The following is a 72089-nucleotide window of genomic DNA, read 5'->3' as shown; positions in this document are numbered from 1 at the left end:
ACTAGCCTAGCCCTCCATTGTCATTCCAGGTAGCTAGCCTTCAGCTAATTTCCCACCCTTAATCTCATTACTGGAGTCTGACTTCAGTTCCATCAAAGATACTCCTTAGACTCCTCCTCAAGACCCTCCCCAAACTCCTCCTCTAGATCACCCCTAAATCCTCCCACACTCTTTCTGTTCTGATCCATCTTGCCTCCTTGACAGGGCTGAGAATTATCTAGTGTAGACTCATTCTGTGTCAGATTATTCTTGCCTGCTTGTCAATACAAACTTCACATATACTTAGGCTCCTTAAGAGTCTACTCATTAAGTCAAATCTTTAATAAATTTTGCTTTACTTTGGTTGAGAGAAGACTTGAGTTGAATTCATACAGCAGGACCCAGTGTGTTGATATTTTGGGGTCTCAAGCACCCCTAAACCCTAAACCTTAACACTACTACATCTGGAATATTGTGTCACTTTTGAATGCCACACTTAAATGATTTTTTAAAAATGTACATGTTTATTTTTGTTTATATGTCTATTTGCACATATTTCCCCCACTAGAGTACAAGTTCCTTTAAGATGGGGACTACTTCTTTATATAGTAAGTTGAGTATAATGAGGAACTAATAAATTCCCAGTCCTTAGAACAAACTCATATTTCACCTTCTTGCTCAGTTTTACAGAACATGACAGATATTCTCTACTTCATTCTAATCCAATAGAACAACAAGTGAGCTACTATTGTAGGGCATAAAGGAGAGAGACAGAAGATCCCTGAGATTAAAATTGGAAGTGGATTTTATTACCAAGGGACTGCTGGGGTCACATACCCAAATCAGACAGTGAATCAGCATGATCAGTATGCCATTTTTAAAGAGATTACAATAGTCAGGTTACATAAACTGAAACTACAATCAGTGATTGGTCAGTGTATATTTGAATTTTCCCTCCCCTGCTAAATTTTTTCCTAGGCTGAGGTATAGGGAACCCAGAATGGGTGGAGATGGGGAATACCCAGTGGGGGGTAGGGGGGGGGAGGCAGGGCATGGGGAAGAATGGAGCAGGGATTTTACCCTACACTGAAACCCCCATCCTGGGAACAATTAGGAGAGGGAAGGATGGAGTTTGTGCTGAAATTCCTGTTTACAGATCAATTAGGGGAAGGGAAGGGTGAAGTTATGCTAAAATGCTTGCTTACAGATCAGTTAAGGGAATGGAAGGTGGAGTTGTGCTCAACACTATGAGCTTCAGTGCAGGGAAAAACACTGGCAATCTTATCTCCCATGTATCCATGAGCATCCTGAAAGGGTGAAGTTTTTAGTATTGTTGATGGGGTACAGGCTCTGGCAACCCCCTTGAACCCTGATTGAATCTTCCCATTTGATGAGGCATCTGCCTGAGGCCATAGGCCTTTCATTGTGGCTCTGCCCAAATCTTTAGCCCTTCTTTGTCCAGCAGCTAACTACCCACCCTTAATCACTCATTTACTATCTGAACTCATGGACTCCTCCTGAAGACCCTCCCCAAACTCATTACTGGAGTCTGACCTCATGGACTCCTCCTGAAGACCCTCCCCAAACTCCTCCTCTAGACCACCCCTAGATTCTGCCCACAAACTTTCTGTATATAAGACCCCATCTTGCCTCCATGTGGTGTGAGAGCACCTTAGAATGTTCCAATACAAACCTTACAGATACCGAGGCTGCTTAAGAGTCTACCCGTTGTGGCAAACTTTTAATAAACTTTGCTTTTCTTTGGCTGAGAGAAGACTTGTGTCGAATTCATTTGGCAGGACCTGGTGTGTTGGTATTTTGGGATCTTGAGCACCCCTAAACCCTATCCCTCTTCATTTTCACTCACAAGCCCCAATCTGGCATGCTCCCCATTATCAATCCAACTGTAGAACGCTACTGCTTTTAGAAAAGGAATTTGCTAAAAAGGCACAACAAAAACAGTAGTTCAAGCTGGCAGCATACTCTCCCCTTGCACATACAAGGGTCCTGAGTGCAGTGTACTCAAATTTAAAGTGCAACGATAATCAGGCATGTGAGGCATAATGAGAACACATAGGCAAGGAGTACTTCCTGATTCCTGGTGCCAGAAATTCTTTTCTTCCCTTCATTAAACTCCCATGAGGTTCCTCTTAGGTCCATCTCCCAGGTTCTAAGAATCTGCCTTTCTATAGTCCATAACCAGCACTTTTCTTGGTCCCAAAGGACTATAATCCTTGAAGCTGCAGTTATCCTTGGGGGGTCTTTTCCACCTTTATAGGTGTTTCCTCTGTCACTGGCCCCTACCATTAGTTTATACCCTACTATTGACTCTGATTGCCAGGTGGACCTTGGGTGGCTCTGATTTATATTGTGGTTGCTAGGATACTTCCCTACAAAAAGTTATTCACCTGGGATCAAAAAAGAATGAATAAACATAAAAGAAACAGAAGCAACATGTGTTTGTCAACACACGGTCACCAGATGTGAGAAAGATGGCTGCCTTGAGTCCTATCTGCCACATCATGGCAGTTTTGCTTTACTTGCCCTGGGAAGGAATGAAAACAAAAGGCTGACAGAAGATAAGATTACTCCTTTTGTTTACACTCAATTCTGTCTCAGCAACTCATGAGTCATCAACCCTTCCAGGTCTTCAGCCAATCAGAAGTCTCTTTGTCATCACATACTATCTGATTCTAAGAGTAGGTAACCAGGATTATCCCTGGAACTGGGAGAGAAGTAGTCAGTTGCCCTCTTGGGACCCTGCCCGCCCATACATATTAATGGAAGTTGGAGAATTAGCCCTTGAGGGGGTACTATGTAAGACTTGAAAAGCACTTTACACCCACTGTTTTGTTAGATCTTCACAATCCTGTTGTTGTTTGTGCTTCATCCACAAAGAGGACCATAATATCAGGGAAGTGATGCCAAGATATGCATGTGAATTGGATTTAATTGAGATAGGGCTGTGTACAGTCACCAGCCTCACTCCTCTGGGGCCATCTGGGGTCCAGGGGCAAGATATACATCTGGACCATAGACTTTAGTCTATAGGGTATAGACTATAGTCTATATAGACTGGAGATTGAAATGGACATGACAGCAAAGCCAATTATAATTTGATAGGAGTGTTTATTAACCGCAGAGACTGCCTCCCCCGTAGGGAAGACAGCCCCGAGCCTTCTGCAAGATGCATTTTTATAGAACTAGGTGTTACTAATCAACAAAATGTGGTTCCAAGGCGGTGTAAAGCCTTGATTACCTAGCAAAGCCCTGGACCTGAATCTGGGGCATGTGTCTAGCAACACAGGTGAAACTTTCCCTCACTATTATGGCCTATTAGGTGGTTTCCAGGGACCCTGGTAGGGGTCCCCTTCTAGCAGGTTGCAACTGGGAGGGGGCTTTGGTGTATAATTTCTGGTGGGCACTTCAGAGATGACCTTGGATGCTTTGGGAGACCTTGACCTTTTTAAGCCAAGATCCTTAACCAATCCCAGTTTCACTGAGGCAACTCCCATTTAGGTTAGGTAAGATTAAGGTTAGGTAAGAAAAGAAGCAGAGAACAGATTCTTTCATCTAGTCAAAAAAAAAATTATCTGGGATGGGATACCCTCAGGGTTTCTGACCAAAACAGAAATAATTGCTAATTATATTTACTCTGAGCCAATCAGGGCCCAAACAATGACCAAGTGGGTCTTGGTCTGAGACCTCTTGTTGGCCAATCAATGAGAAAGAGAGTGATTTGGGCTTAAGGCATAGTCCTTAAGAAAAATATCTAAGGGGCTGCTAGGTGGCGCAGTGAATAGAGCACCAGCCCTGGAGTCAGGAGGACCTGGGTTTGGATCCGGCCTCAGACACTTAACACAAAAAAAATAGCCATTTGACCTTGGGCAAGTCACTTAACCCCAATTGCCCTGCTCTCCCCCCTCCAAAAAGCAAAAAAAAAAAAAGACTTTGCAATGTCCACATTATTCTGGAAGGGGCAAAAACATTTGGCAAAACAGATCCTCAGTAATCATTTCTGTCTTTAGAACATATACATACATATACACATACATGACTGCTATCATATATACATATGTACACATATACATATGTTGCTAATGCCGCATATGCACATACATGCATGCATATACACATACGTGTGTGTATTTGGGGACAGTCTCTTGAGCTCATATACTCAATAAGCAAAGAAGCACATTCCCTTACACGTAATAGGCACTTATGTTTGCTGGATTTACTTCAACCCATTCCATGAGATGTAGAGGTTGGAATAAAATGACCTAGACTCACGTTAAAGTTAACATCCAACATTTGATCACAGAATGTTAGGAATGGAAAGGACCAGAGAGGTCATCTATCCCAACCTCAGCATTGTATAAATGATATTGTACATTGTACAAAACTGAGAACCAAGCAAGTCAAATGGCTTTTCAAGATTATATTCTGTAGTTATTGGACTAGAACCCATGTTTCCTAAATCTCAATCTTGTGAACTTTCAACTTTTAGATCCCCTTCAAGATTCTCAAATATTACATGAATGAGGTTGAAAAGAATAAACTTAAGGATTCATAAAATCCAATTTGAGTCTCTCTTCCTTATATACATTTGCCAGAATTATGCCATTATATTTGATCCAGCTAGATACTTTTCTACTTTATGCCTTTTTCTTTTTATTAACACATCATTTATGCATTAATATATTTTATATTAATTTCTATTTTATTAATACATTTTATTCATTGTTGTTTCTGTTCAGTCATGTCAGACTCTTTGTGACCCTATGGACCAACTGTCCTTGTGGTTTTCTTGGAAAACATAGTGGAGTGGTTTTCCATTGCTTTCTTCAGTTTTATGCAGGGAGGGGTTAAGCAACTTGCCCAGGGTCATACAACTAGTAAGTATTTGAGTTCACATTTAAACTCTGATCTTTCTGACTACAGACCCAGTTCTCTATCCACAGCACCACGTAGCTCCCCATATTTTACTAATGTATATTAATAACATTGCATCACCACCTAAAACTTCAGAAGCAAAAGTGAAAAGAGTTATGGATTCTGATTAGCACACTGGAGGTATTTTATGGGAGAAGTTAATTATTCCTTTGGAATGTGCAGAGGAATCTGGAACATTTTCCCTAATTGGTAGGAGATATCTGACAACTTTTACTGTTTAAATGGGAAGAGCAGGACCTCAGCTGAACTCTGTATCCAAAAGGCACTTTCTAGCTTCTATGGACTAACAGGAACATTGACCCAGGCATTTCCTTCCCTTAGCTCTTAGTCAAATCCAGTTTGATCTAAGTCTACTTATTATTATAGGAATGTATCAGAACACTGAGACCTGGCTGAAGACCAAAATAATTTCTCCCTCAGCTGTTCCTAAATACAACCTGCTTCAGCTAAGTCTGAAGACTGATTGTTTTGTTTTGTTTTTAGCCATTCTGTTACCAACACACAAAAAAATATTGGCTTTGAAAAGGGCCCTGACTCCATATAGTAAAAACCAAGTTGGTACCCAAAGTCAGAGGATGGAGATTATATAAAACGCGAAAGCGAGAACACTGCAGGAGCAATCCTACATCCATTCTAGTGCTGTAGACTTGTTGTAGTTGTTTTTATTTATAGAGATCTGTTAGGAGACCTGCTCAAAAATGAACTAAAGACATATAACAGGAAATAATTCCACTAAGGAGGAAAAACGAGATTTTTCTGGAAGCCAATGTGGATGCATAGAGGAGTCTCCAGGCAACTTAAAGAAATGTAAATTTCAATTGCTGAAACCTCTCAAGATGTCGGGGTTTATGGGCTAGATATTTTTCTTAAGGACTATGCCTTAAACCCAAACTCACTCTGGCTCTCCTCACATTGATTGACCAACAAGAGGTCTCAGGCCAAGTGCTACTTGGTCATTGTTTGGGCCCTGATTGACTCAAAGTGAATATAAATAGCAATTGTTTCTGTTTTGACCAGAAACCCTGAGGTTCTCCTCTCCCAGATAGTTATTTTTTTTATAGGTGAAAGAATTCATTCTCTGCTTCTTTTCTTACCTAGCCGAAATCACTGAATGGGTGTTATCTCAGTCAAAAGGAGAACTGTTAAAGATCTTAGCTTGAAAAGGTCAAGCTCTCCCACTTTATCCAAGGTTGTCTCCAGTCATCCTGATCTATATCTTGCCACTGGACCAAGATGGCTCCAGAAGAGTGAGGCTGGTGACTTTGCACAGCCCTACCTCACTGAAATCCAATTCATCTGCATGTTATGGCATCATTTCCCTGATATCATGGTCCTCATTGAGAATGAAGGACAAACAACATCTACACACACACACACACACACACACACACTCTCTCTCTCTCTCTCTCTGTCTCTCTCTGTCTCTGTCTCTCTGTCTCTGTGTGTCTCTCTGTCTTTCTCTCTCTCTCTCTCTCTCTCTGTCTGTCTCTGTCTCTGTCTCTCTCATATGTATTTTGTTGTTGCTGGTCCTTTGTTTTCAAAGAGGACCAATAACTTCAGGAAGGGGATGTCTTCACTTGCAAATGAATTGGATTTCGGTAAGGCAGAGCTATGCGAAGTCATTAGCCCCACTCTCTCCTCCAGAGTCTTTGAGAGTCCAATAGCAAGACATAAGTCAAGACAAATGGCCATGGCGATATTGGCCTTTTTAAGCTAAGGTCTTTCCCACATCTCAGTTTGTTTTAGGCAACACCCATTCCTAGTTTAGAGCTAATTGAGAATTGAGACAATAGATGGACACTTTGCCTTCCCAAAAAAATCAATCTGGGAGAGGAAGACCCTCAGAGTTTCATGCCAGAACAGAAAACAATTGTTATCTGCACTCACTTTGAGTCATCAAAATTCAAACAATGAACTTGTTTGGCTTGGGCTGGGATTTAGGATTAGACAATCAGTGAGAGTCAGAGTCATTTAGATTTAAAAGCATAAATCACAAAGGCTTTTTTCAAAGCCTGTTTTCAGAGCTATATTTTAAGAAACAGGTTTGGAAAAAAAGGGCTAGGTATATCCTATTCAAGAAGGCAAAGGAATTTGGATTACAACCAAGAATCAACTCCTCTGAAAAACAGCATAATCTTTCAAAGGAAAAAAATGGTTATTCAATGAAATAGGGGACTTTCAAACATTCTTGATGAAAAGACCAGAGCTGAATAGAAAATCAGATTTTCAAATATAAGACTCAAGAGAAGCATAAAAAAGGTAAACAGAAAATTAAAAAAGTATTCAATAAGGATAAACTATTTATGTGTCTCCATGAAAAGATGGTACTTATAACTCTTGTGATGTTTAAAAAGTTCAAGAGACGTAATTTTTGGGCAATTAATAATTTTGTGAATAATGCTAGCATAATATCAATAAAATAGGTCATTGACACCCTTGAATGCCAAAGACAAATAATGGCAGTGGGCTCACACTTTATATGCCCTTGGAAGAGTATATGTTCCTGAGGGTGACAATCAACTCTGACTGGTTAGCAAGTAATGAGAGAGAATGAATATTACAATGAGAGGTGGAAGTAACTTTGATTATGTCATTTATTTCTAAATTGTCCAACATTGGAAATTTCTAATAAAAAAAAATTTATCCTCACCCAAACTTGTGTAGAGCATAATGGGCTTACTCATGCACGTGTAAGTTTGGGTGGGGTCTGAATAACATTGGGAAGAAAGTTAATTCAACCTCCTTATCACCCATGTCCTTCAGAAACTGAAGAAAATTCTGGTCCTTGTTCAATAATTGATTATTAATATGGGAAATTGTAATGGGAATGTAAATTTAAAGATCTTCCCTGCCCCTACACTAAAGTGCACCTGGAGCCTGGGGTGGGAGGCTTGTTTTTCAGTAGATACTTTTTGATTGGCTGTGGGTCCAGAAGGTTGTTACATTCTCTGAACTAGGAGAAGGCTATATAAACCCTGATTTGAGGATTTGTTTTGGGGCTCACTCTGAGAAGTGTTCTGTGATTTGATCAGATGAGACTCTGGGAAGCAGTTGTTGAGAGCCCCCCGGCTTTGAAAAACCCAGATGTTGGTTTGGTATGGATGTAATGGTTGGACAATTTGGAAACCTGTTTACTTGATCTGTTTCTCTGTCTTGATAATTCTGTCTGTATACTCTGAAGTACGGGTTGCTGACCTTTTTCCCCTGAACTAGGTAAATGATACATATCTGACTGATTAAAGTAAGCTTGTTAACCCATTTTGAGTTGCTTTCCTTTAACAAAGCAGATCTAAGAACCTGTGTTGGCAGCCACCCTGGGGACACTGGGGTGCTTGCTGCTACAGAAATAATCATTTCTCTCACTCTTTTTTTTTTTTTTTTGCTTTTTGAAGGGCAATTGGGGTTAAGTGACTTGCCCAAAGTCACACAGCTAGTAAGTATGTCAAGTGTCTGAGGCTAGATTTGAACTCAAGTCCTCCTGATTCCAGGGCTGGTGCTCTATTCACTACACCACCTAGCCTACTCTTTTCTCTCACTTGTAAGTACTCTCTCTTTATTAGAACAGTTAGGAGTACACATAGAGATTGTGGGTATAAAATGACTCTAATGGGACAATGCAAAAAAATTAAAGGGTGAGAAACAGGCAGGATTTCACTTGGAGAAGAAGGAAGAGGGATAATGGGGGTAAATTGTATCACAGTGAAGAGACTTGAAAGACACTGGGGTGAGCATTGTTTTAACCTTACTGTCATTGGATTTGGCTCAGTTGGGAATAGAAATCTATCTTACCCTATAGGGAAATAGGAAGGGAGCAGGACAAAAAGGGGGGGCGGGGTTTATAGTGTTGAGGTTTAGTGTTAAGGGTGGTTGAGACCACAAAATACCAACTCGCCAGATCCTTCAGAATGAATTTGACTCAAGCCTTTTCTCAGCCAAAGTAAAACAAGACTTATCAAAGATTCACCATAATGGGGAGATTCATAATGAGCCTAAGTATTTGTGTATTGAAAGCAGGCCAGAACAATCTGACATAAACTTAGTCTGAGCTAAACTGAATGTCTGCTGCTTCATGGAGGCAAGATGGATCTTATATACAGAAAGATTGTAGGGAGAGATCTACAGGTGGTCTAGAGGAAGGGTTTGGGAGGGTCTTGAGGAGGAATCTAAAGAGGATCTTTATGGGACTGAGGTCAGATTTCAGGAATGGGATTAAGGGTGGGAAATAGCTGAAGGCTACCTGGAGATGACAGACAATGGAGGGCTAGACTAGGTTAAGAATAACAGAAATTTGGGCCTAGGGATAATGAAAGGCCTCAGGCAAATGCCTCTTCAAGTGGGAATATTCAATCAGAGTTCAAGAGGGTTTCCAGAACCTATACCTTATCAATGGGACCTGAACCCTTAAAAGGAAAAGACCATGTCTTTGAAAGCAACCTAGTTCCTCAGTGACTGTGGAGGGCACTCATTATATGAAACATTTGTTTACTGTGTGAGATATGGTGAAGACCTCTCATAAACTTTTAGACTAGGAGAACCTCATAGAAGTTAAGGTTGGGTTTTCAATTCAGTTTTTCTGTAAAAAAACAAGCTGCTGACCCTGAAGTGTTCCAAAAGAGAAGGGATGGGAACACAGGGTACAAGTACATCTGCACGTTCACCCAGGTCAAAAGACTAACAATAAGGTGATGTAAGAACTTATGGAATACTAAATCTGTGGGATAATCATGTCTGCTTATTCCCAAAATGTAGAATATTACAATACTTGGTTCCTTGCTGTATCAGCAATGCCATATTCACAATGCCTATAGAGATTACAAATATGCTGATATAATTATCCATTAGAAAATACGTCATGTTTGCCATATGAGGAAATAAACTAGAAAATTTATTAAGATACCAAAAGACTGAGTCCCAAAACCAGAAAGTGAAAGCCATCAGAGTAGTTATGACATTGGCACAGGTAGATAAAGTAGAAAGCACCCACATTTTCAAGCCTTTAAAACAGAACAGGCTACCTCAGGCAAAGGTCCTCCTCTCCCCACGCACAGCAACCACCCAGCGTCCTGGAAGCGCACTCCCAGCAGCTCCGGGCCCTGGCAGTCCTCAGCAGGAGTCCTTAGCAGAAAGTCCTTAGCAGTTCTAACTCAAAAAGGGCTTCGCGCTGCCACTGCCTTTGCTGCTGCCGCCGTCACCACCACCGCCAGCCACCAAAAAGAACGCTAGCTTGGCTTCCGCTTCCTCTTGCTCCGCCCCTTCCTGCTACATCAGCAAGTCCAACGGGGCATGGAAGATCTTTAAATCCCATAACCCTTACATTCGGCCCCAAGATCTTTCATGTCCCTTACTTGACAAAAATACAGTAGGAATAACTGGTGTCAACAAAATTTCACAACAATATAACAAGAATAGCACACAATAAACACAGAAAACCATATTTTAGGGTGGCGCTTGAGCACAAGCTCCCCATCATTCCCCCCACCCCGAACAAATGGGGCCCCAAAATCTTGTGGTAAGGGGTGAAGATCTCTTCTTCTATGGCTACTTGCTGCTGAAATCGGATGTAGAGCTGTCCCTGTCCTAAGGGGTCCCATTTGAGAGGTCAGTTCTTAATATGCTTGATGCCAGGTCCAAGGGTGACACATCACAGTTGCAGACAGGGGGTGACATCCAGCTTAAGCTATCAGGCATCTACAGATGGAGGGTACCAAGCCTGTGGAAACAAATCTAACAAACAAGGTGAACAAACAAAAAATCAAGAAAAAGCAAAGAGACAATAACCAGACTATCGTAGCCTCACTCACGGTAGAATAAATGAGTTAAGGGTACAATTTTGTAATCATCTTCTCCAGAATAAACAATAGTTACAGTGTTATCCCTCCCATATGCTATAATCTCTGCAGCCTTTGGAACATCATCTGGCTTCCGTTTTACCCATACTTTAGCTCCTGATTTTATTCTATCAGTAGAACCAAATCCTTCAGTTCCTGTGACAGTTATTTTGGAAGGAGGGTCAGTTTTTACAAGTGGCATTGTTTTACAAGGAACAATAATCACTTGAACTATCCTATCATTCTTGTGAATCTGTATGGGCCTTTCACTTAAATTCTGGAATGTTACAACAATTTCTCCTTGATGATTAGAATCTATTACTCCAGCCAATACATGTATTCCTTGAGCTGCTAATCCTGATTTGGGTAAAATCTGTCCAAAGTGATTTTTAGGGATTCTTATGCATATCCCAGTGGAGATTTTTCTTATTTCTTTTCTGTCCAACCAAAAGTCCTCTAAACAATGTAAATCATACCCCATTGAACCAGGTGGTCCTGGGTACGGTGCTGGGACATCTGGCCTCAAGGTCCAATACTCAATAATTGGGATCTTGTGTGTTTGTTGTTTTCTAATTTGCAGATTGGGGGTCATCATTCTGGCTAGAGGTGTACTTCCTCCCAATGGTCTATTATTCAAATTACGCAAAGCCATGAACAAATTATCCTTCCAATGTTGATATGAATTATTGGAACTTAACTTCCTCAATTGTCCTTTCAGTAATCCATTCATTCTTTCAATCAACCCAGATGCTTCTGGATAATATGGAATATGATATATCCATTCTATATTGTTTAGTATACAATACTTCTTCATTTCATTGCCTTTGAAATGTGACCCGTTGTCACTTTGAATCTGCATTGGAAGTTGCCTTTGCTTGGTATTACATTACATTATGGCGTAGTCTGTAAGGAGTACAAAGCATAGTGCCTCTATTTGTTCCAGGATCCATGGCCATTTAGATTGAGATTGTAAGGCCAAGGATCCTGGAGGGGTGGAATGTGATAGTAATGGCAATTAAAGATTCCCCTGTATTGGCTTGGTTTTCAAATTGATTGTGTTAAAACCCAGAGTTTGTTAATCCCACCTGTGGGATGGGCTTGTTGATGTGAAAAGAAAGTCCTGAATTGGGAGGAGCTGGTGACGTTGATTTGGAGAGACACGAGAGAGAGGCGAGAGATCTCTTTTTTGGTAGCTGCACCTCGTGGAGAGAGAGAGACTAAGAGAATTGCTGGTGGCCGCTTTGAATTGCCCTGGACTTTTGAGACCTGCCCCCTGAGCTGCCAAGGACTGAGGAGACATGGCTGTTTTGCTGGTACTTTGTCTGTCTGTTTTGATGTTATTTTGCCAGATTTGTCCACTGGTGAAAGACAGTCCTGTTGTTGAAGAAGTCCTGGAACCTGGCTGTTCGCTAAGAAGGCCTGAGACTGTCCTGCAGACAGAGAGTGAATACTGTCCACTGGTGAGGGACAGTACTGTTGTTGCAGGGGTCTGGAGACTGTCCTGCAGACAGAATGAATACTGTCCACTGGTGAGGGACAGTACTGTTGTTGCAGGGGTCTGGGAGCCTTTCTGTTGGTTCAGGAGCCCTGAAGAAGGATTTTCTTGTTGTATGTTTACAGAAATCCTGGGAGAGGGCTTTGCTAATGTGTTCAGGGGTTCTAGGGCTGTTCTACAGACAGAGGATAAATTCATGAAGGGACTGGCAATGTATCTTATGGCCTTGCTAAGCCTTGTCTCTCCAGGAACTAAGATTGCTGAGAACTTGCCTCGTGTCAAGATGAAGAAAAGAGCTCCATTTGGGTATTAAGTGCTGTGTTTAAACTTGATGTAACTCTGGGGTAGATTCAATTGTGATCCAGGAGGTGGGGAACTTTTGACCTTATTGTGCTCTGTGATTGACAAATGAAGGTACTTTACCTATGTTTGGAAACTAATCTCCATTTGAGAAGAGGGGTTTTGTGGTGGACTTAATTAAGGTATAGCCTAGGGGTGGAGTAGTATTTAGAACAGGGACTTTGTAATTGATTGAATGATTGGAAGATCCTGGGGTGGGGTAGTACTTGGAGATTATTTAATCACGCTTAGTGAATGCTGTATTTTGAATGATGTCATGTTTTGATCTTCTCTGTTCTTGGTTTGTCACTGAATAAAATAGAGAGCACCTATGCTGGTATTTTGAACCTGGGAAGTTGCCTTTGCTTGGTATTACATTACACTTGCCCAGTTATATTGTAAAGGTAAGCTGACCTAGAAGCATTCAGAAGTATTCCAGGAACAAGGACAAGGGTGCAGGCTTTGATCACATCTGTACATTAATCTAAAGAAAAGGGGACCTGGAAAATGCAAGAGTTGTGCCAAAGTTCACAGACTACTAAATTTATAAAATAATCGTACTTGCTTGTTCTGCAGGTAAGCACTGTCATTTGGAGTAGTTTATGGCATCCAGATTGTGCCCTCAAAGTTTGTGAGAATGAGCTGAGAGGAAGGGGTCTAGGGAAGGGGATTGCAATTAGGTAGGGGGGCTGGGGCTATAAAAGTATGTATCTTCTCTGTGCCTGGTGCTATCTGACAATGAGAATGTATTGAATGTACTTGGTGTGAGTCACCCCTTCTCACGAGATTGTAATAAATTCCTTTCTACTTTCTACCCTGAGAAACCTCTGAGTTTAATTTGGGTAAGGGTCTTTGTTACCTGACACATTTATCATTATTTTACTATCATCTCATTTAATAGTCGCAAAAACATTAGGAGCTATTATTATTTACGATTTTTGCTGTTCAGCCATCACAGCTGCCAATTCAAGTAGTACCTAAACACCTAGTTCATCTGGGTCAGGTAATAAATTCATCAAAGGAACCTGGGTATCTTTTTACTGTCTCCTTATTTGTTTGGGGTATCAATTCCTTGTTAGACATTTTTGTTTTATCAGAGGTCAAGGAGCAAGAGGTACGACTTAATTCATGGCCCAGATACTTTACAGACTGGCGTGCTATCTGGACTTTATCCAAAGAGACCCTATACCCTTGACTACCCAAGAAATTAAGGGCTTCTGCAGCAGCAACCAGAGGCCTCCCAGGTGGGGCTACAAATAAGGATATCATCCATGTACTGGATTAAGCTGCTATCACTTAATTTCAGATCCCTTAAATTCCTTCCCAAAGTTTGGCCAAATAAATGTGGGCTATCCTGAAACCTTTGGGGCAAGACTGTCCATGTTAGCTGACATGGACTTGTTTCCCCAGGAAGTATCCATTCAAATGCAAAAATATATTTCAAGTCTGTGTGTAGAGGTATACAGAAAAAGGCATCTTTGAGATCTAGGGCAGAAAACCATCGGGTACCCCCAGGGATCTGAGTAAGTATTGTATATGGGTTGGGGACTATGGTGTGTATAGGGACGACAGCTTTGTTAACAGCCCTGAGACCTTGAACCATTGGGTATTCTCCATTATGCTTTTTTACAGGAAGAATGAGGGTGTTAAATGGAGACTGGCAAGGGACAAAGATTTTATATTTTAGGAATTTTTCAATTAATGGTTGTAGTCCTTCCCAGGCCTCAGGATTGATTCAATATGGAAGGTGATGGAGGAACACACTAGGATCTTGGAGAAGAACAGTAACTGGGGTGGCATGAGTAGCTCTCCCAGGAATTCCCTGATCCCAGACAATTGGCTCAACTGTCTCTCACACTTCTGGGGGAACATGGAGAGATCTGGGAGGCTTAACTAGAGAAAACTGGCTTCCCAATTTTACCAACAGGTCCCTTCCCAACAAGGGGACAGGATTAAGAGGTGAGCATAAGGAAGGAGTGTTCAAACAACAAATCCTCAAGTAGGCAGGGGACTGGGTATGTCTGGACACATCTCATAGTTTTCCCTTCCATGCCCCTGTCCTGACTGGTCAAGGGCAGAGTAGAACCAATTGGTTAGAACAGAGAACTTAGCCATAATTAAATGGGTAACCTTACCTTCAGCCTCAATGCTTGCCCAGAGTTCAGTGAGAGAAATGGAGAAAGTGGGAGCACTGCCAAGCCCCATGCTTCCCCTTCACTCTAAGTCTTGAGAAGACTGGAGGACAGGGTACTGGGAGGTGGCGCTACCACTTTTACCTCAGTGACTATCCTTCCTCCAATGTCCCTCCTGGTCAGATGGGCATGGTTCTAGAGGCATTGGTTCCTGGGGCTCCCTCTGGGGGGGTGCCATGGAGGGGCACTCCTTGGACCAGTGACCCTCTTTGTGGCATCAAAAGTAGGTTTCCCCCTGTCCAAGTGACAGGGCTTCCTCCAAGGGGGGCCCCTGGAAGGGCTTTTCCTGGCTATGGCATCAGTCAAGAATCAAGCATGTTCTCTGTCTCTGGTTCGTTGCCTTCATTCTTTTTCCTCTGCTGCAACCAGGTCTCTGTTATTAAAGACTCCAAAGACCCCATCTTTGCTCCATGAGAGAGAGAAGGCCAGAGAATGATCTAGCACAGACTAACAGACTCACTCTGTGTCAGATGATTCTGGCCCACTTGTCCAGTGCAAGCGTCACAGATACTGAGGCTCTTTAAGAGAGTCTACCCAATATGGTGAACCTTTAATAAACTTTATTTTTCTCTGGCTGACAGAAGACTTGAGTTGAATTCATTTGGCAGGACATGGCATGCTGGTATTTTGGGGTCTTGAGCATCCCTAACCCTAAACCTCTACACCATTACCCAATCATGCCCCTGTACCCTGACATTTTGGGGTTCCTAGCAACCCCAAACCATTTCATCTACATCCCATGTGAAAGCAGTATCCATTTATTTAGGGATAGGAAACATTCTTCTTCAGGGGCCCCCAATGGAAGCTACAAAGAGAAAGAGAGAGAGAGAGAGAGAGAGAGAGAGAGAGAGAGAGAATTACAGCATAGTTCAGCTCCAGAGTGAGAGTAGAAACTTTTTAAAATGATGCTGCACGCCTTTCTGTTCTTAGCTGATTAAATGGGGGCACAATTGACATACTTGTGCATATCCCCAATTCCAGAAATGTTTCTGGGATTCGGGGAAAATTTTAGCATTATCATTTTTAAGTGTCCTCTCCAATGATTTGCACCAAATAATCCCAACAATATCCTTATGGCAAAATTTGCTGATCTCTTAAAAAAAAAATCAATTTCCAAGTATCAGCCTTGGTTTGCATTCTTTCCCTGCTGGGATCTTTTATACCACTCCTCTATGGGACAGAGAATTGCTAGTTTAATGCATGGTCAATTCCAAAAAGCCATTCATTACACAAAAAATAGCTCTCCTTAAACCTGGGAGGGGTCTTTTTTTCCTGGGGGCATTCTTTGAGGCAATTGAGTGATTTGGTCATTAATAATACAAAGGAATTGGGGTTGAGTATTAAGAATTCTCCAAATTAGCCCTTTTCTAAAAGAGTTGAACTTTTCTTTCTCTATTCCAAAAAATCCAGTCTATACAAGACACTTTTAAGTTAAACTGATCTCTGAAGAGATTCCCTAGTAGAATTTGGAAGTGACTTAAATTACTAGAGACTGGAAGGTCCAACAAAGCTGGAGGACTTAAAATGCAGTTTTCATCCTGGAGTCAAGAGGATCTGAATGTAAATCCTGCCTCCGACACTTGACACTTATTAGCTGTGTGAAGTTGGGCAAGTCACTTAACCCTGATTACCTCAAAAAACAAAACAAAAAAAAAGTATGCCAAAATTATCTACAATAATAGTAACATTTATATAGCACTTCAAGATCTGCAAAGTGCTTTGTCAATATTATCTCATTTTTTTCCTGTGCTATTATGATCCCTATTTTACAGATGAGGAAAGAAAGACAAATATGTTAAGTGACTTGCCCAAGGTTACACAACCATTAAGTAGTGTCTGAGGCAAGTCTATCCTAACTCTGGCTCAGGGCTCTATCAGTTTCACCACCTGGCTTGTTAGGTGGTTCAGAGGAGAATAAACAGGATGGCTGCCTTTTTTTTTTTTTTTAACTCTATGACATATAAGGGCTAATTGAAAGCACTAGGCATATTTACCCTAGAGATATAGAAGACTGGGGGTGACAGTGGGGCAATGTGATAGCTGTCTTCAAATAGTTGAAGGACTATCATCTGGAGTAGAGATTACTCTAGTTTGGTTTGGTCCCAGAGGTCAAAACCAGGAGCAATATATGGAAGTTGTAAATAAGTAAATTTAGGTTTGCTAATCAGGAAAAACGTCCTTTCATAGGTCTTTTTACATTTCTCTGGCAACAATATGTCATTTGAGCCATCCCTATTTTATCTGTTGCTCTTCTCACATGTTACCTTCTTTTCCAATTATGCATACAGTCAGTGAATCCCTTTACACCATTTTTTATACACTAATCATCTTGGACAATATTTGTGCCTTTCTTCTATTGACCTTTTGGTCAAAGGCAAGTTTTAGTCTTTGAAGATTGTGATAATTCAAGATTTGCAAACATAAAACTGTCATCAATTTGTTCTGGAGCAAATTCGTCCTTAAAAAAATGGATTCTTAAGAACTCGAATCATTCTCTTTTGTACTGTGAATTTATACTGAGAACAATCTTGAGGAGTTGTTATCCAAACAAACAATTTTATTTCTGGACCTCAAACTTTGTGCGGTTACAAATGGTACTGCTACAAACATTTTGCTGAAACCACTTTTTCATGTTGTTTCCCCCAATTGCACTGTGAGCTCCAGGGAATGTCTTTTGCCCTTTTTTGTATCTCCAGTGCTTAATAAATATTTATTAATTGACCCTCACAGACAGTTGTATACCCAGTGCTTTAAAGGCAGTAAGCTGCACATATATATGTAAAGTTCTATTTTATTGATCGGCCCCTAAATACTTCATAAGATCAACTGAGGTTTGGGAGGACCACAAGATGAAGTTGGAAATACATGTGAATTTCATTTCCTTTTGAATAGCTATAGATATTGCCTTACTCGGGAATCTGACAAAAATATAACCACAATGTTGTTTACCCGGAAAAAAATAAAAGATTGTTCTGTTTACACACAAAGTTTCGGAAAAACATCCTGAGTGTAAATCTCAGGGAACAGAGATATTTTTGGCCCAAATAGAATACAGTAACATTCTCTCTCCCAGCCCGGATCCCCGCCCCCTCACGTCGCTATATAATTGGCTGAGAGCGACTCTACTTTCAACGGCGATCTTGCTATTGGCTCAGGTACCGAGGTAGGACGGTTACCATGGAGACCAAGGCTATGGCAACCGAGAGAAGCCAAATCTGGTAGGCATTGGTGACTGGTGCAGCGCAGGCCTCCGCCCCGGGCTACAAAGCCGAGGCCTACAGCGGGAGAGCGCGGCGGCGGCCATGGCTCTCTACGACTTATACTCACACCCGACGGAGATCGTCTACCGCGCGGGGCTGTGCTCCAAGGCCGCTGTATTCCTGCTGCTGGTATCCAGCCTCACCTACATCCCGCCACTGCTTGTGGCCTTCCGGAGTCACGGTGAGCCCGGCCCAGTCCGTGTCCCTCCCACAGCTTGCGCCCTCTCCCCAGACCCGGGCGGTGCAGACGCCTCCCCCCCCCCCAACCCCCCCCCCCCAGACCCGGGCCGTGCAGATGCGCCCCCCCCAGACCGGGGCTGTGCAGGTACCCCTTCTCACATTGTCTCCCCCAAACCCCCGCAGACCCTGGCCCACCCGGACACAACCCCCAGGCCGCCCCGCTGCCCCCCCTCACATTGTGTCCCCCTAAACCTGCCAGACATAGGCAATTCAGACACCTCTCCCATAGTACCCCGCAACTCTCCCCAAACCCAGGCTGTCCAGACCGGCCCCCCACCCCACCCCCCAGACCCAGGCTATTGAGATGTCTACCTTTATCTCTTGTCTCCCTAACCCCCCAGATCCAAGTCATCCATACACCCCCTTCAGTGTGCCTCCCAAACCTAAGTGTCCAGAAACCCCCACACCAGACTGAGGCAGTGCAGACCTCTAACTTCATTTTTGGTCCTCCCAAACCTCATCCTCTGTTCCCCACAATCAAGGGGATATTATTGTGCCCCCAGAACCTGGCATATACCCCTTGGCCTTGTCCTTTTAGTGTATACACCCTCATTCTCTGGCTCCCCTCCAGCTCTATTCCCTGGCAAAATGACAGGCATTTATGCTAACCTCGATTCTGAGCTCCCTGAGGACAGGGACTCCATTCTTTTGTCTTTCTTTGCATTCTCATCACTTAGAGCAGTGCTTAGCCCATCCTAGGGGCTTTAGAAACGTTTACTGACTGGCCTACCAACTTTGTGCACCATCCCATTTGATACAGATATCTTGTTCCCCAAAGTTAATAACACATATGCAAGGTATCCCGCCATAAGAACTTCTTTTATGCAACCTGCATTGTTCACTCAAGAATCTGACTTCTTTCCTTACCCATCTCCTTTACGTCCCATTTTCCAGAGTTTTTCATACACATGCACACACATACAAAGGATGTTTATCAATCAATAAACATTTATTAAGTGCCTACTCTGTGTGTTCCAGGCACTGTGTTAAGTTCTGGGGATGCAAAAAGGGACAAAAGACAGCCCTTGTCCTCAAAGAGTTATGAACAAACATGAAAATATATTAGTATATCTTTATTTTGGACTTATTTTACACATTTTATGTGTACAGGTGTACATACACATACATACATGTGTATGTTATATATGACATTATGCATGTTCTATATAATATATAATTGTAATATACTCATATATACACATAAAGAATATTTGCAATTATAGGTATTATAATTATGTTTATAGATTATGTATACTATATAACATTGTATATGCAATACATTATAACATATTACACATATAATACATTATATACAACATCCATAATGTGTTACATACAATATATACACTTATATGTATAGAGAGCATACCCACAATTACTATGTATATATGTGAATATATGTGTATATATATTTTAATATATATAGCAAGAGTACATTTACAATTGGCAGGAAAGTGAAAGTATTTTTATACTTAGAGACTGGCATACATATTGCCCGCCAGATTTAGGCTCTGTTACAATCAAACAATATACATTTATTAAGAGCCCACTGTGTACTAGGTACTCCCCTGGTGCATGAGTTCTTCCATTCTCTGCTTGATCTCTCCATCCTTGAGCTGCCTGTCCTAATCCTCAGTTCCCCATGGATTTGGAAACTGCCCTTCTCATCTTTCAAATTTGGCTTCCCAAGCTAGGACCACTAACTTTACTCCTGGCCTTTCCTCTTTGCCCATTGCTTCTCCCAGCTGCTGTTCTCAGAGGTGTCTCTTCACATCTCCCTACATCTTTTGTCTGCTCTCATCTGCTTCTTGGTATTAAACACACCTTGGGCTGGGAACTTCATTCTCCACGCCTTAATTCTGACTTCCATGTTTTGTCTAGGTTTTTGGTTGAAGCGCAGCAGCTATGAGGAGCAGCCAACTGTTCGGTACCAACATGAGGTGCTGTTTGTGGCTTTGTTGAGCTCCAATTCTGGAGAGTATCTAGCCTGGAGCACATTCCCCACTTTTAACCAACTTCAAGGAGATAATCTTCGGCTGCCAGTGGTATCAGTAGGTGACTCTATACTCCTTCTAAAGCAGAATTTGCTATTGACAATTTGTTTGGACATATTGATCATTTCCCAATAAATAACCTCCCATAATACCTCTCTTTAAAAAAAAAAAACAGAGTGTGGCTAGGTGGCACAGAGAATAGAGCACCTGCCCTGGAGTGAGGAGAACCTGAGTTCAAATCCAGCCTCAGACACTTAACACAAAAAACTAGCTGTGTGACCTTGGGCAAGTCACTTAACCCCAATTGCCCTCCAAAAAGCAAAAACAAACAAACAAAAAACCCAAAAAAACAGAGAAGCTAAGCCATCTAATATCATGATTGCCATGGACAAAAAAAAGTTGTGGTTTTTCCATTCTTATAATTTACTACTTCTTAATAGAAAGGTGTTTCAGCTCTCCCCACAAAAGTCCATTGGATTTGACCTGAATTCTTTTGCTTTTTAGCGTTGACTTCATTTACTCAGTGTATTCAGATATATATTGTTCCTTTGGTTTTGCTTCTTTTTTTTTTTTTACTGTATATGAGTTCATACAAGTTTTTCCACATGTCTTTGAATTCTTCCTATTTGTCATTTGTGATAATGAGATAAGATTTTATTGCAATTATAACAGCAGAATTTAAAAGGTCCTCAGAGGTCATCCAGTCCAACCCCCTCATTTCACAGATGAAGAAAATGGGTCCCAGAGAGGTTCATTATTTGCTGAAAGTCACACAGTAAAAAAGTAGGACAGCCAGGACTCAAACTTGGGTCTTCTGACTCCAAATTGAGCACTCTCCCACCATGCCACACTCTTTTCCATTCATACACTACTCTCTGTTGAGGCATTTCCATTCATTGGGCATATAGTTTGTTTCTAGTTTCTTGCTGTTACAGATTCTTGCTGTTTTGATGCAAATGGGAACATTATTTCTTTCATTGACCTCCCTGGGATAATTTGCAGTTAACAATTGCAAATAAGACCAAAAAAATAAACTAGAATTATTAACATTAAAAACAAAGAGTTCAAAATATTATTTCCAGATAACATGATAGGGTACTTAGAAAATCCAGATGTTCCTACCAAAAACTAATAGTGACAATAAATGAGTTGAGGAAGGCCACAGAATAGCAAGATTAGTTCACCAAAATAATTTGTATTCTTATTTGCTAACAATAGAGATCAAGGAACCCCCATCTACCATAATAACAAATGCCACTAAATATTTGGGAATCAACTTACCTAGAAATATGCATGGCCAATATATACAACTACAAAATTATAAGGACTGAAATAAAGATCTAAATAATCAGAGGGATAGTGTCCACAGATGGATAAGTTAATATGGTGAAAATGTCAATACACCTGAACTTCACTTAAATATTTAATACAGTACCAATCAAAATACCAAGGATTAAATACAACTGGATAAAATAATATTGAAATATGTATAGAAAAATAAGGAGGCAGGATTACGTAGGGTCACTATTTAAAATGCTTGTAAGTGGAGTCTTGTATTTCAAGACTTGGCAGTTAGGTGGTGCAATAGCTAGAATGCCAGGCCTAGACTCAGGGAAGACTTGTGTTCTTGAGTTCAAATCTGGCTTCAGACACTAGCTGTGTGACCCTGGGCAAGTCACTTAACCTTGTTTGCATCAGTTTCTTCATCTATAAAATGAGCTAGAGAAGGAAATGGCAAACCATTCCAGTATCTTTGCCAAGAAAACCCAGGGTCACAAAGAGTTGGACAGAACAGAAAAATGACTGTATAACAATTCCCATACTTATTGCAAAGTATCCATCCAAATTATCTGGCTTTGGGTCAAAAGCAGAGTGAGGCACATGAAGGAGAAGAATAATCCTAAACAGCTAACTAGATATCTGCAAAAGACAAACCTTTTATAGAGGATAAAAACCCCAGAAAAGAATTCATGATTTAATAAAGGAACATAGGGACATTGATTACTGATTGGTCAGGAAATTATTTTAGATCCACATCTCACATTATATCCTTTTTTTTTTTTTTTGCTTTTTGGAGGGCAATTGGGGTTAAGTGACTTGCCCAAGGTCACATGGCTAGTTTTTGTGTTACGTGTGTGAGGCGGGATTTGAACTCAGGTCCTCCTGACACCAGGGCCGGTGCTCTATTCACTGTGCCACCTAACCACCCCTCACATTATATCCCTTAGTGAATTCTAGCTAAATGATAGACCTTGATTAGACTGTGAGTTCCTAGAAAGCAAGGACTGGTTTTTGCTTTTCTTAGTACAGTGGCAGACACATAATTGGCCCTTAATAATGCTTCTTGACTTGACTGGACCTAACCATTAAAAAAAAAATTTCTTTAAGAAAATGAAATAAGTTTATCTCATTTGTGGTAGGTAGAAAGGTATCTTTTTATTGAATAAGAATGATTATGGGACAAAATAAATGTATTTGATTAAAATAAAATTAAAAATTTTCTACACAGCAAAAAAGAAAATATCAACATGAAAAGAAAAATAACAGATTGGTTGTAATACTTATGGTAAATATGACCAATAAAATCCTGACATTTCAAACCTGGCCTGACCCAAAGAATAGTCACAAATGGTTTGGGATCAGCTTGGAAGGAGGTCTCTAATGAATTGAGTGTACAGGGATTTTGTGTTTGGCTTTATGTTGTTTATGACTTTGCTGATTTGCAGGTGACACAGTCATTTAATCCACAAGCATTTACTAAGCACCTGTTGTATGCCAGGAGCTGTGCTAGGCACAGGGAATAATACAAAGACAATCAGTGAAATGATCCCAACTCTCAAGGAGCTTATATTTTGTAAAGACATACAAATAGAAGGGTTTGATATAAGAAGATCTTGGATGATGAATCTCCCTCTATTGAGGCAAGTGCGAGAGGAAACAAGGTATTTTGAGAAGTTCAGGATGGACTTTATGTAGAAAATGGTGTTTACATTGTATCTTGAAGGAAGAGAAATTCTGTGAGATGAAGCTAAGGTTAGAGTGCCTTCCAGGCATGAAGAACAATGGTTTAAATGCTGGGAATACAAATACATACAGAAATATATGTACAGTTAGTATAAAAAAGAACAAATACATTAGTTAAGTACAAGGTAGTTTGGCAGAGATGGTACCAGGAGCTAGGGCAGTCAAGAAAGGCTTCCTGGAGAAGCAGTACCAGGGAGTTTTGAGAATTATTACTTTATGATCATCTTTAAGATATTGTGATGCTCCAGACACCCTTGATTCGTAATTTTTTTCATCATGTCCTCTATATAAATTTTGTTCTATATTCTATTAAATCTCTCTGCTTTTAGAAAGCATCTTTTGGCACTTTGGTTTAGATGTGTATAAGGATAGGAGCTAGACCTATGATATCATTGGTGTAGGAAATTTTCTGGTAAGACAAACACAGATTGTGTGGTCAAGCCAAACACATCAACACATTGGCCATTTCTGAAAATGTGTTTCATTCCTACCTCTGGTCCTGTCTCTGCCAAGGTATGGGAGGTCTTGTTTCTTTGTAATAATAATTGCTGTCACTTAGTATAGTGCTTTAAGGTTTGGCAAAGATGGTCCTCACGCCAGTCCTGTGAGGTGGGTGCTTTTATCCCTGTTTTACAGATGAGGAAATTTGGGCCTAAGGAAGCAAAGGGACCGGCCCAAGTTCACTCGGGTTTTATCGAGAATAAGAGAGAGAATTGGAGCCCAGGATCTTTACCTCTCATTATCTCCATTAACTTCTTTGTTGATTCTCTAGGATTTTCTGTGTAAGCTAACAAATCATCTGCAAAAAGGAATAATTTTGCCCCCTTGTTGGCTAATGCTCATTCCCGTAATTTATTTTTCTTGTCATATTGCTATAGTGTACATTTCTAGTATTTTCTCAAATCATAGTGGAGATAGAGGGCATCCTTGCTAATTTAATCCTGCTATTTGGGAATATTCTAGTGTTCCTCCAGTACAGATAAATGCTAGCCATTGACTTGAGATAAATACTTTTAATCACATTCAGAAAAGACCATCCACTCCTATGCTTTTTGTGTATTTTTAATACAAAATACATCTTAAAATGTATCAATTATGTAATTGTATTGTTTTTGTTATGTGATTAATTATACCATTTGTGTTCTTAAGGTTGAAGTACTCTTGAGCATCCCTAATATAAATCCAGTTTGGTCATAATGAATACAGTCATATTTTTTATATATTCTTTATTATTTTTTACATTTTCATATCAATATTCATTATCATATTCATATTCATATCATATTCATTATCAGTCTGTACCTTCTTTCTTTACTTTATCCCTCCCTGGTTTAGGCATCAGAATCATACTTCTTAATATAAGTAGTTTCAAAGGGCATTTTCTTCCTTCATTTTGGAGAACAATTTATGTAGCATGAGGATTAATTATTCCTTAAATGTTTGATGGAATTCACTTATGAATTGATCTGATCCTTATTGTCGGAATTTTTTTTTTGGAAATTCATTGGAAATTCTTCCTTGATTTTTGTTTGTGAGATGAATTTATCTTTAGAATATCTATTCCATATTTTATTAAATATTTTATATTTTGTAGATATTGAACCATTTTGTTTACATTTTCTTCTAGAGTTTTTGTACCATGGGTTTTCCCCAGACTAAAAGGGAGCTATTGGAATATGGAAATGGCAGAACCCATAATTAATAAGGAATAAGTGATAAACAAAAGAATCTACAAATAAATTAATGGAGACTAGTGGGAGACATTGTGGTACAGTGAAAAGAGAATATGTGATGAGTCCAAGATGAATAAGTGTAGGCAGAGGTGAAGATGAATGGAAGACATTTAGCTCATTATGAAAGGGGATATAACTCAGTAGTGAGTTCTGACATTACAGTTTCAAAACATGCCCAGGAGTGCCGAAGACCAAAATTAAGCCTAATCTACTTCTCACCTATAATTTAATTTGGTTTTGCCTAATTAATAAAGCTATGTAGTAATAATACTGTACATTTCTATAAGGGATTTAGTATTTTTTTTCCTAACTGCTTTTGCCCAAATTTTTTCATTTAATCCTCACAAAAGCCTAATGAAGTGAGGCAAATAGAAAATCCTCATTTTATACAGATGAAGTCAGAGAGAAGATAAGTGATTTTCTTGAGATTACATAGCAGAATCTGAGAATTTCAGAGATGGTTGAGACCTCAGAAGTCATCTTGTCTAATCCATATCTGAACAAGAATCTTTTTTTCCTTGCTTAAAAGTATTTTATTTTTTTCTAATTACACGTAAAGATAGTTTTCAACATTTACTTTTATAAGATTTTGGTTCCAAATTTTTTTCTCACTCCCTCCTTCCTCTCCCTCCTCCCCAAAACATCAAGCAATTTGATAAATGTACATGTACAATCATATTAAACATTTCTACATAGGTTGTGTTGTGAAAGAAGAATCAGAATGAAAGGGAAAAACCACGAGAAAGAAAAAACAACACAAAAAAGAGAAAATAGCGTGCTTCTATCTGCACTCAGACTCCTTAGTTCCTTCTTTGAATGTGGATGGCATTTTCCATCATGAGTCTTTTGGAATTGTTTTAGATCGTTGTATTGCTTAGAAGAGCTAAGTGTATCAAAGTTGATCACCACACAATGTTGCTGTTACTATGTACAGTGTTTTCCTTCACTCAATATTAGTTCATGTAAGTCCTTGCAGGTTTTTATGAAAGCATCCTGCTCATCATTTCTTATAGCGCAATAGTATTCCATTACATTCATATACTACAACTTGTTCAGCCATTCCTAAGACCTGCTTCATTTCTGACCTGAGCTGGTTCACCCCTTATTAGATAGCGTGATGCCCTCCTTCCAGATTGGCTCCAGACACACGATAAACTTTAGTTCTAGTTGTAGCTTAGAATGCCTGAGTTCCAAGAATTTATCAGCCTTGGCCTCCCCAATGGCAGTGATTATAGGACTAACTTAAAACATTTTAACCATTTCTGCTTCTTTGTAACTGTGGAACCTCCCATTCATTTAACTTAATAAGGCTACGTTGTATGGACAGAGCAAAATTATTGTCCTTCAATTTCATATGATTACACCTGTAGCTACCATAATGCGTGAAATTTAAATTTCATTATGTCTGGAAAAAAATCAAAGTAAAAAAAAAAAAGTTAATCAGGTATGACTTGTCCTTGATAAAGCCAAGTTAACTGTGTGAGCTTATTTATTAATTTTTATTGATATCTTTGTTTTTTTACATCACTTTAATTTGTTCTGAATATATCCCTTCCCCCAAGTAATAAAGCCATCTGTAAAGGTAACAATGAATAAAAACAAAGGGAAAAAAAAGGTAGTATGTCAAAGCTAGCCAATTTCCCCTCCACCAAGTCTAGCAGTGTTCCCCGTCTGTACATTTTTCTTAGTCTTTTTACAGGCTAAGATGGGTAATTATAATTATGTAGCATTTCATGTGGGTGTTATTACGGCACTTTCTGCTTACGTTGTTGCAGTCACTATGTGAAACATTGTCTTCTTTCTGCTGACTTCATCCTGCATCAGTTCTAGGTTTCCTGTGCTTCTCTTCACATCTGTTATGTCTTATCATGCAGTAATATTCCATTATATTCCTGTGCCAAAATCTGTTTAGCTGTTCCCTAATTGATGGGCACTGCTACCATAAAAAAGTTATGTTGCTGGCACTTTGTGATCACCATTTCTTTTTATTATTAATTATTATTAATAAATAATAAAATAATAATTATTAATTATTAACTATTATTAATAGTTCACTAACTATTCTTCTAATAACAAAATCAAGAATTTTGCCAGGAATAGAAATCAATTTCACTGGCCTATAACTTGCAGACTCGAATTCCAATAATATTTATCCTTCAGTCCTGAGGAATCTCTCCCATTCTCAATGATCTTTCAAAGAACGCTGTGTTTCAGCATCCTATTAGCCATTTTTCTTCTGTTCAGTATGATTATTGTCTTTGGAAGTGAAAACAGAAGTTAAATACAAGTTAAGCATCTCTGTCTTATGTCCTTTGTTAATTATCTTCATTCTTTCCCTACTTTGATTGTTCTCTTTTTCCCAGTATAGCTTTTAAAAATTATAATAATCATATATTATATTAATTAATATTATATATTATAATAATTAATTAATAATAACAATAACTTTATCATCCTATGGTGGAGGAACTGATGGGGTGCTTGGGATCTATGTTTATAATATCAGTTTGTACCATCAGTTTGTAAAATCAATTTGTAAAGCCAGTCTGTAAAATCACATCCCCCCCCCCAGTCTCAGAGCATTAACTCTGCCCCTTCCCCCTTTAACTAATTAAATTAATTAAAAATTAATTAATTTTTAGTTTCCAGCATCCACTTCCATGAGATTTCGAGTTCCAAATTTTCTCCCCTTCCTTCCCCTCCTCCCATGCTAAGACCGTATGCAATCTGATATAGGCTCTACGTATACATTCATATTAAACATATTTTCACATTAATCATGTTGTAGAGAAGAATTAGAACCAATGAGAGGAACCACTAGAAGGAAGAAACAAAACCAAAAAAAGAGAGTAATAGTCTGCTTCCATCTGCATTCAAACTCCATAGTTCTTTTTCTGGGTGTGGATAGCATTTTCCATCATGTGTCTTTTGGAGGGATAAAATTATTATTAAGATAAGCTAGAGAATTATTAGCTTCTCTGCTTTTGGCAGAAAAAGGCCTTCCCTAGGTGACTGGATAATTGAAGTCAATCATTAAGCTTTTCGTGCCAGGCCCTGAGGGTAAGTGCTAGGGGTACAAAAAAAGGCAAAAACTGGTCATTGTTTTCAAGGAACTCACAGTCTATTGGGGTAGATAACATGATTAATTATATGCAAAAAGATAAATACAGGGTAAACTGGGTATTGTTTTAGGGAACCGGGAATAAGATTAAAAAAGAATGGGAAAGGTTTCTTGCAGAAACTGTGACTTGAGCTGAGTCTTGAAGGAAGCTGGGAAAGCTTAGAGGTGAAGATGAGGAAGGAGAGAGTACCAGGCATGGGGAACAACCAATGCAAATGTTTTAGAATTGGGACATGAGGAGTCAGGCTCTCGGAATAGCAAGGAGGCTAGGGTCACTGGATCAAAGACTATGTGGAAGAGTGAGGTGGGAGAAGACTGGAGAGGCACTAAGGGATCAGGTTGTGAAGGGCTTTGAAATCCAAACAGGATTTTATATCTGATCTTGGAAAGAATAGGGAACTACTGGCATTTATTGAACTGGAGGGTGACATGGTCAGGCCAACTCTTTAGGAAGATCAGTTTGAACACTGAGTAGAGGATGAATTTGACTGGGGTTGGACTAGAGGCAAGGAGATCATGCAGCAGACAATTGTGAAACTCAGAACTTCCCTCTCCCTTCTCTCACCCCTTCTTCTGCTGTTAACCAACAGCAAGCCCTTTCTGGAGGCTTTCAGATTTCCCTGCCTCTTCCTCAGGTTCAGTCATGGGGAAGACACCCTCTTCACCCAGGGAAGAGAATAAATTCCTGTTCCTATCCTAAGAGATCTCCGTGTTCTTGATTAAATTTTGGATGAAGTTTTTCATCACAAACAATGGTATGTTTAATTTATGACAAAACTTTAAAAAAAATTATGAAGAATTGTCGTGGGCAACATTAATTGGCTATAAAGCAGATTCAATAAAATTCTTAGAATTTAGCTTCCTCCCTTTTAAAATTTGGTAAATAGTTTTAGTATGCTTCCTTCTCTCCCAGGCTTTTCTGAGTATTTCAGCCCAAGAATTCAGGTCAGAAAGTGTGTATTGAGTTCTACTTGTGTGCAAGCCACATTGCTACATTCTTAAATATAAAGGCAAGACAAAAACCAACCCCTGTCCAAAGGAAACATACATGGGGCGGGGGGCAGAGGACATTGTATAAGCTTGGAGAGGGGAATATAGCATGCATGTAGATAAAGCAAAGATCTGATCATTTGAGGACACCAGGAAGGTTCAGAAGCACAGAGGCTCGTCCTCTGGGAGCCACCAGCCTTAGAGATGTGCGGGATGCAACGTGCCTCCCAACAAATCTGGTCTAAGACACATTGCAATGGGACAAGTTGGAATAATGTAAATGCTAATAAAATTCATTATTCATAAGGATACTGTTTTAAAATGCATTCTTTTCATCTTTATTCAACTTCTGTTCTTCAGAAGGCTGGTCACTCACCTGGGGAGCAGGTGTTACTGTTGCTTAGAGGGCTCCCCCTTCAGTGTACTTCTTTCTTCTCATTATTGTGCCAATACAAGTGTCTGTATGTTTGGTTGTGCACATGCACTAGGGACTTTTTCTATTTTGAATTCACTGGTCACAGATTTGATAGTGTTTGCTACCAAGCCTTGGAGGGTGTTGGTCACCATTTGCAAGAAGGGCCAGGACTTTCCATCACTATAGGGACACCAGATCAAAACTTTATTCTCTTCTTGTTTTTTGCTTCTTTCCAGGCCTGTATCTATGATTAATCTATGTCCTCTCACAACACACAGCCCATCTCAGTAAGTAGTGGGTTTCCCCTTGTCCTATTTCCCGAAGGCATACTGCAGGGTTAAAGAAGCAGGTGACTGAAGGGCCAGTGATTTGCTTGTAAGAAGGAGTTAAACAATTTCCTTCCTGAAAGTTTTCCTTAATAGAGCAAACCTATATTCTTCCACCATTCTGAATAAATCAAGTTTTCCTCACCTGTCACAAGCCAGGCATGAGGCTCCTGGACATGGAGGGCTTTCCTTTTTTTTTTTTAGGGTTACTTCTGTCTTTACATATTCTGAAAATGCTCTTCCCCACCCCCACATTTAGGGGCAAACCATGATATGGGCCCAGCAGGCCCAACTATACCATATGCAACCATTTCTCCACTTCTAGGTCAGCCAGGACCCTTCTCAAGGACCCACTCTTTGTCCTTGGTGGGTAGGAGCTCAGAAGCACCTATGTATTCTTGGGATTGTGGATGGGAGTCTACTATCCTCAAAATCCCATTGAGGACAACCTATTTCCCTCTTATAGAGAGTTCTATGTTCCCAAATTGCATGCTCTCTCAGATGTGTATGGTGATGTTGGTCTGGAGCTGTGGGCTGCAAACTTTCTGATTGACTGAGGAGGAAAGAAATATGTGGCTGGCCCTGGGGATCCACAGTCATCATGGAGGCCAATAGCTGCCGTAATGCTGGGGAATGCCTTGGGCTCTGGGGAATGTTGATCTGGTTCTGTACTGCCAAGGCCACACTGTGTCTTTTCTGGAACACTATGTCATAGGGGCCTTCCCCAAACATCAGAGCATACAGCACACAACCTAGGGACCAAATGGCAGTTCATTCATCAATGACACAATGGCTCTGTACAGAGAAGAGCTAAGGGGCATGATCCAAGATGGCACAACACTGGGCTGCCCAGTCTTGCAGGGCTAGTGCCTGTCCTTCCATGTGGATTCTTGCCTGATTCATCCATTAACACTGGCTGCCCATCATCTCCAAGCAAAACAGTAGTTGGTTTCAGGTCCCTTCCCACTGACCTGTGGGCATACATAACCCTTGGCATGAATGGCTAACAGCAGCAGCAGGATTTGATCTTCTGACAGGAAGTTGCCTTTGTCTTTCAGCCCTTCCACTTCATTCCATAGTGTGCCCTTCTTGAAGAAGGGTAGCAGCAGCCAGGCGTCCTGCTTGGAGCCCCGTTCTGTCAAGCAACAGGCTTCGAGGCGAAGGATATTGGGGTGCTGGAAGACCCGGTGCATGTCAGCCTCCCACTGGGCCTGTTCCTGGTCCTGCTGCTCATGGCACAGGATTCTCTTCAGGGCATAAAAGTGCCCATCCTGCAGTCCCTCCACCAGATCCACATAGCTAAACCCACCCTCTCCCAGTTTCTGTATGAAGAGGTATCTCTTGTTGTCGATAAGGAGGGTCCCTCGGGAGCAGACACAGACACACAGCGTGTGGCCCATGGTCCCTTAGTCATCCTCGGGGCAGGGGCAGACTCAGCTCACCGATGGGGGCAGTGATGAGCAAATGCTCTGGGAGGGACGGTCCAAAGGGCTGGCCCAGGGGCATGAGCGGCGGGGCTGAGGGCTTTCCTTAAAGAAAGGTTTGTCTAGTAAGGGGCAAATTGAAGATGCCCCTTTGGGGAGGTGCCTCAGGCAGCAACAGGACATTTCTGTTGTATCCTTAGCTTCACTTTGGGAGGGAATGAGGTGGTCTTGTGGACTTCAATATTGCGTCAGGCACTTAACTAGCTCCTCTATAAAATGGGTATATAATTGCACTTATCTCCCAGAGTTATTGTAAGGATTAAATAAGAAATGTTAAATGCTTTGCAAACTTTAATGCCCTATAGAAAGGTTAGCTATTTTAATTGTTATTACCTGATGATGATGATGATGATGATGTTTTATAGTATTTGTGAGTTGATTCTTTCAAAATCACTAAGCCTGAGCATTTCACTTAACAGGATTTGAGGAACTCCAAATCCACCCTATCCCTTGTAGGAATATGTATGGCTAGAGAAAGTGAGAATCAAAGTCTAGCTCAGGATATAGGAGAATGGGTGGAGAATGCTAAGGATTTAAAAAATGGAAAAAGAAAGGGGCAGCTCCCCCTTTTTTTGGTTGGGGGCCAAAAGACTGGGTGCTAGAGAACATTGAGAAACTAGAGAGATTTCTTAGCTTCACTGGCTATGAGGAATGAGATGTAGGAAAGCATGAATAAACCTAGTGAGAAATTTTCTCAGATGGGGGAGAATTTACAAATCACCTCTCTAGAAAACTAGATCTTTAAGTTAGAATGGGAGGAAATTGGTCACATCTCTTGATTCCTGTCCTTTTTTATCAGGTGCTGATTTGACATGTGAACCACTTTAGAATAATATTGTCTAAAGAAGACAGTTCTCTAGGACTCTAAAACCAGACCCTCCAAAACTTGGGTACATGTACATTACAGAGGAACGAACAGTAACAGGAGTTGGGAGATTCAAATACTAGTCCCAACTCTGTTTCAAATGAACTACGACTTTGGCGGTCACTCTGCCGAACTCTTCCTCAGTTTCCTCTTATATAAAATGAGAAAATTGGACTGGTTTATTACTAAGGTTCTTCTGTGTCTGAAAAATAAATCTGTAAATCCTGGAGGGAAATCTGGGTTCCAGTTTCAGCTCTGACCTTTATGTTATGGTGTGACCATGGGCAAGTTTTCTAACCTCTCCACACCTTAGTTGTGTCATTTGTAAATGGGCATGGTAGTCACTCTATGTATTTCATACAGGATCAAATTTTATGTTAGAATCAAATGAAAGAATGGTTATGAAAGCACTTGTTAGGCCATATTTTGTCTGCTTAGGGTTTTGTTGTTGTTCTTTTACTACATAAAGCAATTTCTTATTCAAAGAAAGATGCAAACTAGATTTTTCTGACTGCCCTGAAGTACAAATTAGCTATTAGAAATAAGGATTTCTTCCCCCAACACCCCACCATAGTCTTTCTATATTTGTCTTTCCAGCTACAACACTTTGATTTGAACCAGTTGCAATTGAAGCTTTAGTCGCTTTCCTATACTCTGATGAGAAGCTTTTTTTTTAAAATAAGAGTGATAAATTAGAGAGAAAATGGACACCCCAGGTAAAGGTTTGAGTCTGCCTCAGTGATTGACCACTCGAGGGAGGAGTTGCATCTATACATTACTCAGAAATATCATGATTATCCCGATTTATTTGTTGCTTGTCTGTTAGTTGATGTGAACTGGGCTCTATACAAATCAAATCTCTATCCTCAAAGGACTTAGAATATAAGAAATCAGACACACCTCTTAACATTGCCTGTCGGGTAGCACTGACATCTCTCTGGGGCCACTCCAGAAATCTAGCTATCTATCATCCTCTTAGATCTTTTGACCGTTACTAGTTCTTGGTTCCTAGGAGTCAGCATTTCAGTGGATATTGTAAGCCAATATACTTTTTGTACTTGTTGCATTTTTTAAAACTTTTTTGGAGGGGGGAGGGCAGGGCAATTAGGGTTAAGTGACTTGCCCAAGATCACAAGGCTAGTAAGTGTTAAGTGTCTGAGACCACATTTGAACTCAGGTTCTCCTGAGTCCAGGGCCAGTACTCTATTCATTGTACCACCTAGCCACCCCTACCTTTTGCATTTTAACATAGAAAAAAATGTAACTTGATTCTGTTTTCTCATGGGACATTGGGGATAGAGGTGGTGAATAGCAGGGCAAAAGTGGATTTTAGACATATCCAGGTACATCTGTTTGTGATTCTTTTTGAGTGTGTTAAGGGCTTGATTGTAATGTCTTCCAGGCCAGAGAAGAAGACAGGAATCAAGATGGGAAAATGGATGTGTTGCATTTCAGATTAGAGCTTCCACTGAAGCCTACTGAGCATGTCCTTGGGGTCCAGCTTATTCTGACCTTTAATTACCAGCTGACTGTAAGTGACTGTTTTATGGAGTCTTTGCCTTGGGGGAGGAGGGGGCAGTCTTGAGGGAATTCCTGCCACATTTCCCCACCCTCTGCAGAGCCAAGAAAAAGAATGTCTGTTGTTGGAGGATCCAGGGCCTCTGCCTCCTCATTCTACTAGGACCTTGGCTATTCTGTGCCTATTTTCTGGCCTAGTTTGGGCTTTAATGACTTGAACTTGTGTCATTGGGTTCTACAGATCAGCACTTCTTAAACTGTAGGTTGAGATCACATATTGGCAACAGTAAAAGGTTTCTAAATGCACAATGAGCAAAAATGAATTTTGAATCAAACAAGTAACAAGTCCAAGGGGTTTCTGGCAGTGCTTGCCCGTGTTGTGTTGAATAATTTCTAAACAGACCCCATGCACACTTTGCAGGGCTCGTGCCCTTAGGCCACTCAGTGACCAGCAACACCACAGAAAACTCAAAGATGGGTCTCAAGTGGAAAAAGTTTAAGAAGCCCTGCTAGACCATCTGAGCTCAGAACATTCATTAGCCATGTGCTTCTGTAGGAGGAGGAACAGAGTGGTTGTGACCACTGGCTTCTAGAACTTACTCCCCCAAAGATTTGGCCACAGCTTAGTTGTCTCTCCTAAATCATTTTTTCAGAGGATGTCAAGATTTGTGATGCAGAGCATGGCTTTTCTCCAGTCATTCTCCCCTATCCCAGGTTCCCAACTGTCTGTGAATGGAGACCTGAAGCTTCAACAGAGACAGCCTTTGAAACATCGGGGCCTGGATAACAGATACAATGTAAGCTGCTTCTCTTTCGATCTGAGTTTTGCTGCTTTTATTAAGTTACTATTTATTGAGAAAATGAAAAGTGCAAATGTTTTGCTTTGAGTGAGAAGGACCAGCAATTGCAATATGTAGTGTGAATGGGGGGGAGGGGGGGCGGCATTTACTGAAGAGGATATTTTAAAAACTGGCTTCATGCAGAGTGATAGTGAAACAGTGAAGAGAAATTCTAGTTAATGAAAGAATGACAAGTGCAGGGAGTCTGTTTAGGCACCTAAAGCCGGGCAGCACTGAATGGACATGGAGAAACTTGAGGTCATTGTGGACCACAAGCTGAATATGGGTAAAAAGCATTGTTTTAAAAAGCTAACTTTGGGGCAGCTAGGTGGCGCAGTAAATAGAGCACCGGCCCTGGAATCAGGAGGACTTGAGTTCAAGTGTAGCCTCAGACACTTAATACTAACCGTGTGACCTTGGGTAAATCACTTAACCCCAATTGCTTTGCAATCCCCGCTCCAAAAGAAAAAAAAAAAGCTAACGTGGTGAAGACTCTATGACAACAGGTACCCTGAAATGGCAGGGAAGTAAACTGACCTTTCCCCACCCTCAGCATGATGTTGTCTGCCTGTGGAAGGCAGTGTGGCCCAGTGGATAGAGCATTGACCTGGGACTCAAGAGACCAACTTTCTAATCTTGTTCTGCCCGATTGGTTGTGTCACCTTGGACAAGTGTTCTCTTCCATCCTGGCTGTGGGGTTTTTTTTTTTTTTTAATTTTTACTTACTTTTAGTAGAATAGAATTTTCCAGTTTAAAAATACAACAAAGCAAGCACTCCCAAGGCTATTCTAAGGAACAGTCTTTCATGGCTACCTCAACTTCCCTCAAAATCATGCCCTCCCCCTCCCCTTTCTGTACTCTCTGGGCCCTGGAGGGTGCTGGGCAATGAGACAATACAGGTACTGGCTGGGGGGAAGGGAGGGTGTGCACTAAGCCTGAGAACAGCTCTGGGAGGTGGGATGGGGGAACCTCCCATAGAAGAGACAGTCTCAGAAACTACAAGGTCTGTTCCAGGCCTAGTCACCAGCACTGTGGATTGCACATTCTTATTCTTTAAAATGAGGAGTTAGATGAGATACTTTCTGAGGCACTTGGCAGCTCAAAAATTCTGTGTTCAATTATTAGAAAGTTTTCATCTTTTTATTTTAAAAGTGATATGAAGAAACTGGGAAGTGTCCAGAGAAGAGCAAGAAAAATGACCAAGGATCTGGGAAATAAATATATTAAGAAAAGTTAAGGAATCAATTTCATTTAGAGAGGCATTACAGGGGGTGGGATACTGAGGTTGGGGTCAGAAAAACTCAAGCTTCTATTCAGACATACTTTCTAGCCTGGGCAAGGCATCCTCTCTACATCTCACTTTCCCTCTCCGTAAAAGGAGAGAATTGGACTTGCTGACTTCTGAGACTCCTTGCATCTAAAAATCTGTGATCCCATGATTTAAAGTAGATGAGAGAAGCAGCTAATCTTTTTTTTTCTTGTCTCAGGAAAGGAAAAACTGAAAGAAAAGGGATCTAAGTGATAATAAAAGTTCACTTAAACATAAAGAAAAACTTCTCGACAGCATAATTAAACTCTCTAGTAGGCCATGATGGGTGATTGTAGAATCTCCATCATTGGAGGCCTTCCAGAGTAGCATAGCCAGACACGTGTTGTGAGAGAGTGTGCAGTCCCATAACTCCTCCAAACCCCTTTCAGTTCCAGGGCTCCATTTTTCTTCCAGAATGAAGGAACCTCAGAGCTAGGGAGTTTGGCTTTCTAGATAGATTTCATCCTTAGAATATACAATGAGAATGAAGAGAAAGCCAGTCCTCAGCCTACCACATATAGTGAATACTAGATGTCATTGTTTCACACTGACCAGGAACCACTTTCAGTCACTTGAAGCCTAGAGAGGGAGAAGGGAAATGGGGAGAAGGTTGGGAACAAAGACTGGTGTTCATGTTTATGTCACCTGTTGTATCACAGGTGTCAGTGATCAATGGGACGAGCATTTTTGCAGTGGACTATAGATTCAAGAGAATTGCTGCTGCATACTATGAAAGGAATGGTGAGTCATGAGTCTCATCCCAGGATTTTGTTAAGGGGTGGCATTCTTCAAAGAGGTTTGTTCACAGTTCAAGAGGAAAATGACAGTGTGGATTCTGGTAGTGATGAATGAATGGACAGGGCAGGCTCTTCTTCCTGGATGGATCACGGAGCTGTCACCATAGCTCCAAGATTAATGGCTCACTTGGGTTAATGATAATAAGTCCTTGCATTTATTTCATTACTAACTTTAAGTGTTTTTATTCATTTACCAAGCATTTCTTTGCCACTTGCTATGTTTGAGACACTGTGTTAGATATAGTGAATAGGATATGTTTCCTGCTCTAAAGGAGTTTAGTCTGTCAGTTAGTACCCATTTATTAAGTACCTGCACTGTTCGAGGCACTGTGCTAAGCACTTGGGGTACAAAGAAAGTCAAAAAAACCCAAAACCAAAACCAATTCCAGCCCTCTAGGAACTTACATTTTAGTAGAAGAGACAGCATGTAAATAACTCTGTGTGTGTGTGTGTGTGTGTGTGTGTACATACATATATACCTACATAAATAGTTATTTTTAGGTATATACATAGTTATATATGTATATATATACACACACACACATATAAATATATAGATACACATAAATAGAGAAAATGAAAGGTAATCTGAAAAGAGAAGGCACTCAAAAGCTGAAGGAACTAGCCACAGAAGAAGATGGAATTTGAGTTGAGCCTTAACGGAAACCAGGGAAGCAGGTATAGGTCAAGAGGAAGAGTACCCCAGGCATAAGAAATGGCCTGTGTGGGGCGGCGCACCAGGTGGCGCAGTGAATAGAGCACCGGCCCTGGAGTCAGGAGGACCTGAGGTCAAATCCGACCTCAGACACTGAACACGAACTAGCCGTGTGACCTTGGGCAAGTCACTTAACCCCAATTTCCCTGCTTTCCCCCCTCCAAAAAGCAAAAAAAAAAAAAAAAGAAAAGAAATGTCCTGTGCAAAGGCTTGGTGTGGGAAGATGAAGGGTAAGATATAAAATGCAGCACGTAGGCCAGTGGAGCTGAATTGTAGAGCATGGAGAGGAGGAAACCAGGAAAGATTGGGGCTGTGAAAGGGCTTGAGATAAATCTACAATTGAATACAAGGCTGAAATGTGTTGAGCAGGTAAGAAAGTAATGTGAGGTCACCTTCCATTGGCACCATATGTACCTTGCATGTGTTTGCCTTTCTTGGTATTCCCATTGCTTCATATACATAGTAGGTGCTTAATAAATGCTACTGGACCTACTGACTGACTGATGAAATACTGCAGGAGTTCAAAAAAGGGACAGATCATTTCAGGGGTATCAGGAGACTTCAAGTAGGAATTGGTGAGTTTTCTCTTGAAGGATGGATAAGATTTCCACAGAAAAAGTTCAGGGGTTTTGGTTCTACCTACTCACAGGGAACAGCAGGCAGAGGGCAAATCAAGGATGTAATAACGGAGAAGATGGGTAGGAGCAGAGAGTATGTAGAGGGGGATTGTGTAAGCAAAGGCTGGAAAAGTTAGTTGAAGCTGAAGCCAGCTCGTGGAGAGCCTCGGACCCCAGGGCTAGGCAGTGAAAAGCAATGGCAGGTTTTTGATCAGGGGTGTGTGATATGTGCTGAGTTGTTTATGAGGATGATTAATATGGCAGTGCCTTTGATGAAGTGGGCACTTTATCAAGTGTATTGAATAAAATTGAGGGGAGAGATTGGAAGCTATTGAAGTAATCTAAGTAAGGTAAGGAGACCCTGAACAAGGGAGGGAAAAGAAGGAACAGCTATGAAATATTTTATAAAGGTAGACTAAACAGGCTGTGAGCTTGGATCAGAGGGAATAGCAGATGAAGACCTTGGAGAGATCAGGCGAGCTCAAGGACTAGGAGAGACTAGGAGGAAATTGAGGAGCAGCAGCAGATGTGGGAGTGGCAGTGGGACTCCCGAGTTCAGTTTGGTTTGATAGGTGTAGTGGAGAGTGAGCATTCTGAATGCTCCTAGAAACTGTATATACAATAAAAGAAGGAAATAGGATCGTCTTTATATTTCACAGATGGATAAAGGGAGCATAAGATACTCATTCAGTGTCTTCTTGCATTATTAGCACAAATGGAATGATGTCAAACTTCACTATGGCAGGACTTCAAGATTTTGTCATTTGTTATAGAGGATGGGCTCGTGGGACCATTCCTTTTTGTTTAGCTCAGCACATGGAGCCTTATTGAGGGGCTGATGTTTTTTCCAGTGGTGTTTCTGCTGTTACCATAGCTTCCAGACACAGCAAGCACTATACACAGACATGTAGTGAGTCCTCTGTGAGAACGGATTTGGGCTTTGGGGGATATTCCATTTTAAGGGACTTCTTCCTGGTTTCATTGCAGTAACCACGATCTTGGCTGATCCCAACCCTATTTGGCTGGTGGGAAGGGCTGCTGAAGCACCATTTATAGTTAATGCTGTCATCCGATACCCCATGGAGGTCATTTCATATCCTTTGATGGTTACCTGATGAGATAACAGTAGTTAGCAGTGGCTATGACTTTCTATTTTGATAATAAAGGAAAGGAAGAAATACCTAAGTTATGCTAAGTGGGGGCAGATGCTCAAAGTGATGGAGTCTGGTTGAGTTGCATGTTTTTCTAGTCCCACTAAAATAACATTGTTTCTACCAGCTTTTCCCTAAGGGGAAAAAAACTTAATTTCCTCATTTTTCTCCCCTTAGCAGTTAGTTTTTCAGGCCAGAATCATCCATATTTATATCTTGGACCTTCCCTATCTTGCCCCTTTTAATAAGGATATTTGAAACATTTTGGCTATTTCCTGTTGGAACAAAGCCTTAGCTCTGTTATTGATGCATGACATTCAATGGTTCCTTAACAGTTGGTACCTATATGCCAGGTTTCTGGGAGACGATAAAGTTTGCTTGGATCCAGTATATCAGTATTCTGTTTGTCTTCCTTTGGATCTTTGATAAAATCAAGATGTTTGTGTTTCAGAATCAAATGGTGACCGCAGTCCCTGTGACATCATTGACCCCAGTGGAAAATTATAAGAAGCACTTATCTTAAGAAGCAGCCCCTCTAAAAATGCCTGGGCACAGTCACACCTACCTCACTTTAGCAAACTCTTTACATGATCCCTCTTGGAAGGAGACTGCCACCATTTTCTAGTAGTGACAAATATGAGGAAGAATGGACAGCAGACCACTTTGACATCTTGGAAAGTGCTTCATTTTTGAGGGCTCAAAGATCTTTCCTCTGGATCTGGAGGCCACACATTATGCATCTTTCCATATGCCAAGCCTGTATCTCTGTAGGGTTATCCTGTGATAGGCATGCAAATCGTCAACACTCATTTTTTCATATACATTTTCCATTTAGAACTTTAACTTTGACTAATAGTAGATATCTGTATGTAGGAGATTTAGGGCCAGGAATGGCACTTACCTGCCCTTGGTTCGGCAAGCACCTAAAAGCCTCTTATCAGCTAGTCTCACTTAGATTCATGTCATCTTCTGTTCACTGTTCTGTCTCTCTCTGAACTTGGGATTGAAGACAGAAACTTTGTCCCATTCCATTCCTAATCCACAAGATGTTACTATGGAGACTGGTATTGGAATAACTGCTTCTTTTCTTTCCAGCTGATACCTAACAGCTTGAATACTGGCTGACCACCACCCATCTTCTCTGGCCTTCCATGAGAGGGTCTGATCTCAATTCAATTTAATGAAACATTTATTACGGCCCTACTCAGCACAAGGCATTGGGTGCAAAGATACAGTACAGCACAGGCCTTGCTGTCAAGGAACTTGACCTAAGGACAGATATACAGATAACTGATTCAAGGGAGAATATGATCAGTCCATAGGAGAAGTCCAGGCAGAGTGCTATGAAAAGGGAAGCTGCCATGAAGAATATGATAGAGAGAGTAAGGGATTTCAGGGGGACTCTGAGAGCACAGACACGGAGACAGAACAGAACTGAACCAGAAAACGGAACAACACAGTGGAGTGGGAGGAGGGCTAGATGGGAGCCAAAGACCTGGGTTCAAATCTAGATTCTGCTAATAACTTAATCTCTCTGTGCCTCAGTTTCCTCACCAGTAAATGTGTCTGTGGGGAGAAGGTTGGGCAGATGAGCTCTAAGGTACCTTTCAGGTGCAGATTTATGATCCTGTGAACCCCAGTGAAGGAGAAGCTTTGACCAAAGGCAGGCAGGCGCTCTCTGGAATGTAGATCCCCCCTTCTCGATGACACAGCAAAAGACAGAAGAGTCATTGTTGTCAGCTCGGGTCGCCCATTGCCCAGTGATAGGAGAGAAAACGAACCTTCCCTTCGACATGTTGGCATGGAGACAGACAAGGAAGGAGCCTGGGTCATTGGATTGGCTGCTGCCCAGTCATCCTGAGGAGAACAGACAAGCGCTTTGAAGGGTAAAGAATTCACTTTGTGGCATTGTCAAGATGTTTGGAGCTAGAAAGGTGTCCTCCACTTGTAATCAATGCCCCCACTGTTACCTGAATCTCCTACTTCCACGTGCTGCCTCTTCAACTCTTGGCCTTTTATTGGAAAGACTGATGGCTCTCATTTCAGAAGCACATCTTTTCAGGATTCTGACCTGGCCAAGATGGGAGTCTGGAAAATAAAGCCGTTTCAATTTATTTCAAGCACAGAAATGTCTAATGTCTGTCTAAATGTCTACTAATGTTGGAAAATTTTTCTTTTCTTCTTTCTTTTAACATCTAGGAATGTAAAAATGCCAGAATAGATTTTCTTCGAATATAATCTAAAAATAACTTCTGGGATTCAAATCAAATGAGAAAAAAAGGTAGTAAGACATTGGGAGAGGAAGGGGAGGGGAGGATCTGTATAAGTGATGTATTATGAACCTTACTTAAAATTTTGTTAAATATATTTACTGCAAAATTTGTATGTATAAAGAACTACATGAAAATCCCTTAATTTTGTATCTTTATGATTAAATTGTTCACAATATATATGTTAAGACTTGTGGAATATTTTTTTCTCCAGTAAACCCTTTTTGGCATCTAAGTTCTTTGTAAGCTTCCTTTGTTAAGGTATTTGCTGCTTGGAGTACATGGAGTAATTATTCATTGGTGCTGTAGCAGAATCAGTCAGGTACAACCCCAAACAAACATGGGAGTTTTAGCTAAATCCACTTGATGGCATGTTCTAGCCACAGCCTGGAAAATTACAACTTTGTTTTGGAAGCATTTGATTATTTAAAGGCAGAAAGAACTCTGGTTCTGCAGCATGGTGGACTTACAGAGTTGAGAGGAAAAAAAATTAACCTCAAAGACTGTTTTTCTACAGATTTAAAGCAGTTGCTTGATAATTTAAGAAAAACTAAACCAACCAACCTGACTTTGTTTAAATTACCTCGAAAATTCAGGGGCAGAGGTAGATTCTGATCTAATTTACCAGAATAATGGCCTTATTGTTAAGAAGGCATTTATTAAGCACTTTATGGTTACAAAGTACATAGTCTATTTCCTTTGTCCTTAACAACATCCTTTGTGAGGTGGGTAAGGTTAACCTAATCCTCTATTTTCAGGCTAAGGAAAGTGTCTTTTTTAAAAATTTATTTACTTTTAGTTTACAACATTCATTTCCACAATCCCTTGAGTTCCACATTTTCTTCCCTCCCTCTCCTCTTCCCTCCCCCCATGGCGGCATGCAGTCAAATATAGATTCTACAAATACCTTCCCATTAAACATCAGTCATGTTGTAAAGAAGGATTATAACCAATGGAGTGGACAATGAAAAAGAAGGGACAAAACAAAAGACAAAAGAGAGAGAGGGAGTAGTTTGCTTCAATTTGTATTCAGACTCTGTAGTTCTTTCTCTGGATGTGGGTATACCCCAGTCATAACCTAGTTGTTGGTGCAGTGGGTGGGATTCCAGTGTCTGCCTAGGGTCTGGCTCTTCCACTAATTATAGCATGCTGCCTTCAACTTTCGTGGTGGCAGAGTCCTAAAAGCAGCATTTAGAGAGGAAATGATTTCTTCTTACAAGAAACTCAAATTCTGCTTCCTATTAAGGTAGGAGAGGCCTGCCCTTTTATTCACAGGGAAAGGAATTTCCTTTATTCAACCAGATGACACCTAGTTTGCACTAAGGATTGTGCTAAGAAATGTGGGGAGATAAGGGTAAGACATGGTTCTTGGCACACTGAGAGCATGTGCCAGGGTGAGAGATTTATGACCTGAACTGAGGTCTCAACAGTCGAAGAGCTAACCCCTTCCGTGGGAGCCAGAGCAACAAGTTGCTAGGTAGCGCCCTTCATCATACTCCGCTTTGGCGAGCCTTGTTCTTCCAGATCACTTTGGGGGACTAATCATGTTCGGTTTCTGGTTTTGTTTTGCTTTTTTTTTTCCCCTTGAGAAATGAGGGAAGAAGTCTGAATGGAGTAAGGAGGTGAGAAGGGATGGGAATCCCAAATAAGTTGGGTTTTTTTTGTTTTTTTTGCTTGAACCATTTGTTTTGTTTTGAAGGCTGGTTTTGGATTTGGAAGGCAGCTTGTATTCCAGGTCACCTTGGCTCAGGGTTTTGCAGTGACTGCCTTGGGTTCCTATTTCATTCACAAGGGCCTTTTGTGCTCTCCAGCTGACTTCATAACCTTTCCACAGTTCTCCCTTCCCTTGCTTAGTCCAAGGTGTGGTGTTGGGGTGATCATGCTCTCCCCCCCCCCCCATATGCACCTGGTTCTGGAGAACTGTAAAGAGAACAACCCCTTTCACATAATAGGCACTCAGTGAATTTGCTGACTGGAGAAGTGCCTGGAACCAGGAGGTGGCCTATTGAGATCCATCTGGATTCAAATACTACCAGTGCCATTGTAGGCGAGTGACTTAAATATTTTTGTACCTCAGTTTCCTTATTTGTAAAATGAGGGGATTGTACTAGATTGTCTCCAAGGCACCTTCCAGCTCTAAAATCATGTGCTCCCTTCCTCTGGGGGCATAGAACGGTGAAAGGAGGAACGGGCCTTCAGAAGAACATCCCAGCTAACTCCCCCCATTTTCCTGACCAAGGGTAACCGATCTAAGGCGTCCTAGCAGATGAACAGCAGAATCAGGCTGAAATCCAAATCTCCCGTTCTCAGTGAGACAGCTCTCCCAGACGACTTCCATCTGGGGACTGTGCCTCCTGCCTCCTGCCCGCCTGGCACTCCTAGTGGCTATTGGCCTCTCCATCCACCGCTCCACATTCTAGAAGAGCCAGTGTCATAGTGGATTTTGACCGCCTTCTATTTCTGCAGTAGGCAGATCAAAAAGTGATCTCTCAGCCTCAGTTTCTTCAAATTTACAAATTGGACTAGGTGATTTCCAAAATCCAGTGCTGCAGTTCCCGGGAGGTGGGCAGACCACATTGCAGGGCAGAACAGCGCATTGGCGTCCATCTCCCCTCCCTGCCCGGGACTGAGTACCACCCCCACCTCGCCGGAGCGGGGAGCGGGGAGGGGTTCAGGCTTCCCTTCGCTCCTGCCCCCTCCTCTCCCGGCCGGTGCTTCGGCCACGTCTGAAAACCACTCATTGTGCTAGCCCCGCAGCAGAGCAGGCGCCACGGCCCTCAGACAGGGGAGGGCAGAGCGGTGCAGCCCCGGAGCTAGGGGCACCGTGAGCTGAAAGCAGGTATGGTGGGGCCGGGCGGCCAGGCGGGCAGAGGGTGGGCTGCAGTCCTGAGGAGAGGGGCCGGGGGGTAGAGGCAGCTCCCGGGACTGAGTACACATCACTCACCCAGCGAAAGCAGCAGCCTCCTTCCTCCAGGAGCGCAGGGCCAGGGTTCTTTTGGGTCTCCGGGATGCTGTTACATCGGAGAATGCTCTCACCCTTCTCCCAGGTTCAGTTCGTTCACTAAGTATTAAGTGCCGGTCTCCAGGACCCTCACATGCCCATTCCCCTGGGTGCCTCTTCCTCCTCTCGGTCGTCCCGGGACAGCCTCTCTTTATGCCTTTTGGCATCTCTCCCTCCTCACTTTACTCCCCCATAGTCCCAAGATCGCTTCTCTCATGCTTCTGGGAGCTTCTGATTTCTCTTTCTGCTGTCCTCTGAGTACCAGGAACTGTTTCTTCCCTGGGCACCCAGGGTCATTTAGTTCACTTCTCTCCTTGCTCCTCTCCATTCCCTAGACCCCTCATTACCAGTTCCACTAAGATCCTCTCCCTTCTCCCTACTCCCCCATATCTTCCTGTTCTATTCCTGAGCTCTGGAGTTCTCACTTCTGTGGATCTAGAGGATGCCCCTGTCTTTCCCTCTTAACCCCTCGTTTCTGGAGTCCTCTTATCCTGCCAGGGGTCTCAGGATGACACAGCAGTACTTTGGACATCCTTGACTGAGGGGGAAGGGGCAGACCCTGGGATGAGGTGAAGTGGGGTAGCCATTCCTGTAGCTATTTCAGTTAGGGAAAGAGCAAATTCTAGTATTTAATGATAGGATTCTAGTTCTTAGAATTATAGAAACATGGAATTTTAGAGCTGGCTTCCAATTCAATAGCTGAGTGCCTACTCTGAAATAGGCACTGGAAATAAAAAGACAAATTACAAGAGTTAGGATTTTACCTTTTACTGGAAGGATTCCTGGTGACTGGAGACTCATTTCTCAGTCTCTAGATGGGTAGCAGTATTAGAAGGAGTGGCTAGAAGGCAAATCCACTTGTGTCCAGTTGCCCTAGATAAGGTCTGCAAAGAAAGGATTCAAGGCAGGGAATCAAACCCCAAAAGCTGTCCTACCAGAGCCTTTCTTTACATTATCTTTTCAATAGGTCTGTAACCCAGAGCTGCTGGAGTACCCTTTTATTTTTACTGGGCCCCTACTTCCTGGCTAACCTTAGACAACTCTGATTCCCCCCAGCTTCCTGGCACAGACATAGGCAAATCCTCTTTCCATTAGATCGTTAGAGACAAAGGTTGGGTGGCTCTCAGTGGCACCTGAAGCCATTGTTGCTGACATTTTATCATACCTCACCTCAAGCAACTTTTTCTCCTGCCTCATCCCACCCTCCTTGACTTCCTGCCTCTATTCTTTTGTCCTTTTCTCCTCTCTTTTCCTCTTCTCCCAGGCTTATTGCTTAGTCTTATGTCATAGCCTCCCCTAGCAAAGGATTTACCCCTGCTATGACCTTCAGAGGCTAATGCTTCCTTAACTACAATCCACTCTCCCTAAGCTTTGGAATTCCCGAACAGGAAGGCATATCTGCCCACTGACACCAAGATTGAGAGGAATCTGAATTTGTATAGGACATTGCATTCTGACCCTCGGATTCTGTGCTTGGGCTAGAAGAGGCAGAACTGTAGAAACTGACAAGATCAGTAATAGCAGAGGTTTACTGAAGAATAAGGGAGTCTTTGATAGAATAATAGCTAGCATTTGTATGACACTTCAAGGTTTGCAAAGTGCTTTACAAATAACATCTCATTTTACCTTTACACCAACCCTGAGAGGTAAATGCTATCATTTTCACCATTTTACAGAGGAGGAACCTGAAGCAGGCAGTGGGTAAGTGACTTGCCAGGGGAATAGTACTATCTGAGGCTGGATTTGAGCTCAAGTCTTACTGATTCTTGGTCTGGCACCCTTTCCACTTCACCATCTAGTTGTCTCAAATCTTAGGAAGCGTACAGGCACGTGAAGAGTCCACAGATCTGCCTCCAGCTGCTGCTGATCGAAAATCAACCCTCTCCCCATGCCTCAGATTCCCCATCTATGAAACAGGAAGAACAGTATCTCACCACTACCCTGTCTCCTGGGTGAGGACAGAGGTAGTAATGTTGTTTGGAAGATGCTGTAAACTTTTACAAGTCTGTCTAAATAGAAATCCTTTGCTGTTAGATCAAAGAAGGACCACTCCCCCTTTATTATATTTCTCATGTTTAGTATCTTTGACTTCCTAGGATGATAGATAAAGAGTTGTGAGGGAGTTTAGGGATGATTTGGTCCAACTCTCTTATAGATGAGAAAACTGGTTCAGAGAGGTAAATTATTTGCCTTAAAGTCACACTGGTCTCTGTTTTCAAAGCCAGTGTAGTGTTTCCAATGCATCATGATGCTGAATGAAACAAGTCAATATAGTCAGTAAACATTTATTTACCACCTACTATGTGCCAGGCACTATGCTAAGCTCTGGGGATACAAAAAGAGACAGACCCTGCCCTCATGGAGCTCACAATCTAATAGGGGAGATAACAAACAAATAAATTATATTCAGGATAAACAGGAAATAATTAAAAGAGGAAAGACATTAGAATTAAGAGGGGTTGGGAAAGGATTCTGGTATAAGATGGGATTTTAGCTGGGTCTTAAAGGAGGCCAGGGAAGTCAGTAGTTGGAGATGAGGAGGGAGAACATTCCAGGCATGAGAGACAGCCAGAGAAAATGCCCAGAGCCAAGAGATGGAGTACCTTATTTGTGGTACAGCCAGGAGACCAATATATTGCATCAAAGAATACATGTTGGGGAATAAGGTTTAAGAGAGGGCTAGATTTCTGGAGGGCTTTTCAGGCCAAAGGATTTTATATTTGATCCTGAAGGAAGTTATTGAAGTATACTGAGTAGGGAGCTGACATGATCAGACCTATATTTTAGGAAGATTATTTTGGTGACTGAATAGAGGATAGATTAGAGTGGGGAAGAGGCTATTACAATAGTCCAGATGTAAGGTGATGAGTGTCTGAATCAGAGTATGGCAGTGTCAGAAGAGAGAAGGGAGTATATTTAAGAGATACTGCAAAGATGAAATAGATGGGCCTTGGCAAGAGATTGGTTGAGGGATTGTGAAGGATGACTCCTAGGTTGTGATCCTGAGGGATTTGGGAGTATGGTGTTTCTCTCTAAAGTAACAGGGAAAGTGAGAGCTAGGGGAGGTTTAGGGGGAAAGATAGCAAGTTCAATTTTAGAGATGTTAAATTTAAGATGTCTACTGGACATCCAGGTTGAGATGTCTGAAAAGCAGTTGATGTGAAATTGCAGGTCAGAAGAAAGGTTGGTTTGAGAATCATCAGCATAGAGATGATGATTAAATCCAGGGGAGGTGATGAGATCACCAAGTGATCTTGGTGATAGAGGGAGAAGAGAAAAGGGCTCAGGATAGAACCCTGTGAGATACCTACAGTTAACAGACATGTCCTGGAAGAGGATCTAGCAAAGGAGATAGAAGGAGCAGTCAAATAGATAGGAGGAAAACCAGGAGAGTGGTATCCCAAAAACCTTGAGAGAAGAGAGTATCAAGGAACAGGGGATGATCAACAGGATCAAAGACTGTGGAGAGGTCAAGAAGAATGAAGACTGAAAAAAAGGCCTTTGGATTTAGCAATTATTAGATCATTAGTAATGTTGGAAAGAGCAGTTTTGGTGGAATAAAGAGGAGGCAATTTACTCAACACCTACTTCATACCAAGTACTGTGCTAAGTACTTTGAGAGATGTAAAGGAAGACAGTGCCTGCCTCAAAGTTTATTAGCTAGTTGGAAAGGCGAAACACACATGTGAAATGGTTAAATAAACACTGTAATATATTATGATTATGTCCCAAAATGAGAGTTATGTGAGAAAGGGAAAAATAACACTTCCTAGTGGGTTGTAATGATCTGGGAGGGTTTCATGGAGAAGGTGAGATGGTGAGATATAAACTGGTCCCTGAAGGATAGAAAGAATTTAGAGAGGAGAGGACCAGAATAGTATGAGTGCTAGGACTTTGGAATGAGCATGGCATGTTTGGGAGACTTTTTTTTTTTAAGATATAGGAGCCCTACTATGATAACCACAAAATATCTGGCATCTATGTAGTGCTTTAAGGTTTGCAAAAAGCTTTGCATGTGTTTTTTCATTTGATCCAATGAAGAATTTCAATTGTTTGTCATAAGGGCAAGGTGCCTCAGTGAATGGAGAATTGGTCCTGGAGTCGGGAAGACCTGAGTTCAGAGCCAACCTCAGATACTTGCTAGTTGTGTGGTCCTGGGCATGCCACTTAACTGCCTGGGTTTCTTCATCTGTAAAACAGGGGAATAGTAGCACCTATTCTGAGGTTGCTGTGATGATAAAATGAGATGTTTGTAAAGCCCTTTGTAGGGTCCTATCTTTGTAGGATGACTGTGGGGACTGACCAGCCTTTACTTCTTCTGTAGGTCACCGGTGTCTCTGGCTTTTCCGGCCCCCTGTGCTGCCATGGCCTGGCTGCGCATGTCCAGCACCGCCATGGCTGTTCTCTTCATGGTACAGATGGGCCTCCTGCTCTACCTGTACACGCACCACAACCACCTGCTGCCCTCCTTCAGGGAGAAGCCGGCCCACGTGCACGTGCTGATCCTGTCCTCGTGGCGCTCGGGCTCCTCCTTTGTGGGGCAGCTGTTCAGCCAGCACCCGGACGTCTTCTACCTGATGGAGCCAGCCTGGCACGTGTGGGTGACCCTCTCCCAGAGCAACGCCGAGGTGCTGCACATGGCTGTGCGCGACCTGGTGCGCTCCGTCTTCCTCTGTGACATGAACGTCTTCAGCGCCTACCTGCCCTGGTACCGAAGCCTGTCGGACCTCTTCCAGTGGGCCGTCAGTCGAGCCCTGTGCTCCCCGCCCGCCTGCAGCGCCTTCCGGAGGGAGGACATCAGCAGCGAGGCCGCGTGCAAAAGCCAGTGCGGACAGCAGCCGTTCCGGGCCGCGGCGGCCGCCTGCCGCTCCTACAGCCACGTGGTGCTCAAGGAGGTGCGCTTCTTCAACCTGCAGGTCCTCTACCCGCTGCTCACCGACCCCTCCCTCAACCTGCACATCATCCACTTGGTGCGGGATCCCCGAGCCGTGCTCAAGTCCCGCGAGCAGTCGGCCAAGGCCTTGGCGCGGGACAACGGCATCGTGCTGGGCACCAACGGGACGTGGGTGGAAGCGGACCCCGGGCTCCGGGTCGTGCAGGAGGTGTGCCGCAGCCACGTGCGCATTACCGAGGTGGCCATGCAGAAGCCGCCGCCCTTTCTGCGGGGCCGCTATCGCCTGGTGCGCTTTGAGGACTTGGTGAGAAACCCGCTGGCAGAGATCCAAGGCATGTACGACTTCGCTGGGCTTCGCCTCACCCCGCAGCTGGAGGGCTGGATCTATAACATCACGCACGGCCGGGGGCCTGGCCAGCTTAAAGAGGCCTTCAAGATCACCTCCCGAGATGCCCTCAACGTCTCCCAGGCCTGGCGCCATATGCTCCCCTTCCCAAAGATCCACCGGGTACAAGAGCTGTGCGCTGGCGCCCTTCGGGTGCTGGGCTACCGGCCAGTTGACTCTGAAAAGGAACAGAAGGACCTCACATTGGATTTAGTGCTGCCCCAGGGAAGGAGCAAGTTCAGCTGGACCTCATTTGCTTCCTCCTATGCTCGAGAGAAGTAGGGCCCAAAGCCTGTCAACACTTCCTGGGCACCTGGGAAGCTTTAATTTATGGACATTGTAAGATGGTCACTTACCTGGATCCTTCCCTACCTCCCCTAAAGGGAAGGAGGGGCTGTCTCGGAGAGAAAAGCTGGATGATCTACACAGGGGATGGGAATTTCTCCACTAATATACTAATTCACTGAAGCTGGGAACAGTTATGCAGACAATACCTGACTTTTATAACAGAATGGATTAAAAAAAAAAGTTTCAAAGCACCACTGACTTTTCTGTCTTGGCTATAATTTTTCTCTGGCTCCTTTTTCAGTAGAATGAAACCTTTAATTTCCTTTCCCCTAGCCCCCAATCCATTCTCCTGTTTCCTTTTGATCCTGGAGTACCATCCACCCATAGCATCCAAGTAGAGAAATTGAGTCATATGACTTATTTTAATGATGAATTTAACTTTGATGAATCAAAAAATTGAACATGTATTTGAAATCATTTCAATAAAGAACAAATTTTCACATCCAAATAAATAATAATTGTAACTGGCAATTAGTGTATATAATTATATAGTATGTATACATATACATATATATGTATATACACAATTATATAGTATATATAAGGTTTTGTAAAGGACTTATCATATGTTATCTAATTCAGTCCTCAAATCCTGGCAGGTATTATCACCCCCATTTTATAGAAGAGGAAACTGAGGTTTTAAAAGGTTAAGTTGTTCTTTCACAGCCATACAGTTAGTGTCAGAGGCAGGATTTGAACTCAGATCTTCCCAGCTCCAAGTCTAGCACTCTATGCACTGTACCATGAAAGTATTTATTCTCTATGAAAGTATTTATTCAGTTATTTCCTCTCTATCCCCTCACCATCTCTTCATACATTAGCATATGTCTAAATGCATGTATTTTACATAGTCTCAGTCATATGTGTTCTAGTTCTGTCTTCATCCTTTTGCATTATTTCATGTCTTCTCAATTACTTTGTATTCTTTTTGTTTGTTATTTTTAATGGCATTAGAATTATCCTACTGTGAGACCAGTGCAGTAGATGGAGTTCCAAGCCTGGAGTCAGGAAGTACTCTTTGTGAGTCCAAATTTGACCTCAGAAGCTTACTAGCTGTGTGACCCTAGACAAGTCACTTAACCCTATTTGCCTCAGTTCCTCATCTGTAAAATGAGCTGGAGAAGGAAATGACAAACCACTCCAGTATCTTTGCCCAGAAAACCCCAAATGGGGTTGCATAGAATCACAACTGAAAAACAACTCAACAGCAACACAGCTGTAAGACCAAGCATAAGTTGCTTAAGTTCACTGAGTCTTAGGGAAAACCTTCACTATAAATTATAGATGACTTGTGATCTTCATAAACATAGAGAATTCCCATATCCTGAGCTCTCATACCAATGAATTTGTAGGTCAATAACATATAGTATTTCTTTTATTAATATACCACAACTGGCTTAGCTACTTCTCAGTCACTGAACATTTTGCTTTTTAAATTTTCATTATACACAATATAGCTATGAACATCTTTACAAATACAATGCTTTTTTCTTTTTAATTATATTCTTGTGGCAAATTCCTAGTAATGAGATTATTAAATTAAAGTATGATCAATTTTATAACTTTTTGTATAGTTAAAGATTGCTTGCTCAAAAAATTATGCTAATTTTTCAGTATCACTAACAATGTTTGAATATATCTTTCTTCACATTCCCCACCAGCATTGAATTTTATTTGTATCTATTTTTCTAGATATAAAGTAGTACTGTGCTCTAATTCATTCTTTTTAAATAAGTGAGAGTTTTTTCAAGCAATTATCTATAGTTTGTATATCTTCTTTTGTAAATTTTCTATTCATATTTTTTGATTGTTCGAAATAAGGCTAGTGCTTATATATTGTGTTCCGGATGTCAGCTTTTTATCTGATAAAAAAATTATTTCTCCCTAAATAATTGCATTTTTTAAATTTTGTCTATATTATTTCTCATTGTACAGAATCACTTTGTTTTTATATGTGTATAATAAAATCCATCTACTTTGTCTCTGATAATTTCTAACATTTGTTTGATAGACAAGAATTTATCTGCCTTCTAAAATCGAGCCTGATATATTATTATATATTATTATTATATATTATTCCATTTCCTTCTAACCTTTCTCTGTGGTTTAAAAGTAATTAATTTATTGATCTTACTGAAATGTATTTTGTGATTTATAGTATGAGGTATGGATCTAAATTGGTGTGTGTGTGTGTGTGTGTGTGAGAGAGAGAGAGAGAGAGAAACTAATTTTCCCAATAGTGTAATTGAATAATGATTCTTTTCCCCAGTGTTTAATATATAGAGATTTATCAAACATAAATTTTTAATATACCTTTGATGCTCTTTCTGGAATTTCTATTCTAGTCCATTGATTGATTTTTCTCCAGTATTTAGAAGTATATACAAACATAAGTGTTCACTTGCTTAAACCTGTGACTTAGATGCTGTGTAAAGAAACTTTTCTTTATTGGTTTCAGTATACCATACATTTTGTTAATAATACAGTCTCACACTTAAATCATTCTGTAATTTTCTATGCATCTCTCTCTCTGTGTATTTATCTCCGTCTCTGTCCTTTCATCTTCTCTCTTCCTCCTTTCTCCCCCTACCTTCACTCATCACTACACAGCTGGTCTTGAGACAAAATAAATTATAGTCTCACATTTCTCTTCTTTCAATTTCCTTTAAGCCCCCTTTCCCCTCCTTCTTCCCCTCATCCACCCCTAAACCTACCTAATACTCTTTTTTCCCCAAAAATTTTATTTTAGACTCAAACACCAGAACACAAATACAGAATAGAGAAAAGAAACAAAAACATATCATAAACTTAAATATTGGAACTTAAATACAAAGTTAGAAAGAAATAAAAGCATTTCACGTGCATAGCAGATCATAAGAGAGTACCTAATACTCTTATTCCTCCTTTCAAAGCTCTCAGCTCCTTTCCTAGCTCTCGGCCAGCACCTTAGAAAAGGTCTTATAAACATTCAATGGGGCACCTAAGTGGTTCCTTGAATAGAGTCCCAGGTCTGGAGTCAGGAAGACTACTGAGTCTTTTAACTAAGTTAATATCTGGTCTCAGACACTTACTAGCTGTGTGACCCTGGGCAAGTTACTTAACCTTGTTTGCCTCAGTTTCCTCATCTGTAAAATGAGTTGGAGAAGGAAATGACCAACTGTTCCAGTCTCTTTGCCAAGAAAACCCCAAATGGAGTCATGAAGAACTGGACATTATAAAAGTGACTGAACAATTATACAAAGGACTTCATAATATCCTCCAAACAAAGTCAACAAATGCCAGTGATTTTAATGTGAGAGTGGGCACAGAGATCCTTCTCTGTGAAAAGTAATAGAAAATATATAGTTTGGGATCAATAAACGAAAAATGTCAAGGGTTTCTAGATTGCTTAGAAGTTTCATGCCTATACATCATGAACAGTTTCTTTAAGAAATAATTTGGAAAAAGACAGTTCTGAATGACTCGTAATGAAAAATGCTGTTTCCTCCAGAGAGAGAGAGAATTGATGAAGTCTGAGTGCAGACTGAAGCATAATTTTTTCACTTTATTTTTCTTGTTTTTCTTTTTTGTAACATGTCTAATATGGAAATATGTTTTGCATGATTTCATATGTATAATCGATATCAAATTGCTTGTCTTCTCAATGGGTAGAGGAGGAGTAGGAAGGAGAGAGAGAATTTAGGAATAAAAAAATGTTCAGTGTTAAAAATGAATAAATAAATAATGTATTTAAAAATAATTTGAAGGCACTGTATAGGGTGAACAAAAAATATCACAAAAATTTATTTTGACAATTTTTTATTTTTTTGCTTTTTTGAGGGGGTAGGGCAGGGCAATTAGGGTTAAGTGACTTGCCCAAGGTCACACAGGCTAATAAGTGTTAAGTGTCTGAGGCCAGATTTGAACTCAGGTCCTCCTGACTCCAGAGCTGGTGCTCTATTTACTGCACCACTTAGCTGCCCCTTGATAATAATTTAAAAGATAGAAAGTGGCTGATTACTGATATGGGAGTTATATTTGGATTAGTTGTATACTCTTAAACCATTGACTAGTTATAGCAAATGTCAAAATCAACACCAGATTAAAAGTGAGTAAAAAGATAAGAAGAAAAAACTTTGTCTCATGACAATAATTGCAATCGATCTCAACTAAAGTGTTGGTGCTGAAAAATAGGAAATGGATAAAGGAAATATATTGGATTCCATTCCTATGGAAGTTTTATTAATGTAAGCAGTGATGATAAGGCCAAAAGAACCTGGAAATTGCCATGCCATCAAACACTTGATCTCATTTATCAAGCAAAGAGATATGGCAGCTAAGGGTGGCAATAGTTTAGAGGAGTTCTTAACATTTTTTGTGTTACGTCCCTTTGGCAATCCGATGAAATCTATGGATCCCTTCTCAGAATAATGGCTTTAAACACATAAAATAAAATACACTGGATTACAGAGGAAACCAATTATGTTGAAAATTGATATCCAGTCAACAGCACTTATTAAATGCCTCCAATGGTCTTGCGCTACGGTGAGCACCGAAGATATGTGGAAAAGTAAAAAATAGCCCTTGCTCTCAAGGAGCTCCCAGTCTATTGGGTGAGACAAAACACAAACAAAAAACTCTCTCTCCATAAGTATATGTGTGTGTATGCATACACACACACATAGAATAATAGAATATGGAAAAAACTGGAGATATTCCACAGAGGGAAGGCACTAGGATTCAGAGAGACTGGAAAAATTTAAAAACAACAAATTCATGGACTCTAACCTTTGGTTTAGAATATAGTCATTTGCAAAATGTTATGGAAGAGAATGATGGAAAGTCCTGAATAGTATCACTTCACAAAAATGAAAAATAAACAGTAGAGAAAGAAGTGAGTCTTTAGAAAGCTATGGGTGAAAATCCAGCTAAGTCAGAAGGAAAAAGAATAAAAACTATAGAAAAAGGAACCAGTTGGCCCTACCCTGAGATCAGCAGAACCACCACATCTAGACATGTGATACAATATTACACGAGGAAGCAAAAATGACCCTTAAGGAGATACAATCAGTAAGAACTCCTGGACCAGACCCAGTAGATAAAGGAAACCATGCTGGAGGTGACATAATTTCAAAAGTAGGAAGAGAATAGCTTTCAATATGTGTCACAGAAAGGGAAATCTCCCAGAATTAGCATCTCAGAGTTAAAAGGCTCCCCTGTCTGTTAATCCAATTCTCATCTGAATGAGAATCCCCTTTCTCTTCAATGAATGGTCATTCTCCACTGGAAGACATCCAGTGATGGGAAGCCCACCACTCTCTGAGGCATTCATTTGCACAACTCTAATGGTTAAGGACATTTTCCCTTAATGTTGGGTCTATACATGCTTCTGTGAAACTCTAGTTCTCTTATAAGAACAAGGTAGAATAAGTATAACTCATCTTCAATCTTCCAGACCTTCAAGTACTTGAAGACAGTTACATCTTCCAAAAAACCTCCTCTCTTCTAGTTTGACCATCTCTAATTTCTTCAACCAATCCTTGTACAGAAGGATCTCAATGTCAATCATGATCATGGCCTCTCTTTCTTTAGGCTTATTCTGACTTAAATGCCCTTTCTAAAATATGAAATCCAGAGATAAGATCTGGCAAAAGCATGGTATGGTGGAACTATGGAACTATAACACCCCCCATGTAGCAGGGCATTGTGTGTGTGTGTGTGTGTGTGTATTTAATGCAGGGTAAGATTGCATACATTTTTTGGTTTGTTTTGTTGCCTTTGACTCAGTGGCTCAGTAGACAAAGAGCTGGACTTCTAATTGAGAAGACCTGAGTCTAAATTCTGCCTAATATATTTACTGAATGTGTGATGCTGGACTAGTAAATTATGCTGTCTCATTCTGTTTCCTCATCTGTAAAATGAGGATAATAACTAGCCTTTATATACACTTTAAGGTTTGCAAAATGCTTTACAAATAATATCTCATCTGAGTTTCACAACAACCCTATATTATTATTCCCATTTTGCAGATAAGACTAAACTGAGGTAGGCAGAGGTTAAGGACTTTCCCTGGATCATGCAGCTAGTTAGTATGTCTGAGACCACATTAGTTTTTATTTTTTATTTCTTTTGGCAGGGCAATTGGGGTTAAGTGACTTGCCCAAGGTCACAGGGCTAGTTTTTTGTGTTAAGTGTCTGAGGTCACATTTGAACTCAGGTCCTCCTGACTCTAGGGCTGGTGCTCTACTCACTGAGCCACCTAGCCACCCCTTGAGGCCACATTTAAACTCAGGTCTTCTTGACTCCAGGACCAATACTCTATCTACTGCAGCCCCACTTAGTTACATTAACAATTGCATATTACAGAGTTGTGAAAAATAAATGAGATACTATGTGTAAGGTGATTTGCAAACCTTAAATAACTAAATTCCAGCTCTTATTTTATTTTATTATTACTTTATATTTTATATACATTATATATAATCTATAATTTATATACATCAATACGTATATCAATTTTTTATTATATCACACTGTTTACTAATATAAGTTTTGCAACTCATTAAAATATCTAGATTTTTTTTCAGATAAATAGCTATCTAGCCACATCTCTCTCATCTTGTACTTATGAAGTTGATTTTTTTTTATTCCAATGGAGAACTTTACATTTATTTCTATTAATTTCATTTTATGAGATGATACATAGATGATACAAGTTCCTAAGCTACTTAACCATTGCTTAGCCTATACTAAAATGAATAGGGAAAAATCATATTATTAGGTGGTGCAATGGAGAGAGCATTGGGTCTGGAGTCAGGAAGACTCATCTTCCTGAGTTCAGATCTAGCCTCAGATACTTATTAGTTGTGTGATTCCTGGGCAAGTCACTTTACCTTTTCACCTTAGTTTCCTCATCTGTAAAATGAGCTAGAGAAGGAAATGGCAAACCACTGCACTATCTTTGCCCAGAAAACCCCAAATGGGGTTATGAAGAGTTGGACAAGACTGAAAAATGACTGAACATCAAAAATCAAATTATTACCCCTAAAGACTAAGAAGATATATCACTGCAATGTCATATCACTTTTTTTTTCCTTCTTTGTAAAATTCTCCTTTGTACAGGTATTAAGGGCATCCTTGATGAAAATCTGAGACTGGAACATCTTCACTGTCACAAAATTGACCAAAAAGTGCTGTTACTTTTATTGTTTGTTGACTACAAGAAAGATATTTTATTTGGTAGAGCAAAAAGCTGCCTAAAAAGCTCTTCTACAATTGACTGCTTCCTACGCACATGTTAAGATCCTACAATATTCCTAGATAGATTCAGCCATGGTGATAACTTTTTCAAGTGGGCCACTGATTATCAATGCCAAATGAGGTATAAAATAGGGAGAAATATGCTTGCTAACAGTGTTTGCCACAGTCACAGAAAATATTCTGAGTAGGGTTCAAATGGAAGAAGGATTCCCTATAAGTGGTGAGGTCTACCAAATGCTTCTGTTTGCAGATTATTTTGATTTCAAGTCCCAGAATGCCTTAAGGACTTTCTCCTCAGTTAATTTTCTAGATACTTGAGGGATCACACTAACTATCCATATAAGAAAAACCAAGTGGATGAAAAATGCCCAATGCTCAGACTATGACATAGGAGCTAGATGGGCAATTCATTTTGTTAGTATATATATATATATATATAAATATTTAGTCCTCTTTAGGAAGTGAGTCAAGGGATTGCCCCTTTAATTAAAAAAAATTAAAAGGGGAAGGTGTATCAGCAATACCATATTCACAATGCCTATAGAGATTACAAATATGCTGATATAATTATCCATCACAAAATATGTCAGGTTTGCCATTTGGGGAAATAAACTAGAAAATTTATTAAGATACCAAAAGACTGAGTCCCAAAACCAGAAAGTGAAAGCCATCAGAGTAGTTATGACATTGGCACAGGTAGATAAAGTAGAAAGCACCCACATTTTCAAGCCTTTAAAACAGAACAGGCTACCTCAGGCAAAGGTCCTCCTCTCCCCACTCACAGCAACCACCCAGTGTCCTGGAAGTGTGCTCCCAGCAGCTCCGGCCCCTGGCAGTCCTCAGCAGGAGTCCTAACTCAAAAAAAAAAAAAAGGCAACCGCCACCAACTGCCAACCTTAGCTCGGCTTTTCACTTTCTCTTGCTCTGCTATGTCAGCACGTCCATGGGGCATGGGAGATCTTTAAATCCCATAACCCTTACAGAAGGGAAGACCCTCAGGGTTGTTTGCCAAAAGAGAAACAGTTATTATTTACATTCACTCTTAATTAGGAGGGCAGGGACCTATTGTTGTTCAATCTATGAGCTCCAAAGTGAATTGAGTTTAAGGCTTGGTTTTTAGAGAAAGAAATCTAGCCAGTAAATCCCCAATGGGCATTACCTCACTCAAAGTGAAAACTTGAAAAAACCTTAGTCTAAAAGGGCTAGGGTTTCCCATTGCATCCTGGGCCATCTCTCATCTTCCTGATGAATATGTGGTCACTGGACCCAGATGGCTCTGGAGGAGAAAGTGAGGCTGGTGACCTTGCATAGTTTTCCCTCACTCAAATAAAAGTCAGCTGCAAGTCATGTCATCATCTCCCTGATGTCATATAGTTAGTATATATATGCATGTATATATGCACCTAACACATAGAAGGTATATAAATATTTGCTGAATGAAGGATTCTTTATTAACAACTCACATTTATGTAGCATTTTCCATTCCAAACATTGTTTCTTAGGTACCAAAAATGAATGCTAAGCTGAACCCAAAATTCAATAGGAGGAAGAATGCAGGCAGGAGTGCACTGGAAATCTGTGAAATGCTTTCAATGCTCTCAAGTTGCTCCTGGACACCATTTTTTAAATCCCGATATTCTAGCTAGGTAGGGTGCACATCTCTGGATTCCAAGCTACTGGGGAGGCTGAAAGGCTGGCAGATCTCTTGAGCTCAGGAGTTCTGAGATGCGGTGGACTAAGCCAATCAGGCGTCTGCACTAAATTCTCCATCAATCTAGTGAGCCAGTGGGGAGTGAGAGGCCACCAAGCCGCCTAAGGAGGGATGAATCAGCTTAAGTCAGAAACGGAGCAGGTCAAAACTCCAGTGGCAACCAGGAGTAGAATCCAGCCATCATCGGCACCTTTATCTCCAGCCTTGTGAGACAGGGAGGTCCAGTCTTGGGAAAACAAATTAAAATCAAGTGATGTTATGTGGCTGTGAACCATAGAACACCATAGTTTCTCAAGAATAGAATTACAGGGGGGGCAGCTATGTGGTGCAGTGAATAGAGCACCAGCCCTGAAGCCAGGAGGACCTGAGTTCAAATCCAGCCTCAGACACTTGATTATAGTTACTAACTGTATGATCTTGGGCAAGTCACTTAACCCCAATTACCCTGCCTTCCCCCCCTCCAAAAAGGCAAAAACAAAAAAAAGAATTATAGGTGATCCAAAGGACAAAAAGGAAAGGAATGGTGGAAACCAGCTGTCAGCAATATAAAACTAACAATGACTTGTGCCAGAAGTCAATGACTGGACCTTTGATTTCTTTGATATAGGGGCACTGAGAAGTTAAGGGACTTGCCCAGGGTCACACACCTAGAATGTATCAGAGATGAGACTTGAACCCAGATCTTTCTGACTCAGATGCCAGCTCCTTATCTGCTGTTCCTCAGGGCAGACAGGAAATATAAGATCAGGAACCACAGGGGCACAATATGAGCACTCCACTTACACCCACTAGGTATAAGAATACCTCGAGGAACCTTTATGGTGGATGTGTGGGAGGGAGGACATGGAGGAGAATTCATTGCACAGGAGGACAGACAGAGGATGGTGTGGGATCTGAATCACTGGCAGGACTAAGACAGTGGAGGGGAGCCTGCCTCAAGGCCACAAGTGGCCCTCTAGGTCCTCAAGTGTAGCCCTTTAACTGAATCCACACTTCACAGAACAAATCCCCTTAATACAAAGATTTGTTCATAGAAGTCAGTCAAAAGGCCACACCCAAAGATCTAGGAGGCCACAGGTTCCCCTCCCCTGGACCAACCAGATCCTGGATCAACTGAAGTACTTAAGTTTTTTTTATTTCTTCTGTAATGAGACAAAGCATATGCTCAAAGTGTCTAAAGGAGAGCAGATTACCCCATTTTCCCAAGCACAGAATGAGGCAGCTGTCAGAACCTTTGGTCCAAGAGCGCCAAGGGCACCTGTCACCAGAGGTGACACCGTCACCTCCCATCTGTGTGTATGGAGGGGGAAGGTAATGGGAAGATGGCCCAAGACTGAGGATGATGAAACCCACTTCTCTCTCTTCTTTGGGGAGCTAGACTTAGGCTAGTCTGGGGCTGAGGGATCAAGGGGCAAGTCTACTTGAACTTTTGGCTCCAGGATGGGAGAAAAGGCAATGTATTCTCCAAAAAGAAAAAAAAGGGGGGGGGGGCTAGGTGGCACAGTGAATAGAGTACTGGCCCTGGAGTCAGGAGGACCTGAGTTCAAATCCAGCCTCAGATGTTTGACACAAAAACTAGCCGTGTGACCTTGGGCAAGTCACTTAACTCCAACTGCCCTCCAAAAAGTGAAAAAAAAAAAAAGAAAAGGCAAGGTATTCCCTTTTTCCCACCATGATGTGTATTTTCTAAGAAGGAAATTTCCCTATTTCCTCTCCCCAGAACATACATGTTCTCTAAGGTTCTCTTCAGCTCTGAAATGATAATGCTATGATCCCATGAGCTAAACCTGGCCTGAAGTCTGTTGGCCAAGTCCAGTGGGGCCCAATGTTTCAGCAACAAAAAAAATGTGCTTGAACTTTCAAGTCATTTCATATATACTTATAATATTCTGCAATTATTTATGGCTTAAGGCACCATGAATTTTTAGCCTCAAATGCCTGGACCACTACTCTCCCCGGGGTTTGTAAACCCTTTTAAATAGGAATCACTGGGTTAGTTTTTCAGGCTGTGTGACTTGTAAACAGTAGAGTAACTAAGATATAATACTGTCCTGAAGGTGCAGGACATGTCCAAACATTACATATTACACATTAAAGGAGCATGATTCTGTGAACACAAGATAAAACTTTTCTTATAGGAAGAGTAGAGGTCTTTTATCATGATGTTCTTCATGCGCTCTTGTGTCAAAGTAAAGGCATTATTCCTGTCGATTCAAAATCACATCTAAAGTTCAATATCCCGGGTGTCTAGTCCACAGATCTTTTCTAATCCTCAGTGGAATAAGGCCAATTTTCTGGGAGTGGAGTTTCCTATTTTTAGGTTATGAAATCTTCAAATCTCAACTCACCCTAACATACATCTTTAAAATAGCAATTTATAGTGCTTCAGGATTGGCAAAGTACTTTATAAATGTTATCTCATTTGAGCCTCGAAGCAACTCTGGGAGGCTGGTGCTATTATTAGTCCCATTTTACCCACTAAACTGTGGTTAAGTGACTTGCCCAGGGTCACAGAATTAGTAAGAGTCAGAAGCCAGTCTTCCGGACTCCAGACGCTGGCCACAAAGCACTTGCAGAGTACAAGGCCATATTCCTTTTTGTGGGCAGTCAAAATGGATGGGATCAACCAAAGCTTTGGCAGCACAGACCTGCTGAGGCAGCAGGAGTCAGCGACTAACGTATTTGAGTGCTTGTGGCTATAGGGAGGAACTGGAAGGCCTGTCAAGGGAGTGATTTATGAGGTACCCAAGCTAAAAATGTTGTCCTCTATTCATTAGGACCCCCAGTTTAGTCAATACACACTATTCACCATGGTTATTACTGTTTCAGTGATACTTCAATGATCAAATAAGACAATATTTGCTAAGTCCTTAGCTGGCTATATAAAAATTTTAGGGGCAGCTAAATGGTGCAGTAGATAGAACTCTGGGCCTGGAGTCTGGGAGGACTGAGTTTATTTATTTATTTTTCATGGAAAGCCTGGGTTCACTTTATTGCCTCCCCCTACTTATATTTTATTTTTTCAAATTACATGTAAAGATAGTTTTCAACATTTACTTCTATAAGATTTTGAGTCTGAAATTTTTTTCCCTTCCTTCCCCTCTCCCTTTCCCCAAGAAGGCAAGCAATCTGATGTAGGCTATAAATGTAAAATCATAGTAAACTTATTTTGACATTAGTCATGTTGTCAAAGAAGAATCGGAACAAGAGGGAAAAACCACAAGAAAGAAAAAACAACAAAAAAGAGAAAAGAGTGTGCTTCAATCTTCATTCACACTCCATAGCTCTTTTTCTAGATGTGCATAGCATTTTCCATCATGAATCTTTTGGAATTGTGGAAGGCCTGACTTTAAGTCTGGCCTCAGACGCTTACTAGCTGTGTGACCCTGGGCAAGTCACTTCACCCTGTTTGCCCAAGTGTCTTCATCTGTAAAATGAGTTGAAGGAAATGGCAAACCATTCTAGTATCTTTGCCCAGAAAACCTCAAATGGAGTCACGAAGAGATGGATAGGACTAAAATGACTGAAAAACAACATATAGATATTTATTACCTCTCCTTCCTCCACCAAACTTCAAAGATACTTCAATGAGTCTGTGATCTTATCAATGGGGGTACTTTCATGATGTCCATTTCAATCCATCCATGGTTCTCTCATCTTGTGTACCTCCTCTCATAATTATAGCCTCCAAAAGGGATCCACTCAACACACTGGGTGTTCCTTTAGCTCTTTTGATGTGTGCTGTCCATCGATACTCCCTTGCTCATGCCAAGTGACAACATATGTCTCCTTTCCAGTCAAATGTCTCTCTGATGATATCCTTCTATATGATTTCCCTTGCTCAGTTCTTGGTTGTCAATGCATTGCTACCTGTACCCACAACATACCTCTCCATTGTCCACTGGGTGATCCTCAAATTTAATTATCTGTAGACTCCAATATTTTGTACAGCATCATCACCCACTGGAAAAATCTTGTTTAAAGAGATGAGCCTTTGGGGTGGCTAGGTAGGGCAGTGAATAGAGTACCGGCCCTGGAGTCAGGAAGACCTGAGTTCAGATCTGACCTCAGACACTTCACACACACACACACACACACACACACACACACACACACAAACTAGCCATGTGACCTTGGTCAAGTCTCTTAACCCCAATTGCCCTCCAAGAAGCAAACAAATAAACAAGGATGAGCCTTTTTAAAAAGAAGGTTGTTTTTTGGGGGGAGGAAGGGTGAAGGGTCTTTAAAAACAATCCACAGTTATTGTTAATAATAACAATACCTTATACTTTCCAAAGCACTTTCACCTACATAACGTCATTTGATCCCACAGCCCTGTGGGATATATTGTCCCTATTTCTCAAATCAAGAAAGGAAGCCCAGCAGTTTGCTGAGTTGGTGTCCCAGAGCAAGTTAGTAATAAAACCAAGAATCCTGTGTTTGGAAGCTTAGGAAAGATACCACAATCTGATACCTGATACCACAATCTAGTAGGAGAGATAGAGCCTACATTGACCTAAGTATTAGCAGCAGCTTCCTTGACTTCAAGTCCAGTCACTTGTAAACCTGACTATAAATCTCTGACCCTGGTTCTTTATTTTCTCATGTTCAAGCAAACAGTCCTGTCGATGGTTAGCATTTATTCCTCCTTGGATCTGCCTGGTGTAGTGGGGAAAGCACTTAGTCATTTAATTTCTCTGGATCTAAAAGGTTATTCTGAGATGCAATCTCTATGCATCTGAGATGCAGACTGCCACAGAGGTACAGGAGACAAAAAAAGGTTAAGAAGCCCTGCTCTAGCGTCCCTTCTACCTCTAAGTACTTTGATTATTTTGAACACATTTGCTAGGAAGCAAATTCCCCCAGAACAAGCTCAGCCACCTGACAATTGTAAATGCTCCCCACCTTCCATGGTTTGTATGTGAAAATCTGGAAGGTGAATTCCCTCTTGGAGGTCAGACCGTGGTGTTATCCCTAGGGATGGCTTATGCTACCTTCTGGGGGCAGGCTGACCCAGAAGAGACCTTTCAAGTTTCCAGTAGGGTGATGGCCTCTCCTGGGGCAGTGGCTTGATAACCAGAAAGGCTCTCTAGAGAAAATGCAGTTTGCTTTCAGTGTAAATGATAAGAGGGCTCACAAAAATATATTTTTTAACGTATATAAAGTGACTTCAAAATACAGTAAAACTGAAAATTGCACTAAGATTTTTAGGACACTGGAAGAGCCCTGGATCAGGGCTGGTGCGTGCAGTTCTCTTTTTCTTCTGTAGAGGGCGGTGCAGAGTAGGGGCGTTTGCATTGAGGTGGGGATCCTGCAGGTATGGGTAAGGCTCATTCTGTCGGGGGCGGGGCATGCTTACGTAAGAGGCGGGGCCATCATTAACCACGCCCCCAGTTCCCTCAGAGCTGTAGTGATTGGTGGGGAATCATCACTTAACAGCGCCTGTTGGCGGAGGGAGTAAGAGGGCTGCGTGGGGGGAGGGGAGTGGGTGACGCCAAGGCGGTGGCGGCAGCGGCGGTGGCGGCGGCCCCGTCGTATCTTCTCGCTGTCCTCTCGCGCAGGTGAATGGCTGCGGGATGGAGAGTGAGGGGAGCGGCGGGAGCGGGGGCTCGGCCGGGCTCCTGCAGCAGATCCTGAGCCTGAAGCTTGTGCCGCGGGTGGGCAACGGGACGCTGTGCCCCAACTCCACCTCCCTCTGCTCCTTTCCAGGTACCGGCCGCGCCTGCGCGGGGGGGGGGGCGTGGAGGGGTGCCTCCCCGTGCGGTCACGTGATGCCCACCGGGAACCGCCCCCTGCGGACGAGCCCCTCCGTCCGGCGGCCTCGGGCCTTCACCGCCCCTTGACCCGGGCCGCACCTGCGGTGGCCATAGGGGAGAGAGCGCCGGGCGAGCCCCTGGCAGGCCCGTGGCCTTGGAGCCGCTTCTAATTCGGGCTCTGTGTGCTTGCGTAGACGGGGGCGGAGCGGCGTTGCCGGCCTGATTCCCTGGCCGGGGCGAGTGTCCGTTCGCCGGACCTCAGGCCACGCCTGTAGCCTTTCAGGTCCTTTAGAGTGGGGGGAGGCCGGGGCAGGACCGGCTCTTTTTAAAACATCCGGACCAGTAATAATAATAATAAATGTTGATAATAGCTCTTTAAGGTTTACGGAGCCCGTTACAAATATCGCCTCATTTGTTCCTTACCAGAATCCTCTATTTTACACGTGGGCAAACTGAGGCAGCAGGCGAAGCGAACGCCCAGGGTCACACTACTGGCAAGGTCTGGGGCAGGAGCTGCCCTCCACAAACCGTAGGAAATAGGACAGAGGGAGCTGCTGGGTGGGCAGCGCCGGCCTGGCCTTAACCTGGGCTGGTCGGGAGGCGTGTGGTCTGTATCTGCCCCTTAGGGATGCATGTGCACCCCACGCCTGGCAGGTTTTCTGCATGGTTTGTGAAATATCTGTGGCAGAATTAATAACCGAGCTGGAATAGGTGCCGCCCTCATAATTTGTCATCAGGGCTGGAAGCATAGGAGAACGTGTTTGACAGCCCATCACTCCAAAATAAGTTGGGTACAAAGCATTTAATTCTGTAAAAAGAATTTTAAAAATAAATGTTTATATTTGTATATTATAGTTATAATATTAAATATTTATGTGTAATATATTTTAATGTTAAATAAATATTTATTTTAATAAAATCTTTAAAATTCTTTATAAAGAAATTTATAAATACCCTGCAACCCTACTGGAGAAAGATTCAGTTTTCCTCTTTTTTTAAGATGTTACCTCTTATGTTTGTGTGGACTGAGAAAAATGGGGGGCAGTCAGAGGAGACAGGATAGAATGGGATTGCTTGAACCTAGGAGGAGGCAGGGTTAGATAATTTTAGGAAGTGATATATGAAGAGCATTGATCTCAGGAGACCTGGGTTCTAGTCTTGGCCCTGCCCCTTTGGAGCTGTTATCTTCTAGTTTCTTAACATCTTTAAGCTTCAGTTTCCTCACCTGTAAAAGAGAGGGTTCCACTAGATAGTTTAGGTCCCTTTTGGTTCTAATGTTTTGGTTGAATGCTTACTTTTTATACATTCTCATTTGATTCAGTTTTTCAAGAAAAAAGTTATCATGTGGCTACTATGCAAGGTTCTGGGCTAGGCTGTAGAAATACAAAGACAAAGTAAGACTCAAACTGGTTTCAGGGAACTTACAGTCCAGAGGTGTCCAGATAATTGTAATAAAAGTTAGAATATAGAACAGAGTCACCAGTGGTACAAGAGGTCTGAGTACCAGGAGAACTAAAACTTCTAGATGGAGTATCAAGGAAGACTTCCTGGAGGAGGCCCTACCCGAATTGGGGCATTGAAGGAAAAAAAGGATTTCAGTGTTTGATCCTCTTCTCAGCCCTGAGTCTTAAGAAGTACAATTACCATGCCCATACTTCAGATAAGGCAATCTAATCAAATTGGTTAATGGTCCTGACCCAAAATTCTAAATATTAAGTGGGCATAGCATAAGCTCCCAAGTCCAGTACTTTTGCCAGTCTACCTGTGGTATAGGGGAAAAAAGGGGAGAGAAAGCCGGTCTTTGGGGGTGGGAGAGGAGGGAGAGGCAAGGAAATCTAGGTTCAAAGCTTGCCTCTGATAACACTGGCTGAGTGACCTTAAAGGGTTCCCCAGGCAACTCTGTTTGCATAGACATTTCCATACTGGGATGTAGAAAGTCATAGGTACGGAACCTACTAAAGAAGCAGTATCTGTCCTGGTCTGCTTTTAGGACTGAAAGGTCTAATCATTCTGGGTACAGAGGACTTTCTTCTGTGTGCCTTGTACCTTAAGAAACATTTCCTAACAAGTCATTCTGTTGGTTTTGGGGTGGTTGTAAATACAGTAAGTATAGTGATGGCCTTTAAAATTTGTTCTTGCTTGAAATTTCAGAATCGGTTTCAATTTAGCTTATACCAGGTATCTGGAATTCACATAGTTCCCATTTTGGACACATTGAAAAGGTTACTTGGGTTTATTGTCTACTCAGCATGGAAAGTCATTGAACATTCTGAGGTTTATCACTTAGGAAATTATGAATTGATTTTCTTTTCTACTTGCATTTGTATTTGGCTCCTAGTCTTCAGTATAACTTTCTTTACACTTACTCACTTTGTAAGAAAAGTTTGATTCCTTCTTCTCACCCAGTACTGCCTTTTGAGTCTATGAGGCACGAAAGTTTACATCACCGATCTTTTACATTTTGTGGTTGGAAGGGCCTTCAGTCTATCCCCTACCTGAAAGAAGTATTCACGTCGAGCTATCTACTCAACAAGTGTTCATTTAACCTCTGTTTAAGACCTTCAGTGAGGGGGAGCCCACTACCTCCTAGGACAACCCTTTGGACCAACTAAGGTTGTATAGTGGATTGAGTGCACAGCCTGGAGACATGAAGCCATGAGTTCAAATGAGACCTCAGACACTTATTAGCTGTGTGATTATGGGCTGGTCACTTAACTCTTGTCTACCTCAGTTTCCTCATTTGCAAAATGGCTATAATAATAGCATTTACCTTCCAGATACTTGATTGTAGGTCAACAGAGTTTGGGACAGGATAGGGAGATTTGAGAGTTATTAGCATAAAGATAGTAATTAAATCCATGGGAACCTGAAATCACCAAGTGTAGTATAGTAGGAGAAGAGAAGAAGACCCAGGAGAAAACCCTGAGGGGCACTTATAATTAGAGAGGGTGATCTGGAAGAGGGTCCTTCAAAGGAGACAGAAGGAGCCCTAAGGTAGGAGGAGAACCGGGAGAGAGAGGTGCCCCCCAAAAAACTAGAGAAAAGAGAAGAATGCAGGAGGAGAAAGTGATCAGCAGCGTCAAGGGCTGCAGAGAGGTCACAGACAATGAAGATTGAGAAAAGGCCGCTGGATTTGGCAACTAAGAAATCATTAATAACTGGAGAGAGCAGTTATAGTGGAATGATAAGGTTGGAAGCCAGATTGTAAGGGGAGTAAGAAGAGAGTGAGGTGAAAGTGGAGGCACTTACTGTAAATGGCCCTTTCAGGAATTTAACTACAAAAGAGAAATGGGATGGTAGTGGGGAAAGAAGGATCAAGTGAGGGGGGAGACATGGAGGCAAATTGAAAATAAGTGAAAGAGTGGGGATGACAGAGGGAGCAGTCTGTTGGAAGAGACCAGATAGAATGGGATTGCTGGAACCTAGTAAAGGGGTTAGCCTTGGTAAGGAGTAAGGCCACTTCGTCATGTGAGACAGGGATGAAGGAGGAGGGGGCAGAGGGCACCAGAGTGATAGGAGATGAAGAAGAGGGAGCTCATAGAGAGTGGCCACCATTTTTTCTGAAGAATCTGAGGTAGGTTCTCTGCTGAAAGGAGAGGGAGAGGGGGAGTCATCATGAGGGATTTCAGGAGGTATGAGGTGTGGAAGAGTCACTGTGAAGAGTGGGAGAGTGTATTGATGAGGGTGGTATCTTAGCAGCATGTTCTATGCTTTTGTTGAGTATCTACATTTCCAGTCTTCATTCCTCTCCTGTGTGTCTTTTTCTGTTGACTCGGCTGCTGGACTTTCCACCTGGATGTCCCAGAGGCATCTCATTCTCGGCATGCCCCCAAATAGAATTTATTATATTTCCCCTTAAATTGGCATGTCTTCTCTCTATTTCTGTTGACATACCCCCATCCTTGGAGTCACCCTGAAATCTTCTCCATCACTCCTCACATCCAGTCAGTTGGCAAGTCTTGTTAATTCTGCTTCCACGACATCTGTCCCATCTGTCGTCCCCTTTTTCTCCCTCCCAGGGTGACCTCCTAGAAGATATTAGACCCTGATCTTACTTGAAGTACTGAAAAAACTTCTTGATTGGTTTCCTTGCTTAAAGTCTCACTACTCCAATCCATTCTCTACATGGCTGCCAATTCTTAAAGTACAGTCCAGACCATGTCACTCTCTTGCTTCAGAATTCTTAATTGCTTTAGCATAAATCAATCAACCAACATGCCTTTATTAGGTGATTACTATGTTCTAAGCACAGATGCTCTGTGCTGAAGAAATAAAGAAAAAATACCAAATATACTGCCTTCAAGGGGCCTTCGTTTTATTAGGGGACATATATTTTATGCTGTAAAGCATAAATGTTTTCTTTCTATCATGTAAGATTACTTATCATCTAGCTTCACCCTCCTTTTCCAGACTTACTTCACAAGATCAAATGAGATAATATTTGTTTAAAAATAGTCCTTAGCATGGTACCTGGCACAGAGTAAGTGTTACATAGATGCTTATTTCCTTCTCCTCTCTGCCCCCATTACTTCACTTGCTAACTTTTCCCTGTATATAGCATTCTATTTCCTAATGCCATGTTGTTGTACGGAATGTCCACTGTACTGGTAATGAACTTTTTCCTCAGTTAAGCTTCTTAGAATTTCTGGTTGCCTTCAAATCCAATTCAGCAAGCAGTTATTAACCACCCAGGTTGTGCTACATGTTGAGGATACCAGACATATGAAAACTGCCATGCTATTAAGGACTTAATTCTGCTGGATACATAGATAATACAGCATATGTACAAAACAAGGGTAATTACTGGTGTGGAAAGATAACTGGAAAGACCTGTTGGAGGAAGCGACTCTTGAACTAATTGAGGGAAGGAGATACCTAGACTTAGAGGCTAGATGGCCTGGAATGGTATGTGGAGGGCCACACATAGGCCAATTTGGCTTTACTATGGAGTTTTCGAGGGGAGTGATAATGACGTCTTTTGGGAAAGATCAGTCTGAGACAGATTTGGAAGGGCTTTAAATGTCGAGGAAAGGTGTTTGTATTTTATCCCAGGGGCGACAGAGGGACAGGTATGACAGGGTCAGGCCTGGAAGGTGAATTGGAGAAGGCAGAGACAGTATACAGAGACTAATAAGCCTATTATAACATCCAGGCAAGCAGTAATGATGGCTTGAACCTTGGTGGTTGTCCTGGGAGTAGAGAGGAGATAGATGGGAGGTATGTTTTGGAAGTAGAGTTGGTAAGACTTGGCAGCTGATTGACTGTAAGGATTATGGTATAGAAATAGGAAAGGAAGTTGGGAAGAGGGATAGGTTTAGGTTTGCATATGGTAGGTGTCTGTGGAACATTTATGTGGCGATATCCACCAGGCATTTGGTGATTTGGCACTAGTGTTCAGGGGAGAGAGATGAATGCTGGATATATAGATTTGGAGTCATCTGCATAGATGTGATAGCTGAGAGCTAATGAGCTCACTGAGTGTGTAGAGAGAGAAGTGAAGGTTCAAGGCAGAGCCCTGGGACCTACCCAGGGTTAGGAGATTGGACTTGGATGATGATCTAGCAAAGGAGATTGAGAAACAGGTGGGAGGAAAACAGGGGTTAGCAATGTTAAGGAAACCCTGGATAAAGTATACAGGAGGAGGGCTGAAGTCAAGAAGAATAAGGACTGAGAAAAAGCCATTGGAACTAGCAATTAAGAAAAGATTGGTAACCTTGAAGAGAACCATTTAGTCAGGGGAGACTGGAGGAGAGGGTTGTTAGAAGTGAGATTGCTGGACATTGAGAAGTGAGTAAATTGAGCCACAGTATAACGGGCCATTTCTAGGAGTTCGAGTATGAAAGTTTTAGGAGTTTTGGTATAGCTTGAAGGAATGACACGGTCAAATGAAAGGATCTTGTTTGCTTTTTAAGGTGAGGGTTGGAAGACTTTTATAAATGTGTGTGTGTGTGTGTGTGTGTGTGTGTGTGTGGGATGGTGGAGTGGTGGGTAAGTGAACAGGCAAGAGACTGCAGAGACCGGGAGCAAAGGCAAGGACAGAGAGGTCAGCCTTGCCAGGAGAATGAGACAGAGGCAGAGGAGGAGACTAGAGGAGCGAGATATAGAATTAGGGAGAGGGCATACTCAGTGTGGAGTTCAAATTTCTTTATGAATGAGGCTGAGGTCCTCTGATGAAAGAGAGGGGTTCAGAGGTGTTGTTTCACTTGAGGTGAGAAGAGAAAGTTTGGAATAGAGCATACGATTGTGGAGTGTTTGGGCTAGAGAACAGGGAGTATGATAGAGAACCGGGGAAAAATAACAGGACTTTGGTAGGGCAGGGTTCATATGAAATAAATAAGAAAGCAGAATAGAGCCCAAGAGTTCAAATACCTGTGTGATTCCTTTTAGCTCTTACTGGTTGAAAATTAGTTTGTACATACTGGGTATTTACTTATCTGTATGTGTTGTGCTTTAGAATGTGAGCTTCTTGGGGGCAGAGAATGTTTCGGTTTTACCTTTGTATCTCTAGTACCATGCCTTGTACATAGTAGGCATTTAATAAATGCTTATGGCATTGAATAAGAAAGGAGCATGAAGGTTTAGGTAGGAAAAATAATTTCTTCCAGGGAGAGGGTATGGAAACAAGGGAAGGTTTCCTTCTGAAGTCAAGATTTGAGCTGTGATGGGAGGGATTAGAAGGATTTCAATAGGGGAAGGGCTGTATAATTTTCATGTACAGTATATAGTTTGTTGACTAAATTTATTTCCCTTTTGTTCTTTTATGGAGAAGGTTCTACTCTGGATTTTTTTTGAATTGTAGATTTTAGGGTAGAAGGGACTTTAGAAACCATTAAGCCCAAACTCTTATCTAGCGGTTAAAGGAACTGAGGCCCAGATAGGTGAAGTGATTGGGCCCAAATCACCCAAATAGTGAGTGAATGCTGAATGCTCAGATTCACTTCTGATTCCAAATCCACCTGAATTATTCAATGACCATTTATTAAGACACTTTGTATGGAGGTGTCAGGTAGAACATCCAGTTGGGGAATGGCTATTGGGCCAGTTTGGCTTGGGTTCAAGAAAGAGTTCCCAAAGGAGAGTAGTATGAAATTAGGCTGACAGGGTAGGTGGGAGCCTAGCATAGAAGCTCTGGAATGCCAGCCCAAGGGTTTGTACTTCCTTCTCTAATTGATGGGCAATCGTGGCATGTTGGTGAATGGGGTGACATGGTCAGGTCTGTACCTCAGGAGTAGCAGTTCGTCATCTGTGTCCCCACACAAATGGGTTGGAGAAGGCAGAAAGAGTGCACACTGGGAGCTGAG

General features: G+C 41.6%; 3 protein-coding genes and 1 pseudogene across 6 annotated transcripts in view; 3 read left to right on the top strand and 1 right to left on the bottom strand.

Moving 5' to 3' along the window:
- The first annotated feature begins 17951 nt into the window (after positions 1–17951).
- On the top strand, positions 17952–41642 carry TMEM231 (transmembrane protein 231). Its single transcript, XM_069087688.1, has 7 exons — positions 17952–18227; positions 20168–20337; positions 33641–33769; positions 34410–34553; positions 36564–36645; positions 39021–39126; positions 39527–41642. Exons 1-7 carry the CDS (start codon positions 18089–18091, stop codon positions 39705–39707), a joined length of 951 nt encoding a protein of 316 aa, XP_068943789.1. The 5' UTR covers positions 17952–18088; the 3' UTR covers positions 39708–41642.
- On the bottom strand, positions 30075–32029 carry LOC138160865 (serine/threonine-protein kinase 16 pseudogene; annotated as a pseudogene).
- A 7054-nt stretch (positions 41643–48696) lies between the features above and the next one.
- Positions 48697–52136, top strand: CHST6 (carbohydrate sulfotransferase 6). The gene has a single exon (XM_069087485.1). The coding sequence runs from the start codon at positions 48820–48822 to the stop codon at positions 50014–50016; it is 1197 nt and encodes a 398-aa protein (XP_068943586.1). The 5' UTR covers positions 48697–48819; the 3' UTR covers positions 50017–52136.
- Positions 52137–64457: 12321 nt separating this feature from the next.
- TMEM170A (transmembrane protein 170A) overlaps positions 64458–72089 on the top strand; it is an 18442-nt gene continuing 10810 nt past the window's right edge. The window contains exon 1 of one of the 4 annotated variants that reach the window (XM_069087687.1): positions 64458–64593. Coding sequence is in view for 2 of the 4 variants with exons in the window: in XM_069087685.1 (XP_068943786.1) it covers positions 64609–64741 (133 nt within the window). In the remaining 2 variants the exon portion in view is untranslated. Of the gene's footprint in view, positions 64742–72089 lie in introns of all 4 variants that reach the window. The other 3 variants (XM_069087686.1, XM_069087685.1, XM_069087684.1) reach the window with 3 other exon arrangements.

The sequence above is a fragment of the Petaurus breviceps genome, unplaced genomic scaffold (assembly GCF_028583685.1).
Source record: "Petaurus breviceps papuanus isolate PSGF00001 unplaced genomic scaffold, PetGlider_PUasm1.0 182, whole genome shotgun sequence".
Classification (NCBI taxonomy): Eukaryota; Metazoa; Chordata; class Mammalia; order Diprotodontia; family Petauridae; genus Petaurus; species Petaurus breviceps.
The sequence above is the reverse complement of the archived record's forward strand: the minus strand, read 5'-3'. Positions and strand labels throughout refer to the sequence as shown.

Excerpts from the sequence above, each read along its gene's own strand:
- TMEM231 (XM_069087688.1), top strand. The coding sequence starts at position 18,089 with ATGGCTCTCTACGACTTATACTCACACCCGACGGAGATCGTCTACCGC. Across the intron at positions 36,646-39,020 it reads TGCATACTATGAAAGGAATG|TAACCACGATCTTGGCTGAT; the intron begins GTGAGTCATGAG and ends GTTTCATTGCAG. Across the intron at positions 39,127-39,526 it reads TACCCCATGGAGGTCATTTC|CTATATGCCAGGTTTCTGGG; the intron begins ATATCCTTTGAT and ends AACAGTTGGTAC.
- CHST6 (XM_069087485.1), top strand. The coding sequence starts at position 48,820 with ATGGCCTGGCTGCGCATGTCCAGCACCGCCATGGCTGTTCTCTTCATG.